Raw genomic sequence first — 72,089 nt, 5'->3', positions numbered from 1 at the left:
TTCGTTTCTGTTCAGAGGTGGGCTAATGAGCTTAGGGACAGAGGATTTGTTTCTGCTTTCCTCTGGCTAAGTTCTCATCTGGAGCGCTGTTTATTTGGTGCGCACAGGCTTGTGCATCCCTTGGGCCATGTCACCAGGAACAGGTATTATGAAACACTGTAGTGCAGCCATATCGAATCGACAACTTTTTCTTGTTCATTACTGATAAGAATAATGGATAATGTATTACAATGGAACAATTTGAGTACTAACTCACTTTCAGAACCTGCCACTAATATGTCAGCTGTTGTTTTATGCTTAGTATTTAGTCTTTAGATTGGTCTTATTGTCACATGTTCCTTAAACAAGAGTGACACAGGCCTACTGGTAGAATCAATGATGTTATTACATTGTTATTACACTGTAATTATTGTTATTACCATTATTTAAATGAATGTAATAGTTATGTGTATGGTTTTGGGGAACAGGAATCAACAGTGGTAAATACAATTTAAGTATCTGTATACCTGGTACAATTTGATTGTAGATTATCTCATATAGTTACGCAGGAATACTGCTAATGATGATGTGATAATAATAAACAGACAGTCAACAAACTCTCCACGTTTAAAAAATACTGAGTGGCAAGAAGCAAGGAGGGTGAGGCGACAGCCCGCTGGAGATTTGTCTCACAGTTTGGGGCAGCAGGTAGCCTAGTGGTTAGAGCTTTGGGCCAGTAACTGAAAGGTTGCTGGATTGAATCCCGAGCTGACAAGGTAAAAATCTGTCATTCTGTCCCTGAACAGTTAACCCACTGTTAGGCCTTCAGGAATTTGTTCTTAACTGACTTGCCTGGTTACATTTAAAAAACCATACAGTTCCTGTGGTCCAATGTTTAATTACATCCTAGGGAGGTAAACACAAGTACGTCTCCAGCTTGGTGTATCAGTCTCAGGGGAACGGTGGTGGTGGTGGGGGGTGGGGGGGGTCTGACAGTGTGACTCACTAGATTAAGAGGAGTGGGAAGCCAACCAGATCGAACTGTGTTTGGGTGCCATGTTCTTTCTGGAGCACCACAACCTCACATCCACACCCTCAACACTTTCTTCTGCTGGATGAACCGAAGCAGCCAGCTGCAATCAGAGTGATCACGGGGTTGTAGCTAATCCACCATATCTAATGTCAACCTGTGATAAAAAATTACATCAGGCACTCTCTTTGAAGGGAGGGAGAGGAGGCAATGCACACACACACACAAACACACACACACACTGACACTTCAACTCACAAACAGTGATGCTAACCCTTCCAAGAACAACTGCTACATCCTTCTTCGATACACAATTACTTCACTGCGGTCAATAATTTATTTGCAGGTTTGCAAGACAATAACAATAATTTGTAAATGCAATTGAGTGAGACAAAAGGTTAGTAGGAGAGTTGGAGCAGCAGTATAAACTTTTCTCATTCGAACCTGAGTGAAGGTTAACCACATTCTTATTTTCTCCTCCTCTGACTTGCCTGACACTCCAACATAAATCCATTCCATAGGATGTGCAAACCAGATGGCAAGCATTGTGTGCAATGGAATAACTGACACACAGAAGAGCCGTTAACACAGACGGATGGACAGCAGATACGGGCCAGGATGTCACCATTAAAGAGACACAGGACTTCGCCAAAGGACTATATTACTCTTTCATCTCATTCTGTTAGAATTTCCTCAGCATTTTGTTTCACTTGCAGGTTTTATGCAATCTCAGAAACGTCATAAAAATTATATGACTTTATATATTCACACTCCTTTTATTACCTTGTGGTATTGGATTTTAATTGATCCACCACTCAAAAATATCCTGTGTAATATCTGAAAACAACCAACATTATATTACAGCTGAATACAATGTTCCCACTATAATGATACAGATATCAAAACAATGCCATATTGTAGTAAGGCTGAAGGGATTGATTGTTGGGTTATAACACCACAGGCTTGGTACTCATCTGTGGACAAAGGGAAAGATCTGAATGACTTGTGTGCTCTGCAATCTGCCCTACACACTGGACCAGCATGCCAACTCAGCCACTTCTAAAAATACCTGACATTTTCTACAGAGCAAAACAAACTACCAAACAAAAACAAATTCCAGCTTGGAGCCGTTTGTTTCTCAGGCAGGATGGGATGAGGGGAATCCCTGGACATCTGTCAGGGACCAGGTAAGGGAGGGAGGCCTCGGAGGTCTGTGGAGAAGAAGGCATGGCCATTTATTTTGTGGGGCCCTTGGTTGAGACGGTAATTACAGGTCCTGTTCAGGACACAGAGAGCTGCATGGGCCAACACCAGCAAAAGCAATTACAGAGGACAAGAGGCCCCTGCGGGCATCACACTCTCATGATATTGTTTCATAACAGTGGGGCCTTGCCATGCAGAAATATGTGCCTTCAGAAGGGACATTTGAAAGACATGTAAAGGTGAGAGTTTTTCTGTGTATTTTGGAGTGTGTGTGAGAGAAAGAATGAGAGGGTCAGAGAGAGAGAGAGGGAACTAGAGAGAGGGAACTAGAGAGAGAAAGTAAGTTAGAGGGAGATATAAACACAGACATCAAGGTAGCTGTTCTTTGTACAAAGTGCAGCGAAATACTTGCACAAATAGCGTGACAAAAAGCAAACTTCCAACAAAGTGCGGAGGAAGTCTTCTGTTTATACTTTTAGTCACAGTTCTGCAGAACATAAGCTTTGCTATGTTGATGTAATTATAAGCTACATTGTTACAGTCGAGAAGTTTAGAGCTCTGGTGAATTTCACAGTCAATGGTGAATATTCGGGGCATTAGTTTCACCTCTTATAGGGTTTAGTTCTTCTTGACTTTAAATTACAGAACCAAAGAAACAACACAGGTTTGTTGATATAAGGTTTACCAGTACTTTATGCATTCTTTAAGTATGCGACCCACTCTATTTGACTTTACCAATGAGCTAATAGCTTGAATCACTGTCTTAATAACATTAGCCAAGTTACAAAATGACCATGGCTTATAGCCAATTGAATGATGGCTTAGCTGATGTTTTACATGACACCAGCCTGCTGACAAATTGAACAAGAGAAAGCCATTTCATTCAATCACAATTCTACGGATTAAAAATGTGTTTTTGTAGCTAGGTTTCTATCCAATTGGCGAAAGATTTTCATGCGAATATTCCAAAATCTGCATAAAGAAAAAAAGTGCATTTTCCCACCTGTGGGTTGTTTCCACCAAACTGACTTGTTGCAGATAAAAATCAGTGCGTGATGACATAGTGCACACAAAATGTACTTTTCCGCTTAAGTTTTCATGAACAGAATAAAACTCTAAAGTTCAAGGTGTTTTCATTGCATTTTCAACTCTACCCGTAGTAAGTAAGTAAGTTTACGAAGGCGATATTTACATTTTTGGATGAAAAACGTTCCCGTTTTAAACAAGATATTTTGTCACGAAAAGATGCTCGACTATGCATATAATTGACAGATTTGGATAGAAACCACTCTGACGTTTCCAAAACTGCAAAGATATTGTCTGTGAGTGCAACAAAACTGATGTTACAGGCGAAACCCAGATAAAAATCCAATCAGGAAGTGCCGCATTTTTTGAAACCGCCTCATGCCAATGACTCCTTATATGGCTGTGAATGAGCTACGAATGAGCTTATGTTTTCTACGTATTCCCCAAGGTGTCTACAGCATTGTGACGTCTTTTTACACATTTCTGTTGAAGAATAGCCGTAAGGGACTACATTTAGCAAGTGGTCACCTGATGTCTCCCGCAGAAAATCTTGTGTAAAATACTGAGGTAGCCATTTATCCAATCGCTTCTTATGAGAAACCAATTGCCTCGACGGATATATTATCGAATCTATATGTTAAAAACACCTCGAGGATTGATTCTAAACAACGTTTGCCATGTTTCTGTCGATATTATGGAGCCAATTTGGAAAAAAGTTTGGCGTTGTAGTGATAGCATTTTCCGGTCGATTTCTCAGCCAAGCATGATGAACAAACGGGAACTATTTCGCCTACAAAAATAATATTTTGGGAAAAAAGGAACATTTGCTATCTAACTGGGAGTCTCCTGAGTAAAAACATCCGAAGTTCTTCAAAGGTAAATTATTTATTTTGATTGCTTTTCTTATTTTCGTGAAAATGTTGCCTGCTGCCAGCAGAGCCTAGCATAGCATAATGCCATGATAAACTTACACAAATGCTTGTCTAGCGTTGGCTGTAACGCATATTTTGAAAATCTGAGATGACAGTGTGATTAACAAAAGGCTAAGCTGTGTCTCAATATATTTATTTGTGATTTTCATAAATAGGACATTTTTCTAGGGGTATTTATGTTATGATTACGCTCCCGGATCCGGGATTGCTAGTCACAAGAAGTTTTGTCACAAAAACTCTTGCGTTAATTATTTTTGCAAATATGACTGCTCTGGTCTAGGCACATGTGCTCTAGCTGTTAGCAGTTGATGTTATTCTCCAATAACACAGACCCCAAAGCAAATCAGGGGCAGAAAAATATATTTATTCAAACAGAACAAATCTTAGTTGTTATGCTGGAAAGTAGATGGTAGATGGTCATTCTTCCCTGTCCTCAGTGTTTTCTCCCTTGAACAAAGAGACAGGATGTAGTTTATAACCCAACCCTAGCCTGTGGTTGACCAATTAGAATTCCTTGTAGTAAAATTGGGCCAATGGCCAATATAACAAATAAAACAATAAAAAAACATGAAAAAATAGACCGTATTAAAAACATTAGCCTGAAACATAAAATCACTCACATTAAACACCTTGCATTCTTATAAAACACAAAGGGCATATTTTACTTGCTGTTGCATTAAGTAATTGATTTCTCACAAAGTTATGATTCCTACCACATCCTGTATTAGGAGGAAACCTACAAAAAAAGTGTCTTATTGGGAAGATAATCATTCACAGAGTCCTTTAAAAGTGACCAGCTCTTCCACACCGGTATCAGTCCCACATAGATAATAATTAGAGATTATGTTCTGACAGTCTGCCGGTAGTGAAGAATTCTTCTTCCGTTCCGCTGGTTGGTAAGGACTTCTCTAATGAATCATTTCATGTACAGGCCTTGGGTCAAGGGATATTGGATATTGTTGCAGCTTCAGAGGGTAGATTCTCATAACCTATAACGAAGGAAACAAAAAGTGAAAGTAACATGTCCTGATTTCAGGAAAAAGTTTGACATTTCACCAAGATATCCCTAATATGATAACTGTGGTGTACAACATAGAATAATATCAGATTCTGATCATCTTACTATGCTTCTTCACCCAAGATTGGCACCTGACTGCTAATCAATCAGTTTTTATTCTCCAGGCTCCACTTGTCATCAAAACGGACAACCTTGCAATGTATCCATATCCATTGTGATTTTCCCTGGACTTTCACTGCTGACCTCGTTATGAGCCAAACTTGATAAGGACCTTCCCATTTTGTCCCTAATGTGTCAGTTGCATCTATTTGTATTTTTATTTATTTCACCTTTATTTAACCAGGTAGGCTAGTTGAGAACAAGTTCTCCTTTGCAACTGCGACCTGGCCAAGATAAAGCATAGCAATTCGACACATACAACAACACAGAGTTACACATGGAATAAACAAAACATAGTCAATAATACAGTAGAACAAAAGAAAACAAAAAGGCTATATACAGTGAGTGCAAATGAGGTAAGATAAGGGAATTAAGGCAATAAATAGGCCATAGTGGTGAAGTAATTACAATATAGCAATTAAACACTGGAATGGTAGATGTGTAGAAGATGAATGTGCAAGTAGAGATACTGGGGTGCAAAGGAGCAAGATAAATAAATAAATACAGTATGGGGATGAGGTAGGTAGATAGATGGGCTGTTTACAGATGGGCTATGTACAGGTGCAGTGATCTGTGAGCTGCTCTGACAGCTGGTGCTTAAAGCCAGTGAGGGAGATATGAGTCTCCAGTCTCCAGCTCCAGCTCTCCAGTAAGCATATTTTTTTTACCATCAGCCAGTTTTGTCACAAAAACTGTTGATTTAATTAAATAGCAAATGTGACTACTCTGGTCTTGGCATGTGCGCTCTAGCCAACAGCTCGAAGACACAGTGTGGGTACGCTGTGCAGGTAGGCTGTGCAGGAACAGTGTGGGTAGGCAGTGCAGGTAGGCTCGTCTACAGTTGAAGTCGAAAGTTTACATACACTTAGGTTGGAGTCATTACAACTAGTTTTTCAACCACTCCAAACATTTCCTGTTAACTAACTATAGTTTTGGCAAGTCGGTTAGGACATCTACATTGTGCATGACACAAGTAATTTTTTCCAACAATTGATTACGGACTGATTATTTCTCTTATAATTTACTGTATCACAATTCCAGTGGGTCAGAAGTTTACATATACTAAGTTGACTGTACCTTTAAACAGCATTGGCAATTCCAGAAAATGATGTCATGGCTTTAGACACTTCTGATTGGCTAATTGACATAATTATGTACATGTGTTTCAAGGCATACCTTCAAAATCAGTGCCTCTTTGCTTGACATAATGGAAAGAGCTATAGAAATCAGCCAAGACCTCAGAAAAAAATGTAGACCTCCACAAGTCTGGTTCATTCTTGGGAGCAATTTCCAAACGCCTGAGGGTACCACGTTCATCTGTACAAACAATAGTATGCAAGTATAAACACCATGGGACCACGCAGCCGGCATAGCGCTCAGGAAGGAGATGCGTTCTGTCTCCTAGAGATGAACGTACTTTGGTGCAAAAAAATGCAAATCAATCCCAGAACAACAGCAAAGGACCTTGTGGAGATGCTGGAGGAAACAGGTACAAAAGTATCTATAGCCACAGTCAAATGACTCCTATATCGACATAACCTGAAAGGCCACTCAGCAAGGAAGAAGCCACTGCTCCAAAACCGCCATAAAAAAGCCAGACTACGGTTTGCAACTGCACATGGGGACAAAGATCATACTTTTGGAGAAATGTCCTCTGGTCTGATGAAACAAAAATAGAACTGTTTCAAAAATAGAACTGTCATAAATGTAAATAGAACAAAAAATCGTTATGTTTGGAGGAAAAAGTGGGAGGCTTGCAAGCCAAAGAACATCATCCCAACCATGAAGCAGGGGGGTGGCAGCATCATGTTGTGGGGGTGCTTTGCTGCAGGAGAGACTCATGCACCTCACAAAATAGATAACATCATGAGGCAGGAAAATTATGCGTATCTATTGAAGCAACATCTCAAGTCATCAGTCAGGAAGTTAAAGCTTGGTCGCAAATGGGTCTTCCAAATGGACAATGACCCCAAGCATACTTCCAAAGTTGTGGCAAAATGGCTTAAGGGCAACAAAGTCAAGGAATCGGAGTGGCCATCACAAAGCAATGACATCAATCCTATAGAAAATTTGTGGCTAGAACTGAAAAAGCATGTGCGAGCAAGGAGGCCTACAAACCGGACTCAGTTACACCAGCTCTGTCAAGAGGAATGGGGAAGCTTGTGAAAGGCTCCCCGAAACTTTTGATCCAAGTTAAACAATTTAAAGGCAACGCTACTACAAAAAATACTAATTGAGTGCATGTAGACTTCTGACCCACTGAGAATGTGATGAAAGAAATTAAAGCTGAAATAAATAATTATCTCTACTATTATTCTGACATTTCACATTCTTAAAATAAAGTGGTGATCCTAACTGACTTAAGACAGGGAATTCTTTACTAGGATTAAATGTCAGGAATTGTGAGAAACTGAGTTTAAATGTATTTGGCAAAGGTGTATGTAAACTTCCATGTTCAACTGTACATGATGAGATTATTATGGATAAGATGGAGATCATTTTTAGTTGTCAAATGGTAGTCAAGCACCGATAATCATGTCAACAGAAAAAGACAGTTTATAGCTTAGAAAATAGCATCAAGCTCATCACCTTGCACTTTAACCACCCCGCGAAGTTAACCAGTTATGCATTAGGGGGCGCTATTAAAATTTTGGGATGAAAAACGTTCCCGTTTTAAACAAAGATATTTTGTCACGAAAAGATGCTTGACTATGCATATAATTGACAGCTTTGGAAAGAAAACACTCTGACGTTTCCAAATCTGCAAAGATATTATCTGTGAGTGCCACAGAACTGATTCTACAGGCGAAACCAAGATGAAATTTCAAACAGGAAATGCCCCAGATTTTGGAGGCGCTTTGTTCCAATGTCTCCTTATATGGCTGTGAATGTGCAAGGAATGGGCCTACACTTTCTGTCGTTTCCCCAAGGTGTCTGCAGCATTGTGACGTATTTGTAGGCATATCATTGGAAGATTGACCATAAGAGACTACATTTACCAGGTGTCCGCTTGGTGTCCCCCGTCGAAATGATTGCGTAATCTCCAGCTGCATGCATTTTCCCATGTGTTTTAGAAGAGAAACCAAACTGCCAAGAATGACTTATCATCGAATAGATATGTGAAAAACACCTTGAGGATTGATTCTAAACAACGTTTGCCATGTTTCTGTCGATATTATGGAGTTAATTTGGAAAAAAGTTTGGCGTTTTGATGACTGAATTTTCTTTCTTTTTTCTCAGCCAAACGTGATGAACAAAACGGAGCGATTTCTCCTACACAAATAATATTTTTGGAAAAACTGAATATTTGCTATCTAACTGAGAGTCTCCTCATTGAAAACATCTGAAGTTCTTCAAAGGTAAAGGATTTTATTTGAATGCTTTTCTTGTTTTTGTGAAAATGTTGCCTGCTGAATGCTAGGCTTAATGCTATGCTAGCTATCAATACTCTTACACAAATGCTTGTTTTGCTATGGTTGAAAAGCATATTTTGAAAATCTGACATGACAGTGTTGTTAACAAAAGGCTAGGCTTGAGAGCCAATATATTTATTTCATTTCATTTGCAATTTTCATGAATAGTTAACGTTGCGTTATGGTAATGAGCTTGAGGCTATAATTACACTGCCGGATACGGGTTTTTTTCTTAGCCAAACGTGATGAACAAAACGGAGCGATTTCTCCTACACAAATAATCTTTTTGGAAAAACTGAACATTTGCTATCTAACTGAGAGTCTCCTCATTGAAAACATCCGAAGTTCTTCAAAGGTAAATTATTTTATTTGAATGCTTTTCTTGTTTTTGTGAAAATGTTGCCTGCTGAATGCTAGGCTTAATGCCATGCAAGCTATCAATACTCTTACACAAATGCTTGTTTTGCTATGGTTGAAAAGCATATTTTGAAAATCTGAGATGACAGTGTTGTTAACAAAAGGCTAAGCTTGAGAGCCAATATATTTATTTCATTTCATTTGCGATTTTCATGAATAGTTAATGTTGCGTTATCCTAATGAGCTTGAGGCTATACTTAAGACCCCGGATACGGAATTGCTCGTCGCAACAGGTTAATCATAATTTATTTAATCTGTAGCCGAATAAACTGCATGGTTTCCCAAGTCGTAGTGGGAGGACCACACAGCATATCATCGCATAACTCCAAGTTGACTTCGATTTGATGGTTATTAAATCAATATTTTAACATGAAGGAGTTTCAACTGCCCTTTCTTGCATTATTAATTTTACAGACACAAAAAGAACCCACCATGTCAAATTTACAAATTATCTTAAGGAATTAAAAAAATTGTACCGAAATATCCTGTTTCCATCACAGCTGTCATGATTTGTTTTATAAGGTATGACTTTACTGGCATAAAAACTCTGGTTGGAAACACAGAACTTCTTAGGGCTGCAATCCCGTTAATGGGATGATATGACAACAGTCAGTGAAAGTGCAGGGCGCCAAATTCAAAACAACAGAAATCTCATAATTAACATTCCTCAAACATACAAGTATTTTACACCATTTTAACCTCTCTATGGTATGTGGGACGCTAGCGTCCCATCTGGCCAACATCCAGTGAGGTTGCAGAGCACCAAATTCAATTACAGAAATGTTCATTATAAAAATTCAGAAAAAAACACATTTTACATAGGTTTAAAGATTAACTTCTTGTTAAACCAACCACAGTGTCACATTTATAAAATGCTTTTCGGCGAAAGCATACCTAGCCCAGAACACACCTAGCCCAGAACATAGCCCAATTGACAAATTATTACAAACAGTAACCAGCCAAGCAAAAGCGTTACAAAACTCAGAAATAGAGATCAAATTAATCCCTTACCTTTGATTATCTTCATATGGTGGCAATCAGAAGACATTAATTTACTCAATAAATGTTCCTTTTGTTTGATGAAGTCTCTTTATATCCAAAAACCTCCGTTTTGTTAGCACATTTTCTTCAGTAATCCACAGGCTCAAACTCAGTCAGAACAATCAGACAAAAAAAATCCAAATTGTAGCCGTAAAGTTCATAGAAACATGTCAAGCGATGTTTATATTCAATCCTCAGGTAGTTTTTTTTTAGCCTAAATGATCTATAATATTTAAACCGGACAATAACGTTGTCAATATAAAAGGTAAACAAAAAATGCACATGCGCCTGAAAAAACTCTGCGACACGTTAGGGTCCACTCGTTCAGACTGGTCTTACTCCCTCATTTATAAGAATGCAAGCCTGAAAGGATTTCTAAAGACTGTTGACATCTAGTGGAAGGCATAGGAACTGCAAATGGAGTCCTCAGTCAATGGATACTGTAATGGCATTGAATAGAAAACTACAAAACAAAAACAAAACTACTTCCTGAATGGATTTGTCTTAGGTTTTCACCTGCTAAATCAGTAAAGTTATACTCACAGACACTATTTTAACAGTTTTGGAAACTTTAGAGTGTTTTCTATCCAAATCTACCAGTTATATGCATATCATATCTTCTGGGCCCGAGTAGCAGGCTGTTTAATTTGGGCATGCTTTTCATCCAAAATTCCGAATGCTGCCCCCTACCCTAGAGAGGTTAAAGATGAACTTGTTGTTAATCCCACCACAGTGTTCGATCTCAAAAAGGTTTTACGACGAAAGCACACCATCTGATTATGTTAGGTCAGTACCTAGTTACAGAAAAACACAGCCATTTTTCCAGCCAAAGAGAGGAGTCACAAAAAGCAGAAATATAGATTAAATTAATCACTAACCTTTGATGATCTTCATCAGATGACACTCATAGGACTTCATGTTACACAATACATGTATGTTTTGTTTGATAAAGTTCATATAAAAAAAATCTGAGTTTACATTAGCGCGTTACGTTCACTAGTTCCAGAAAAATCTGGTGATTTTGCAGAGAGCCACATCATTTTACAGAAATACTCATCATAAATGTAGATAATAATTCAAGTTATACACATGGAATTATAGATATACCTCTCCTTGCGTCGAGCCAACCCGGATCCGGGATCATGACTACAGCCTCAAGCCCATTACCATAACGCAACGTTAACTATTCATGAAAATCGCAAATGAAATGAAATCAATATGCTAGCTCTCATGCTTAGCCTTTTGTTAACAACACTGTCATCTCAGATTTTCAAAAATATGCTTCTCTACCATAGCAAAACTAGCATTTAGCATTTAGCGTTAGCATTTAGCATTAGCATTTAGCGTTAGCATCACCAGGCAACATTTTCACAAAAACCAGCAAAAACATTCAATAAATCATTTACCTTTGAAGAACTTTGGATGTTTTCAATGAGGAGACTCTCAGTTAGATAGCAAATGTTCAGTTTTCCTGAAAGATTATTTGTGCAGGAGAAATCAGTCCGTTTTCTGCGTCATGTTTGGCTACCAAAAACGCAGATCTTTTTCCAAAATAACTCCATAATATCGACTGAAACATGGCAAACGTTGTTTAGAATCAATCCTCAAGGTGTTTTTCTACATATCTCTTCAATGTGGTATCGTTCCTGGAAGTGTGCTTCTCTGTCTGTATCCCATGGCAAAATGAGTGTTACTGACAATTGCGCACCAATTTAGACAAAGGACACCGGACGGCCCCCTGGCAAATGTAGTCTCTTATGGCCAATCTTCCAATGATATGCCTACAAATACGCCACAATGCTGCAGACATCTTGGATGAACGGCAGAGCACATAAGCTCGTTCACAGCATATTCACAGCCATATAAGGAGACGTTAGTAAAACACAGCGTCAAAAATCCTGTTCATTTCCTGTTTGAAGTTTCATCTTGGTTTCGCCTGTAGCATTAGTTCTGGGGCACTCACAGATAATATCTTTGCAGTTTTGGAAACGTCAGAGTTTTGTCTTTCCAACACTGGCAATTCCATGCATAGTCGAGCATCTTTTCGTGACAAAATATTGCGCTTAAAACGGGCACGTCTTTTTATCCAATAATGACATAGCGCCCCCATAGGTTGAACTGGTTAATGCAACCGCTTTCAAATTATTATTATTATTATTTTTTTACTTTATGGAAAAAGCAAACCATGCAATAATCTGAGAAGGCGCTCAGAAAATAAATAAAATTATCCGCCATGTTGGAGTCAACAGAAACCAGAAATCACATTATAAATATTCCCTTACCTTTGACGATCTTCATCAGAATCCACTCCCAGGAATCGTAGTTCCACAATAAATGCTTGATTTGTTCGATAATGTCCATTATTTATGTCCAAGTAGCTACTGTTGTTAGGGCTTAGGTATACAAATCCAAACGCTCGTGCAGGTCCATCCGAACGTCAGATGAAAACTTCTAAAAGTTATGTTACAGGTCGAAGAAACTTGTCAAAATAAGAAAAGAAACAATCTTTAGGGTGTTGTTATCATAAACCTTCAATAAAGTTCCAACTGGAGAATTCCTTTGTGTGTAGAAAAGCCATGGAACGCAGGTCGCTATCATGTGAATTGTGCATGACCAGGACCTGGCTCTCTGCCTTTAACCTGACTTATTCAGCTCTTATTCAGCCACACAACACAGTATAAGCCTCATTCAAGTTTCTAAAGTCAGTTGACATCTAGTTCAAGCCCTAAGAAGTGCAACTTCATCCATATCCCACTGTGAATTCAATAGGGTCTGAGTTGAAAATCGACCAACCTCAGATTTCTCACTTCCTGTTTGGATTTCTTCTCAGGTTTTTGCCTGCCATATGAGTTATGTTCTACTCACAGACATCATTCAAACAGTTTTAGAAACTTCAGAGTGTTTTCTATCCAATACTACTAATAATATGCATATATTAGCAACTGGGACTGAGGAGCAGGCCGTTTACCCTGGGCACCTTTCATCCAAGCTACTCAATACTGCCCCTGCAGCCATAAGAAGTTAATGACATTGTCCAAACATTTTGCATCGCTCTAACTTGTAGCCAAGATAGATTAACGTTCATGTTGCTTCAGCATCAAAAGCATACTGAATGTTTTTTTGAATCCTTCAGAAGTCCAGCATACGGTGTATGTCTGGGAAACCAAATAGAGCGTAATCGTTACGTCCAGAAGACATACATCAAAACCACCAGACTCCATGCAAATGACTGGAGACTTGACAGGTATAATATACTGCAAACATTGTTGAGAGGCTACTTAGTACCGCTCTACACAGCTGGCTAAAAATATTACCAGTCTGTTGAATGACGTTGATCAACTTGATGGGATCATTGTCACATTCATTTTTGATTGATTGAAATGCAGTGTCATGCAGCGAGAAACAGAACAGTGCAACACAATGGTGCCCCTTAAGTTTTTCTGGTTTTGTTCTTGTACAGATGAACTCATAGATACTATTTGTATGCAGTTTGAAAGAGGTTGAAGGTTTTTGGGACCGATTGTTCGCATGCTATCTGATCCCATAGACTTCCAGTCATTGCACCAACGCTAATTAGCAATTGCGCTAATGCTAGTTATCAACTTCCTTCAAACTGGATGCAGAGACATACAATTTGTATCCATGAGTTAATCTGACTGTGTAAGTAGCAAAATAGTCACATTTGACATAAACTACAGAAATAATCTATCTGTCATTGTTTATATAGTATATGTTCTACTGGGGCATCGTAACCAAGTTCTTCAGACACCACTTAACCACAGATTTGTATTATAATTATATTGCTCAGGGCCATTAATTAAAGGCAATGACTCATGCCCCAAAATATCTTCAACCGCAAATACAGTACCTACAGCGTTTCCCCAATAACATCTTTAGGTATTTTATGAATGTGTGAAGCTATAGTAGGGAAGGCCTCCACCTCCACACAGTCATGCATTATTCATCCTGATACAGGAGTGAGTGCTTAAGGTGAAAATGGAAGGGGAAGTTTGGCGCCGTGTCGCAGGGTGGTAAATGAGATTGCCGCAACAGCCAGGATATCACGGAGCCTGTTAAGTGAGTGAGCTGCAGCATAAATAAATGTAAATGTTGGCAGAGAGCCCAGTGAGCGAGTTAACCCCACACAGCCAGCTAGAGCTGCCTACCTACCCAGGAGTCTGCGTCCCTGCCGCTCCTCTTCCAATCATGGATCGGGAAATCATCAAACGAGTCATGCTGACTTGCAGATTTGGCAAGGGCACCTCATCTGGCTTCATCACAAACACAGTGGTGGGTGGGTATGTCATACCATCCTGATCTCTCACTGTGCTCTTTCTTCCTCTCACTCAGCACCGTTGGGGGGGAAGGTCTTTGTTTACATACAGATGGCTTCACTTAAAATTAGGTCCGTAATTGAATGGATTACAATGCTGCGGTGCTAAACAAGAGACATTCTCATAGATCAGGCCAACACATCAAGCAACACATTAAAAGGGGGAGCTCAATTGAGGTAGACAACCATATCGGCCTGGTGGGTAAACAGATCACACTGTGTTACACTACATGCCTCTCCCTGATTCCTGCCCTTTGCATTTACTGAGAAGCATTAGCAGGAGTGTGTGGAAAATCAGAGGTTTCCCCCCAGACAGATTATCCCAGCCAGGAACCAGTCCCACACCACACTCATCAGCACTTCTCATTCGTATCAGTCATTTGGAGCAGTCAAGGAGGCTACACCATTTCCTGTAGTCTGTCTATAGTCTGGAATGAGCAGGCCAGGACGAAAGTGGTTTGTACTTAATCCATTAATTTATTAAAGGGCATACTGCATTGGTGTTAACATCTGGACTCAAAGAGGATCAATGAATAGGGGCAATTGATGACATTGTGTTCCTGTAGCCTTAATAAGACAACACCCGTGGGAATTTACGTGAATGACTGATAAAAGTAGAAAAGAACAGTCAGGAAAGGGGATTTATCTAGAAAGAGAAAGCCTGCCTGCCCTACCGCAGCATCATGACCTCCTGGAACCCTTCCGTCTGATTACTCTTTACAAAGGTTGGTTATTTACTTTGTGCTTGTCCCATGTGCAGTAAAGTGTGGAGACAAGGAGCTGTTAAGAGCTTAGCCCGCCTCTCCCCACTCCCCAGTCTCACAGCTCCGCTCAGAGGGTCGGCTGAGGGGGTGGCACAGACAACGTGTCCAGGACTCTCTGCCCGACAAGACCGGGGCCAAGGGGACCCAAAGTCCACACTTGTCAGACTGGAGCCTGGGCATCAATCGCTAGTAGGACATCTGCTATGAAAGGTGCTCTGCCCAATATTTGTCTGTTTTCTCATAGTGGCCGGTGTTAGGGGATGGTGCCCACTGTCCAGACAGTTACTAATGACCTCTGTCTGCCACCCCCTCTGTCCAGGGGAACTAAAGAATGGACGGAAGGGTCGGATGGGTTGGCTGGCCAGAGAAGGGAGAAAAACAGAAGAAGCTGCCATCCCAGCTAGCATCAATCATCAAGTAAATGTTAGAATTAGATTGATACAGTATGTTATGTTTGGTATGGTTATATAAGACAAGATTACTTAAGGCAAAAACTAAAGTAGGGGAGTTGGTTAGGGTGGATAGTAGATGTATAAAGCAAATGTCTAGCAACCCAAAGTCTGCGTGTTCGAATCTCATCAAGGATAACATTAGCATTATAGCTAATTAGCATCTTTGCAACTACTGACAACTGACTAACCCTAACCCTAACTACTTTGCAACTACTTAGCATGTTAGCTACCCCTAACCCACTGCCTAACCTTAACCCTTTAACCTGAATCCTAATCCTAACCTTAACCCCAACCTTAACCCCTAAACCTAAACCCTAGCCTAGCTAACTTTAGCCACCTAGCTAAACTGAGCTTTAGCCACCTAACTAAATTTACCCACAACAAATTGGAATCCGCTCATTTGTATCATAGTGTATGTGTCCTTGATTTACATTGACTATTTTACCTCTACCACTAATTCCAGGTTGAGCATCTTGTGTCTTTCACTGAAGAGAAATCTGGTAACTGACAACCTGTCTTGCTCTGTTTGTCTGCCTCTGAAATATTAATGGGCACACGATTTCCCCGGAGCCATGGCACAGACATGTTCGGCTATTTTAATGGTCCATCTCCTTCACTGAGCATTAGAGGCAGAGGAAAATCAGAAGAAACTCACATCACAGGACAAATCTGTGGAATGAATTGTTGATATCTGGGGCTTGGTTTCCTCTTGGCTCCCCAATGCTGGCCATGTGTTTGTGTCCAAGGCCCATTAGAGGGGACTTATAGGAGGAGTGAATTCCTATTACCCCCAAAAATGGGATCAGCATTTTCTGTTATGCCACTAATTCGCTGGGAATTCGCTGGCATCCGGTTGTCACACATTACTCTGACTGAAGCATCATCCACCAGAGTGTGGCTACCGCCAGAACATTTGACTGTCAATTATCTGCTGATCGAGAGAGAGAACAAGGGATAGAGAGAGAGAGAATGAGGGATAGAGGGAGATAACCATTCATAGAGGGAGAGGATCAGTGATAGAGGGAGAGAATCAGTGACAGAGGGAGAGAATCAGTGAGCCATCATGAACTCAACTACAGAGGACCAAGTCTGCTCAGACCTGATGGTACAGCATGTCTGCTGTAAATAAATATCTCTGTGTTCTATAACATAGCAACAATACATTTGATTTGTCAGAGATGAAGAGAGTCAGAAATCTTATGACATCATCTAATATAATAATTTATCAGATAATTTATCAGATACTTTTATCCAGAGCGACTTACAGTCATGCTTGCATCAATGCTTACATATGGCTAGTCCCAGGAATCAAACCCACAACTCTAGCAGTACAAGCACCATGCTCTACCAACTGAGCCATAAAGGACCAGTCATCTCTTAGACGAGATCTACTCCTTTGTTCTGGAAGACGGAAGAATGGTCTGCAATACGTAATGTCCTCTATAACCCTCATCATCTAAAATCCACCCAGGGGAATGTAATCCACCCAGGCATTTACAATGTATAGTACTACTGTGCCCCTGTCACCTAGGCCTAATGAAAAGGGCATATGACATATTTGGAAAATAAATTACTCCCTGTTCAGTAGGTGGGGCTATGAGTTAAAAAAAATATTTTAGTTATTTTACCGTTATTTTACCAGGTAAGTTGACTGAGAACACATTCTCATTTATAGCAACAACCTGGGGAATAGTCACAGGGGAGAGGAGGGGGATGAATGAGCCAATTGTAAACTGGGGATGATTAGGTGACCGTGATGGTATGAGGGACAGATTGGGAATTTAGCCAGGACACAGGGGTTAACACCCCTACTCTTACGATAAGTGCCATGGTATCTTTAAATAATGACCACAGAGAGTGAGGACACCCGTTTAACGTTCCATCCTACACAGGGCAGTGTCCCCAATCACTGCACTGGGGCATTGGGATATTAATGACTTTGCTTTGGGTAGTGCTGTTTGTAAATTTATATCATATCTTTATCAAAGAGAGAATCAGTCCAGAAGAGACCTAGGACACATTTAGGGTTTCACTAAGCGTACGTTTAAGGTTATTTCACTGTGGTTATTAGTAAAAAAAAAGCAAGAGTAACCAGCAGCCATCTTTTATGTAACTTTAATATTGTGATTCACAGCGTGAGTGAAGTAACTGATGATACATGAGATGGGATGTCACTCACTCTCTCATGCCATGTTGATAGAGCCTCAAAATAGACTCGACAGTACTCTCTTCACTGTAGTTCTGATGATCAGCAAAATGGTAATAGACCAAAACTGTTTTCTCCCCCGCTCTCTTTGGTGTCTTTGCATGTGAAATCAGTTCCCCTTAATATGTCTCTTATCCAATGATATAAATCCTACATTTGAAAATGAATTGATTTATCTTTCTACTTGCACTGGCCCTCTTTGCAGCCTCACCATTTCCCCCCATTGCATCAATCATGCTTACGTCCCATAATCCAATCAAAACCCTAATGGTGGACACGGCCCAGTGGCACAATGCTGATGCCAGACATTTTTATTGCTGGCATTAAAGTACATGTAAATAAGTGTCTTAGTTAGTGTATAATCAGAATGTAGGGACAGCGCTTTGGGAAAGATGTTGCCTATACCTCAGCTTTTAATTGATCACATTTGCAGTAGCAGGACACACAGGCCTGCTGGTTTGACAGCTGTCCTTGTCTACCTGTTTCTTTTCCCCCTTCGTTGTTGTTGCCCAGACGTGAAGGCCGGACCCCAGAGAGACGTGGCATTGTGGTAGGTCAATACAGGTGGTGGTGTGGAGAGTGGTTCTGTGCACCTTTGCCAACACACTGTTTTAGTTACCTGCAGACATACACACACATATGCATGCAGACACACACCTGCCCTCACACACACTCCAGTAACCGAAAGGTTGCTGGATCGAATCCCAGAACTGACAAGGTAAAAATCTGTCGTTCTGCCCCTGAGCAAGGCAGTTACCCCACTGTTCCGCGGGCACCGAAGATGTGGATGTCAATTAAGGCAGCCCGCCGCTCTGATTCAAAGGGGTTGGGTTAAATGTGGAAGACACCTTTCAGTTGAATGCATTCAGTTGTACTGTCACGCCCTGATCTGTTTCACCTGTCCTTGTGCTTGTCTCCACCCCATCCAGGTGTCGCTTATTATCCCCGGTGTATTTATCCCTGTGTTTCCTGTCTCTCTGTGCCAGTTCATCTTGTTTTTTAACCAAAGGTTCAAGGCTACAATGGAGCAAATCCGTGAATTAGCTCATAGGCAGCACGCCACATCTGAGACCTCCCAACCACCCAGTAAACTTTCTACTACTAGTGGATTTGTTCAACCTACCCCGGCTCCCGGAGAACTCCGCTTTCCTCCTCTGGAGCGTTATGCAGGCAATCCTGGTACCTGCTGGGCATTCCTTTCCCAGTGCTCCCTCATTTTTGAACTCGAGCCCTCTTCGTTCCCGTCGGAACGATCAAAGATAGCATATTTAATCACGCTAATGTCCGGAAGGGCGCTCTCCTGCGCAACGGCTGGGTGGGAGGAGGGAGGCGGCTCGAAAACTACTGCAGGTACATCAGAACTCCCGTAGTGTGGCAGACTACGCAGTAGATTTTTGCATATTGGCCGCCGAGAGTTCCTGGAACCCGGAGTCTCTGTTTGACATCTTCCTCCATGGACTGTCGGAAGGGATGAAGGATGAGCTCGCAGCTCGGGAAATGGCTGATGGGCTGCTGAAAGTTTTATGGATGCTACCATGGTTTCTAAATTAGGTATTCCCATTCAAACTCTGTCCCTATGGATGCAAGGGCACTGGACGGCCACTCTATTGGAAAAGTCACCCATAGCACAGTGCCCGGGTATCAGGAAACCAGTGAGACCATACAGTTCCTCCTCATCGATTTCCCCCCATGTTCCTGTGGGTTTGGGATTTTCTTGACTCTAGAAAAACAATCATGTAATTGACTGGACCACGAGCTCCATCCTGGGTTGGAGCCCGTTTTGTCATTCTCATTGCCTTAAAGCGGCACAGCCGTCCTTGAGACGTCCCCTTCATCCTGTCTCAGCAATCTGCCCAGGACCAAAAGTTCCATCCCTGTGCCTTCCTGTCCCATCGCCTCAATCCTGCAGAGAGACAACCCGAGAACTCCTGGCGGTCAAGATGGCGCTGGAAGAGTGGAGGCACTGCAAGGAAGGAGCAGAACAGTCATTCTTAGTTTGGATGGACCATAAAAATGTGGAATATCTCCGTACCGCCAAGCACCCTAACTCCAGGAAAGTCCGGTAGGCTTTATTGTTTACAGGATTCAACTTCACCATTTCCTACCGCCCAGGGTCCAAAAATGTGAAGCCTGATGACCTCTCCCGCCTATACAGTTCCTCTGCCACACCTTCGGTCTCCGAAACCATTGTAACGGCAGATTTCCTCCACCCCAACTCACGCCCTGACCATACTAAATAAAGACAAAACAAAGGAAATAAAGGTCAGAACGTAACAGTACCCCCCCCCCAAAAAAAGGTGCGGACTCCAGCCGCAAAACCTCCTATAGGGGAGGGTGTGGTTGGGCGTCTGTCCGCGGTGGCGGTTCTGGCGCGGGAAGTGGACCCCACTTAACCAAAGTTCTGGTGCGCCTCTTCGCCCGCCTCCGTGGCTTCTTTGAAGCAGCGACCCTTGCCACCGACCTTGGACTGGGAACCCTAGACATGGGTCCCGAATGGACGGGGGATTCAGACAGGATGGACGCCAGACAGGCGGGAGACTCCGGCAGCGCCGGAGTGAAGGGGGATTCTGGCATCACCTGGCTGACTGACGGCTCTGGCTGGCGGCTCTGGCAGCTCATGGCTGGCTGGCGGCTCTGGCAGCTCCTGGCTGGCTGGCGGCTCTGTCAGCTCCTGGCTGGCGGCTCTGGCAGGTCCTGGCTGACTGACGGCTCTGGCAGATCCTGGCTGACTGACGGCTCTGGCTGGCGGCTCTGGCAGCTCATGGCTGGCTGGCGGCTCTGGCAGCTCCTGGCTGGCTGGCGGCTCTGTCAGCTCCTGGCTGGCGGCTCTGGCAGGTCCTGGCTGACTGACGGCTCTGGCAGCTCCTGGCAGACTGACGGCTCAGGACAGACTGGCGGCTCTAGCAGCTCAGGACAGACTGGTGGCTCTAGCAGCTCAGGACAGACGGGAGACTCTAGCAGCTCTGGACAGACGGGAGACTCTGGCAGCGCTGGAGAGGAGGAAGGCTCTGGCAGCGCTGGACAGGTGGGAGACCCTGTAGGCAGAAGATGGAGAGACAGCCTGGTGCGGGGAGCTGCCACCGGAGGGCTGGTGCGTGGAGGTGGCACTGGATAGACCGGACCGTGCAGGCGCACTGGAGCTCTTGAGCACCGAGCCTGCCCAACCTTACCCGTAGCCCAACCAGTGCGGTGAGGTGGAATAGGCCGCACTGGGCTGTGCTGGCGAACCGGGGACACCATGCGTAAGGCTGGTGCCATGTACGCCGGCCCAAGGAGACGCACTGGAGACCAGATGCGTAGAGTCGGCTTCATGGCACCTGGCTCGATGCCCACTCTAGCCCGGCCGATACGAGGAGCTGGAATGTACCACACCGGGCTATGCACCCGCACCGGGGACACCGTGCGCTCCACAGCATAACACAGTGCCTGCGCGGTCTCTCTCGCTCTCCGCTAAGCACAGGAGGTTGGCGCAAGTCTCCTACCTTGCTTCACCACACTCCCTGTGTGCACCCCCCCAATACATTTTTGGGGCTGACTCTCGGGCTTCCAACCGCGCCGCCGTGCTGCCTCCTCATACCAGCGCCTCTCTGCCTTCGCTGCCTCCAGCTCTGCTTTGGGGCGGCGATATTCCCCTGGCTGTGCCCAGGGTCCTCTCCCGTCTAGGATTTCCTCCCAAGTCCATGAGTCCTGTGTCTTCGGCCGCTGTTGCTGCTGCCCATTACCACGCTGCTTGGTCCTCTGTTGGTGGGTGTTTCTGTAACGGCAGATTTCCTCCTCTTCGCCTGATGTAGCAGGGATCGGACCAAAACGCATTATTTTCCACCATAATTGGCAAATAAATTCATAAAAAATCCTACAATGTGATTTTCTGGATTTTTTTCCCTCATTCTGTCTGTCATAGTAGAAGTGTACCTATGATGAAAATTACAGGCCTCTCTCATCTTTTTAAGTGGGAGAACTTGCACAATTGGTGGCTGACTAAATACTTTTTTGCCCCACTGTATGTACAACTGACTAGTTATCTTCCCTTTCCTTTCTTGACAGCTCTGAAGAGAGCAGCAGGGCTGTTGTGAGTGAGTGAGACTCCTAGAGGAATAGGTGGGGAGCTGTGGCTCTGTGGTACGGGAGCTAGACTAGAGGAAGAGGTCATTACCATGCACACCACAAGGCTCTTTATTATGGGCAAACGCTACAATGATGCAACTCTCTCTAGCTTGAAATTGAAGAACTGTCATAGTATGTTTTCATCAAAAATGTTTATTTGTCAGCTTTGCAGAGTTCAATAACAAGTTTGAGTCACTCAGAGAAGGGTTGTCTTGTTTCTGAAAAATTATTTGAAGACCTATACACAATCTACTATATTATTTTATTAAGGAGGGTGTGCTTGCCCTATGTTGGAAAGAAAGAGAGAGACCTTCCTCTGACAATAAACGATTTCCAGGAAACAGAGTGATGAAGAAGTTTGGGAAAAAGTGCCAGCAAAAATAAATATCAGGGAAGAAGAGACAAAACAGCCTGACAGCTTGAAAATTCTCCATAGGGACACTCCATGTCAATCTTAAATAAATCATTCTTTATCATCAGAGCAATGGAGAGGTTCCAACCAACTCAATGCACCAAGTACACATGTCGATCAGGAGCTCCAATGGGGCAGTCCCATTAGTTATCTTATATACCTACTGCTTACACAGAAAGTAATATTTGCATGATTTAGCTTATTCATTATTCATAATTAATTCATCATTAACGTTTGCGTCATTCATGTAACCAACCAATACTGGGTCATGCATGTGACAGACCAATACCTCACGAGACTTCTTCTGTCTAAGCTGAGACCTTGAAACTGAGATATCGTTCTCAAAAAGGGTCTGGGCGTACTGCCAAATTGCATATACTGATAGTGAGATTTCGTTCAATCAGTCACTTGCATGAACACAGAAATTGGTCATTAGAAAAGAACATTTCCATCACAAGCTCACCACATTCCTGCAATTATTCCAGCCAACTTTCCAAACACCTTTCAACGTCACTTTATTGGTGGAATAATGCTTGCACATGAATCTACAGGGGAACAGATCAGATGCAAAGCTTCTGTCAAATATCAAGACAATGCTAACCCTGTCCCATATGCTCAATGTTTTTATGTCTACCTTACAGAAGCTTACTCAATCCATCTTCCATCTGCCTGGTGGATTTGCCTTTGAAAATGCAAGGAAACTATCCATGCATTGAATGTTAAACAAACGTGTGTGTCAGAGCAATTGTAATGGTATGTAATTCACTTGAGTTTGGCATGAGCCTTTTGAGGTGGAATTCAAGTACTGAAGATAGACTGTGAAGATTTGACAGACTATTTATAGAGTAATTACGGTGTTATTAAACAGGTATAAGAGCATCTTATGTGAAACATTACCTGGCGGTCATGACAAGGGCTGTGGCAGTCATGACATTTTGTCCAACGGTTATTGTCATTCAAAAGACTGCCAGTCTCACGGGAATTTACTGTTAATTAACATAAACACGTTTCGCATCTCCAGGACTCCACTCATACAAGCTGCTGATGCGAGCCTTTGGAACATCTACATTAAAAAAATATAATAAATCAATTGAATATACATCATCACAATAAATAAATTATTTAGGTCTAAAGAAAGATTATGATATGAAGTAAATATATTTCAGAAGAACAGAATGTGAGTTGGCCTACTGTAGGTTTTATAGCGGAGCATGTGCTTAAATATGAGCAGCTGGAAATATAAGGAAATATAAGAAAACTTATTTCACTCCATGCATCAGCCACTGTTTGAGGGGCATGCTCTCGCTTCCCTATGGGTGATATTCCACCCAAACTCTGTATGCCATGTAGTCTTCAACCTTGTTACTGCAGCTACCTAGAGTTTATTTATTTTGGGACACCAAGTGAAATCTGTTTGGGAACATCGACAGCAACATGTTTCACAATGAAACACATTTCACTAAACTGTTGACAGCCTGCCTGCGCGCTCAAGAAAGGAAAAGAACAGAGAGAAGAGGAAATGGAAACGCATGGTGTATAGCTAAATGTAATGTGTCACCCAATTAATTATAAAATATAAAAAAGTATTACTGAGCAATTCATTCAAAACCAAATACAAATTCACTAAATTCAGTACATTCAATGAACCAACAGCATCGCTTAGGGCTATACGTTCTCTCCCAGACTCACAGATAGAACTGTTGGAGTGTAGCATAAGGTAACCAGTCCATCCAGTGTGCATAATAATACAGTCCACACTCAAAGGCAATTACTAAAACAAAATGTTAGAGTATAGGCTAGACTAATTATGTACCAAAGACATCTTCAGTCAGTTTTGATTTATGTTTTTCTGCCATGCGTAATATGTGGTTGGCTATGAATTGTATAAGGGCACAACTATAATTTTAATTCCGTTTTTTTTGGGGGGGGGGGCTTGAGCTCATAAGCCTATGCATAAGCGCTAATATGCTTATGGGATGTTTTGAATTAATCATCACCATAGAAAATGCTTTCCATTTGGTTGTGTTAGGTTTTGAAACAACATCCACAACAACCTTGTTTTACAGTGTTTCAACCTGTTGTTGAACATCTTTCGTCAAATTCATCATCACAGTGAGGTGAGTTTTAAAAGTATGATAGGCCTGCTGTGATGTGTTTTTCTATTTCATTTGCATTGATGTTAGAGTGGTTAGAGGGACAATAGAGCCCTGAGTACCAGGCCATTAGAGATCTGATTGTAGTTAGCAAGTTGGGTACTACCAAAGCATGTCCAGAGTGCATAAAATGAGATTGCCATGTGGTCATGACTCATGGCGGCCGGTGTGGTGTTAATACGGTCAACACAATAGCCCTAGCATTACCATACTTTCTTTTGGAGAGTTAGGGCTCATCTCTGCTGCGGGGAGATATTCACCAGAGAAGCTTTATTGATTGTTTAGCCTCCAGCAGTAAGGCACGTTGTTAGATGTCTGTCTCTGTCTGCTATTGTCCCACTGTGTTGTCTCGTAGTCAACGTTGCCAGTTGCTCAGTAGCACACTCTTAGTAGCTTTTAAGACTTTCCTCTCATCCCTTTTTCCCCCTTCTCTTCCTTCACTTTGTCATCTCCCATTAGGCTGTCTTCCCTGAGTTTCACACAGAACAACAGGTTAGACCAGCTCTCTTTCCTCTTCCCAGTTGGTTCATTCTTATGTAGCTTGGCCTATGTTTCTACTTCCATTAAATACCATCCTCCAAGGTTGTTAGATGAGACTTGTTGTGATGCTCTTGTTGTTTCACATCCCATTTTCTTTCATGACTTACCTCTCTGTAACAAATAGAGGCAGTTGTATTTCAATAGAAAATCTGGTGATCCCTTATGATTTGAGTGAAGGAACTGGTTCATAACTCACTTTACAATAGTTTGTGTTCGATGATATCCTTGGATGGCTTCTACTATACATCTTTGAATAGATGACAAGTTCCAAGGAAATGGTAACATGTGTCTGCTCAACTTGATTATTTTTCTATCCAAAGATGGAATGGCTGAGGACGAGAGTGACACGCTGAATATCCATGGAGAGAGACACAGGAGTTGAGATGGAATCAGCCGTCCACAAAGCACAGAGGGAGGCTGACAATGAGAGGCAATGGGTAACAATGCATGTCCGTGGAGCTAGGTCTGGGTGGGTGTATGAAATATGAAAGGCCGTTGTTATCATTGACTGTCTGTGCACGAGAGATGCGATGTGACAGTTGAGCAGAGCTACGAGGGCAGAGATGAATTCGCAAATGGTAGCCCCAGGGACAGTGGGTTGGGGTGTGGGGGAGAGAATTTGTGGTTGGTAGGAAGGGAGAGCGCAAGAGAGGGCTCAGGAAGGCAAACTGTTCAGCCTGCTGGATGTTTTCTCTCTCTCTCAATTCAATCCAAGGGGCTTTATTGGCAATGGAAACATATGTTTACAAGCAAATGAAAATAGATAATAAACAAAAGTGAAATAAACACAAAAACAGTTTCATGTACATGGATTGTATAATGTTGTATGCTCTCTCTCTCTCCACATTTTGTTGTGTTAGGGTCTGAATTTAAAATAGATTAAATTGAGATGTTGTGTCACTGATCTACACACAATACCCCATAATATCACAGTGGAATTATGTTTTGAGAAATATTTACACATTCATTAAGTATTAAACACTTTTGTTATGGCAAGTCTAAATACACTGAGTATACAAAACATTAAGAACACCTGCTCTTTCCATGACATAGAGTAACCAGGTGAATCCAGGTGAAAGCTGTGATCTCTTATTGATGTCACTTGTTAAATCCACTTCAATCGGTGTAAATGAAGTAGAGGAGACAGGCTAAAGAAGGATTTTTAAGCCTCGAGACAATTCAGACATGGACTGTCTCCAACCCCCTCATTCATTCATTGTGTCTCATTCAGAGGGTGAATGGGTAAGACAAAAGATTTACGTGCCTTTGAATGAGGTACAGTACTAGGTTCCAGGCACGCCAGTTTGCGCCAAGAACTGCAACGCTGATAGGTTTTTCACACTCAACAGATTCCCGTGTATGACAAGAATGGTCCACCACTCAAAGGACATCCAGCCAACTTGACACAACTTTGAGCCATTATCCCTGTGGAATGCTTTTGACACCTTGTAAAGTCAATGCCCCAACAAATTGAGGCTGTTTTATGGGCAAAAGAGGGGGTTGCAACTCAATATTAGGAAGATATTCCTAATGTTTGATACACTCAGTGTAAGTTCAGGAGTAAAAATGTCCTTAGCAAATCACATAATAAGTTGCCTGGACTCACTCTGTGTGAAATAATAGTGTGTATCATGATTTTTGAGAGACTACTCTATCTCTGTACCCCACACATACAATTATCTCTAAGGTCCCTTAGTCGAGTAGTGAATTTCAAGCACAGATTCAACCACAAAGACCAGGGAGGTTTTCCAATGGTTCGTAAAGAAGGGCACCTATTGGTAGATAGGTAAACAAATAAAAAAACAGACATTGAATATCCCTTTGAACATGGCGCAGTTATTGTTTACTCTTTGGATTGTGTCACTATACCCAGTCACTACAAAGATAAAGGCACCCGTCCTAACTCTGTTGCCAGAGAGGAAGGAAGCCGCTCAGGGATTTCACCATGAGGCCAATGGTGATTTTAGAACAGTTACAGAGTGTAATGGCTGTGATTGGATATAACAGAGGATTGTTCAACCACATTGTAGTTACTCCACAATACTAAAATAAATGAGAGAGTGAAAAGAAGGGAGCTTGCATAGAATACAAATCCAACACAACGCATCACTGAGTACCACTCTCCTCATTTTCAAGCATGGAGGTGGCTGCATCATGTAATGGGTATCCTTGTCATTGGCAAGGATTAGGGAGTAAAAATACACGGAATAAAGCTAAGCACAGGCAAAATCATAGAGGAAAATTTGGATGAGTTTGCTTTCCAGCAGAGACTGCGAAACAAATTCACCTTTCAGCAGGACAATTACCTAAAACAAAATCAAATCAAATCAAATCAAATTTATTTATATAGCCCTTTGTACATCAGCTGATATCTCAAAGTGCTGTACAGAAACCCAGCCTAAAACCCCAAACAGCAAACAATGCAGGTGTAAAAGCACGGTGGCTAGGAAAAACTCCCTAGAAAGGCCAAAACCTAGGAAGAAACCTAGAGAGGAACCAGGCTATGTGGGGTGGCCAGTCCTCTTCTGGCTGTGCCAGGTAGAGATTATAACAGAACATGACCAAGATGTTCAAATGTTCATAAATGACCAGCATGGTCGAATAATAATAAGGCAGAACAGTTGAAACTGGAGCAGCAGCACAGTCAGGTGGACTGGGGACAGCAAGGAGTCATCATGTCAGGTAGTCCTGGGGCACGGTCCTAGGGCTCAGGTCCTCCGAGAGAGAGAAAGAAAGAGAGAATTAGAGAGAGCATATGTGGGGTGGCCAGTCCTCTTCTGGCTGTGCCGGGTGGAGATTATAACAGAACGTGGCCAAGATGTTCAAATGTTCATAAATGACCAGCATGGTTGAATAATAGTAAGGCAGAACAGTTGAAACTGGAGCAGCAGCATGGCCAGGTGGACTGGGGACAGCAAGGAGTCATCATGTCAGGTAGTCCTGGGGCATGGTCCTAGGGCTCAGGTCCTCCGAGAGAGAGAAAGAAAGAGAGAAGGAGAGAATTAGAGAACGCACACTTAGATTCACACAGGACACCGAATAGGACAGGAGAAGTACTCCAGATATAACAAACTGACCCTAGCCCCCGACACATAAACTACTGCAGCATAAATACTGGAGGCTGAGACAGGAGGGGTCAGGAGACACTGTGGCCCCATCCGAGGACACCCCGGACAGGGCCAAACAGGAAGGATATAACCCCACCCACTTTGCCAAAGCACAGCCCCCACACCACTAGAGGGATATCTTCAACCACCAACTTACCATCCTGAGACAAGGCCGAGTATAGCCCACAAAGATCTCCGCCACGGCACAACCCAAGGGGGGGGCGTCAACCCAGACAGGCTGACCACAACAGTGACTCAACCCACCCAGGTGACGCACCCCCAGGGACGGCATGAGAGAGCCCCAGTAAGCCAGTGACTCAGCCCCCGTAACAGGGTTAGAGGCAGAGAATCCCAGTGGAAAGAGGGGAACCGGCCAGGCAGAGACAGCAAAGGCGGTTCGTTGCTCCAGAGCCTTTCCGTTCACCTTCCCACTCCTGGGCCAGACTACACTCAATCATATGACCCACTGAAGAGATGAGTCTGCAGCCGTATTTAGCACTAACTGAAGTTTATTTAGTGCTTTATCCGGGTAGCCGGAAAATAGAGCATTGCAGTAGTCTAACCTAGAAGTGACAAAAGCATGGATTAATTTTTCTGCATCATTTTTGGACAGAAAGTTTCTGATTTTTGCAATGTTACGCAGATGGAAAAAAGCTGTCCTCGAAATGGTCTTGATATGTTCGTCAAAAGAGAGATCAGGGTCCAGAGTAATGCAGAGGTCCTTCCCAGTTTTATTTGAGACGACTGTACAACCATTAAGATTAATTGTCAGATTCAACAGAAGATCTCTTTGTTTCTTGGGACCTAGAACAAGCATCTCTGTTTTGTCCGAGTTTAATAGTAGAAAGTTTGCAGCCATCCACAAAAGGCCATATACACTACCGTTCAAAAGACTGTGGTCACGTAGAAATGTCCTTGTTTTTTAAAGAAAAGCCATTTTTTTGTCCATTAAAATAACATCAAATTGATCAGAAATACAGTGTAGACTTTTTAATGGAATATTTCAATAGGCGTACAGAGGCCCATTATCAGCAACCATCACTCCTGTGTTCCAATGGCACGTTGGGTTAGCAAATCCAAGTTAATCATTTTTAAAGGCTAATTGTTCTTTAGAAAACCCTTTTGCCATTATGTTAACACAGCTGAAACTGTTGTGCTGATTAAAGAAGCAATAAAACTGTCCTTCTTTATACTAGTTGACAGCGTAAACTGTCTCTAACCAGAATAGAAAGAGGAGTGGGAGGCCCCGGTCCACAACTGAGCAAGAGGACAAGTATATTAGAGTGTCTAGTTTGAGAAACAGACGCCTCACAAGTCCTCAAATGGCAGCTTTATGAAATAGTACCTGCAAAACACCAGTCTCAATGTCAACAGTGAAGAGGTAACTCTGGGATGCTGGCCTTCTAGGCAGAGTTGCAAAGAAAAGCCATATCTCAGACTGGCCAATAAAAATACCATTTTAAGATAGGCAAAAGAACACAGACACTGGACAGAGGAACTTTGCCTAGAATGCCAGCATCCCGGAGTCGCCTCTTCACTGTTGTCATTGAGACTGGTGTTTTGCCGGTACTATTTCATAAAGCTGCCAGCACCACCAAAAAGGGCACTTTGAAAACTAGTAGGGCAAAGGGGCATGTGCTCTGCACAGGTAGAGCCCTATTTGTGCATGTGCAGGCACTCCCTGGTGATGTGGCAGGGCCTCCACCCAGCTGGGGTTGTGCCAGGGCCTCTTATGCAGCCTGACAACAGCTTAAATCTGACTTTACATAGTAACAGTACTTGTCACATTATTCTAAGAGGGGGTCAAATACTTATTTCCCTCATTAAAATGCAAATCAATTTATATGTAACGGCTGTTGGAAGGAGAGGACCAAGGTGCAGTGTGGTATGTGTCCATATTTATTTAATGAACACTGAAATCACAAAAATAACAATGCAAACGACCGAAACAGTTCTGGCTGGTGCAGACACACAACAGAAAACAACTACCCACAACTAAAGGGTGAAACCAGGCTGCCTAAGTATGGTTCTCAATCAGAGACAACGATTGACAGCTGCCTCTGATTGGGAACCATACCAGGTCAAACACATAGAAATACAAACATAGAACAAAACATAGAAAGCCCACCACAACTCCCGCCCTGACCAACCTAAAACAGAGACATACAAAAGGAACTAAGGTCAGGACGTGACATTATAACATTTTTGACATGCATTTTTCTGGATTTTTTGTTGTTGTTATTCTGTCTCTCACTGTTCAAATAAACCTACAGTTAAAATGATTGACTGATCATTTCTTTGTCAGTGGGCAAATGTAAAAAATCAGCAGGGGATCAAATACTTTTTTCCCTCACTGTATAGTGACTGATTTAAAAGAAAAAGGGAATACATGTCTTTACCAAAATGCGTGTTCATTTTATTCTGAATGGTGTAGCATTGAGACAAACAGGGGAAATTGTGTGGTAGTTAACAGGGGCATCATTTATAACCATTATAAATATATTTCACACAACATTTCTGTGTGCCCCATTTCTGAAAAGTCTGTGCAAGTACAAAAATATAGAAATGTATGAACATGGCACATGCCATACTGTGTCACGCCTGCTCCCGCTCTCTCTCCCTGGCATTTGAAGGCGCCAGGCTCCCCAGCATTACGCACTCCTGCCACCATCATTACACACACCTGCCTTCCCCTGTCACGCGCATCAGCAATTATTGGACACACCTGGACAATCACCTGTGTCATTATCTCCCCTAGATCTGTCTTTTCCCAAGCTCTGTTCCCTGCTTCAGGATTAATTGTTGTATGTCGTTGTGTCACCCGTGTGCTGACGCTGTTCCTGTCTTGCTCCATGTCTGTTCCTCATTAAATGTTCTACTCCCCGTACCTGCTTCTTTACTCCTGCGTCGGACCTTACAATACTGTACATACGCATGTTTATGTTATAAATCAGACCTGTCGTAAAAACTGTGGGCTGAAGAAATTTGTCTTGGCTCCTAAGACCCTAACAAACTTTTACAGATGCACCATTGAGACCATCCTGTCAGGCTGTATCACCGCCTGGTACTGCAACTGCACCGACTTGCCTTGAGATAAAATGTTGTGTGCCCAAACAGCCCAATTTTTTTTAAACGTCACAAAATGCCATCATAAGATATGCAAAAACTCTTCCAAACGGTTTTACACAGGCAGCAGAATTCTGACATTTTTTTCACTAATTGATGTTTGAGCAATCAGATCTGATTTGAAAAGATCATGTATGTCCAACAAAAGCCAATGACCTCAAAGTTAAACAAACCATACAACTCAGTAGAAATGATTAAAAGTAGTCATTGTGCATAGAGTTGTATGGTTTGTTTAACTTTGAGGTCATTGGCTTTTGTTTAAACTATAACCAACGGGTATGTTCGCTGTGAGTATGAAGGTACTATTTTGAGCGTTTTAGGGGATCTCCCCTCATGAAAGTACTACTGAATCACTACTTATCACTACTACATAAGATTTACACAAAGCCTACTGGTTTTACTACTTGATTGCTACTGAGATGTCTAGTAAACCAGTATGGATTTATGTTATAATTTAAGTGGTAATGGGTGATAAATTGGGAAGTTTCACTACTGCTAAACACTACATATTTCCTACACATACCTACACAATTCCTATATGTTCACTATTGAATTACAGTATGCGTAGACATTAGAGCTGTATGCCCACTCAATCCCGATTGAATTACTACTGCCATTTGTGTGTATAGTGGTGTCACTACTGATCACTACTGAATTGCTCCTGCTCCTTTTTCATTTCCTACATAAACCCCCATTTGAATTACTATTGAAAACTGACACATTTACTTGTTTCACTACTGTGTCACTACTAGACTAGTGCACATGTAATTTCTGCAAGTTTCTAACTGCAGTTATATCATCAAACAATAAATAATATGCTTATACAAACTTAATTTAATTTTTTAAAGACATTAAATTACATATTTACAATTTTTTGTTCATCTCTTTGAGGCCTTGTCTTCATTCATATTTGACTTAACTATCTTCAGATTCTCTTTTTTGTTGCAGCCACATTCTCCACAAAGTAACCTTTTAGAAAATAAAGACAAGCACAAGAGACAACCAATTATACAGTGAGCCATTATCAACCATCTGCTAACAGAGGACACTTAAGGTGTTTTCACCTTAAAATAAACTATATCAGAATCTTTAAAGTGAACTCTGGGTAAAAAAAGCTAAATAACTCAGTTGTCTTTTGTATTCAAACTGCCCTCGCCTTTGAATGACGACTCAACTCCTTTGCCAGTTCACTTCATCTATTTTGTGGTCTGAGTCCTCTATGCATTCACATTGCTATGTTTAGAAAGGAACCAAGATCTTTTCCCAACCTTCACTCAATGCACCCTGGGTTTTTTCAATGTGCAGTACAAGCCATTCCATAAAAATGTGTTATCGGAACAGCTAGATACAGTTGAAGTCAGAAGTTTACATACACCTTAGCCAAATACATTTAAACTCGTTTTTTTCACAATTCCTGACGTTTAATCACAGTAAAAATTCCCTGTCTTAGGTCAGTTAGGATCACCACTTTATTTTAAGAATGTGAAATTATATATTTCAGCTTTTATTTTTACATACACTCAATTAGTATTGGTAGCATTGACTTTAAATTGTTTAACTTGGGTCAAACATTTTTGGTAGCTTTCCACAAGCTTCCCACAATAAGTTGGGTGAATTTTGGCCCATTCGTCCTGACAGAGCTGGTGTAACTGAGTCAGGTTTGTAGGCCTCCTTGCTCGCACATGCTTTTTCAGTTCTGCCCACAACTTTTCTATAGGGTTGAGGTCAGGGCTTTGTGATGGCTACTCCAATACCTTGACTTGGAGTGCTGTCCTTAAGCCATTTTGCCACAACTTTGGAAGTATGCTTGGGATCATTGTCCATTTGGAAGACCCATTTGCGACCAAGCTTTAACTTCCTGACTGATATCTTGAAATGTTGCTTCAATATATCCACATAATTTTCCTGCCTCATGATGTCATCTATTTTGTGAAGTGCACCAGTCCCTCCTGCAGCAAAGCACCCCCACAACATGATGCTGCCATCCCCGTGCTTCAAGGTTGGGATGGTGTTCTTCAGCTTGCAAGCATCCCCCTTTTTCCTCCAAACATAGCAATGTTAGGAAAAGTTATATTTTGTTTCATCAGACCAGAAGACATTTCACCAAAAAGTAAGATCTTTGTCCCCATGTGCAGTTGCAAACCGTAGTCTGGGTTTTTCATGGCGGTTTTGGAGCAGTGATTTCTTCCGTGTTGAGCGGCCTTTCAGGTTACGTCGTTTTACTGTGGATATAGATACTTGATTTGCACTTTTCGCACCAAAGTACATTCATCTCTAGGAGACAGAACGTGTCTCCTTCCTGAGCATTATGACGGCTATGTGGTCCCATGGTGTTAATACCTGCGTACTATTGTTGGTACAGATGAACGTAGTACCTTCAGGTGTTTGGAAATTGCTCCCAAGGATGAACCATACGTGTGGAGGTCTACAATTATTTTTCTGAGGTCTTGGCTGATTTCTTTTGATTTTCCCATGATGTTAAGCAAAGAGGCACTGAGTTTGAAGGTAGGCCTTGAAATGCATCCACAGGCACACCTCCAATTGACTCAAATGATGTCAATTAGCTGATCAGAAGCTTCTAAAGCCATGACATCATTTTCTGGAATTTTCCAAGCTGTTTAACTTCTTCGAGATAGGGGGCGCTCTTTTAATTTTTGGATAAAAAACGTTCCCGTTTTAAACAATATATTTTGTCACGAAAAGATGCTCGACTATGCATGTAATTGACAGCTTTGGAAAGAAAAAACTCTGACGTTTCCAAAACTGCAAAGATATTATCTGTGAGTGCCCCAGAACTAATGCTACAGGCGAAACCAAGATGAAGTTTCATACAGGAAATGCCCCAGATTCTGAAGGCGCTGTGTTCCAATGTCTCCTTATATGGCTGTGAATGCGCCAGGAATGAGCCTGCCCTTTCTGTCGTTTCCCCAAGGTGTCTGCAGCATTGTGACGTATTTGTGGGCATATCATTGGAAGATTGACCATAAGAGACTACATTTACCAGGTGTCCGCCCGGTGTCCTGCGTCGAAATTATTGCGTAATCTCTTGGTCCATGCGCGTTCCATTTCTTCAGAGGAGAAAGTCAACTGCCACGAAGGATTTATCATCGATAGATATGTGAAAAACACCTTGAGGATTGATTCTAAACGACGTTTGCCATGTTTCTGTCGATATTATGGAGTTCATTTGGGAAAAAGTTCGCGTTTTAATGACTTAATTTTCGTTTTTTTTCTTACCCAAACGTGAAGAAGAAAACGGAGCGATTTGTCTACACAAATAATCTTTTTGTAAAAACTGAACATTTGCTATCTAACTGAGAGTCTCCTCATTGAAAACATCTGAAGTTCTTCAAAGGTAAATGATTTTATTTGAATGCTTTTCTGGTTTTTGTGAAAATGTTGCATGCTGAATGCCAGGCATAATCCTATGCTAGGCTATCAATACTGTTACACAAATGCTTGTTTAGCTATGGTTCAAAAGCATATTTTGAAAATCTGAGATGACAGTGTTGTTAACAAAAGGCTAAGCTTGAGAGCAAATAGATTTATTTCATTTCATTTGCGATTTTCATGAATAGTTAACGTTGCGTTATGGTAATGAGCTTGAGGCTGTATTCACGATCCCGGATCCGGAATGGCTAGAATCAAGAGGTTAAAGGCACAGTCAACTTACTGTATGTAAACTTCTGACACACTGGAATTGTGATACAGTGAATTATAAGTGAAATAATCCGTCTGTAAACAATTGTTGGAAAAATTACTTGTGTCATGCACAAAGTACATGTCCTAACGGACTTGCCAAAACTACAGTTTGTTAACAGGAAATTTGTGGAGTGGTTGAAAAACAAGTTGTAATGACTCCAACCTAAGTGTATGTAAACTTCCGATTTCAACTGTATAACTACCTACATTTTGAAGTTAGTAGATTTAGTTAAAAGATGAGACATAATTGTAATCATACTATTAACAGAATACATAGCAGAAGAATAACTGCAGATTAAATAATGATGCAATTGAAAATTCTACACCCAATGTAGGCTACTGCCCCTTTAAGAGCTATAATCGATTTTGTACCCTATGATGTGATACTCACCAAATATTTTGTCTGCCACACTATTCAAACCCTACAATCAAATGGAAAGTGTCTGCAGCTCTCTTAGGCTTTAAATCACATATTGCAAACAAATAATCTGAACTAAAATCTCTGTGAATCCTTGACAATCGCTAATCAATAGGCCTATCCAAAAACAGTACACCTTTATCCGGGAACCTGCAAATCATCAACTTCTTTCTTTTGTAACACCAATGTGAGAGGGTTTATGACAGGGGAAGCGGTGTTGCAGTAGTCTAGAGTGTGGTCTGACAAGCAAACATGGGGAGCTTTGTGTTCACATTGCCCTAAAAAAGGGAACCGGACCCCGGAATAAAAGTGAACCAAACTCAGAACACCTCTCGAGGCTCTTTTGTTGTGTCTGAATTTCTTTTGGAGTGGTCACACTACACAACAAAATCAGCTAACCATACTGAGTTCACAAAAATTGTCTGAAAGGGACCAAGTGTGACAACACGACAGTCTTATGTTGAGGGCCTCCTTGGCAACAGGTCAAAACAGGTATGTAGAATGGGTCATTATAGCAATGTGAACATACTGTACATCTGCATACAAACACACACAGTTATTAGCTAGCATGATGAAAACAGAGGGTACATAGCTACATTTCAATGTGTCCAGCGAACAGCTAGTCTAATCACAATACCGCTTTGGCTAGCAATTCTTTTGATGTGGTAAAAAGTGATATAAATGGCTAAACAACGACATGAAAGTGTTCATAAAACATAAAGGAAAGTTAAACGTACATATGGTGCCAGCATAAGGGCTATGAAAAAAAAGATGGCGAAGTATGGAAGATGATTACATTTGTGATCGTCAGAAACAGTAGCTTTCTTCTGCGGTTGCGAAAAGCCTGTGTAGTAAAGCTATAGTGTTTTGAACACTTATTTACTGCCAAAATTAAGTAGTAAAAATCTCTACATGATTACTACTGGAAACACTACTATTTTCCCACTGAACACTACAAAACTCTACTTGTGCCTAAACTACACATTCACTACACAATCCCTAGACGTCTCTACATAGTCACTACTGCACAAATAGGGTTTGTGTAGTAAATAAGTAGTATTTTGTCATGTGGGTCTGCTCATGACATTGGTCTTTGAGTCAACTCAATTTGCTGTCATGTATGGGACCAGTTTGATACGTTTGTAATTAGCCTTGTACATGTTTTGCCACAAAGATTAAGACATTGAGTTACCTGGGAAAAGTTGCAATATTCATCACTGTAAATGTGATTTTAACCTTCTGTACAGGTTGGGCAAAACTTTGAAGGCTCTAGTTGCAACATCATTGCTTTTCAACCATCGATGGCCACAACTTCTTTGGGAAAACTGAGGAACCTGTGATCTTTGGACATATTGTGCAATGGTCTGTAGAAAGCATTCAGAAGTGCCTGAAATGATTCAGTCCAAGTACAGCATCATATCAAAACAGAATGCAAATCATCTTTGGACATGCCATCCCCACCTCCCCTCCCTCCTTATAAGTGGAAAACAATACAAATGGTTACATAAAAAATAATGAAGAGCAATTGTTAGATGTGTATAGATGGCCAAGAGGGCAAAAAAACAATAGAAAGCAATGTTATTCATCTGAAGAAATGAACTGCCATCATTATGACAACGGTTGGTCAGAGTAAAAGTTAACCAAAATGTAAAATAATTAACATACAAATATGTGGATTAATAATACTTAATGTTCTTGGTGGAACTTGAATAATCAGTTGATAATAGTATCAAATCAATAGATAAATAAAAAGTTAGTGAGACAAATTAAACTGTCTATAGTTGTACATGCAGTTTATTCTGTGTGACCACAAAATATTCAGAATGTTCTATTCAATTATTAGGTCCAGTGCAGTCAAATTTTCAATTTTCCTATGCTTTCTGTATATTTCCACACTATGAGATTGGAATAATACTGTGAAGTTGTGAAAATGGTGATAATGCTCTTTTAGTGTAAGAGTTGTTTGAACCTGCAAAGCTTCTTGTTCTTCTTGAACATGCAAAGCTTCAAGCTTCCCAGTGTATGTCCTCCTACAGGTAGAATCTCCACCCCCACCACCTATTATGAAAATCATACTGCTGTCAAACATACCTCATAGTAGACCCAAAGTGTATGCGGGTCAGCTTCCTGGTATCAAATACAGCACAGTTGAATGTAGCAGTGGTGTTCTTGTCCTCAATTTAATCTGGATCATTAAACTGCTCTTCCTCAAAGGCTTCTTTGAAGTGATCTTCATGATCCTTCAAGCCCTTGACGAAAATAGTATCCTGACCGTACACCAATGGCTCCATATTGGTGTACTCTTTGATTTCTTCTCAACTTTGGCTTCCTGATTCAGATGGATTTTGTCAGTCTTAGTCTGAGGAATTGTGTTGTGTGACTGACAGTTAACTACATGAATAACTCAAACAACAATATATCATTGATTTTCCATTTTAACTTCACAACCATAATCTACGATGTAAAATATTTAACTTCATATTTACTCAACAAAGCAAGGCATCTGAGCTGAGGATAGCTTTTAAACAAGCTTCCCACACATCTCTAACTCTGCTTGCACTATACCTTTAAAAAATTCAAATAAAATGTCAGCATACAGATTTGAAGACTGGTTGATACTGGTTAATATTTAACATTAGGTCTATACTGTACACACGCAAACATGTGGGTTCCTCAAGGGTGTTTGGTACAGGTGTTGGTTAAATGTGGAACCATAATGACACACATAACCCTTTGAGCTTTTCAATGGTTCTTTACAGTTCACAAAAGGGTTCTTTGTTGTTTTAATTATAATTCAATTTTAAGGGGAGGCAGGCAGCTCATTAGAATATTTTGGGGCATGGTTTGCGCACAGCTGTTTTTATGCAACTGTGTGGGAGAGTGTCATTCCAGTTTAGCTCATGTGTTGTGTTATATCATTGCATATTTTATATTACTATGGCCATTGATTACGTTTGTAATCGCTTCAAATAATCTGCTTAGACCCCAACCAAGGATCATCAAAAGCCGTGCTATAAATTCTCGGACAACCCAAAGATTCCTAGATGCCCTTCCAGATTCCCTCCACCTACTCAAGGACATCACAGTACAAAAATCGGTTAACCACCTAACTGAGGAACTAAATTTAACCTTGTGTAACACCCAAGATGCAGTCGAACCCCTAAAAACAAAAATACATTTGTCATAAGAAACTATCTCCCTGGTATAAAGAAAATACCTGAGCCCTGAAGCAAGCTTCCAGAAAATTGGAACGGAAATGGTGCTACACAAAACAGTCTTCTGACTGGCTTAGAAAAACAGTATCGTGCAGTATCGAAGAGCCCTCACTGCTGCTCGATCATCCTATTTTTCCAACTTATTTGAGGAGAATAAGAACAATCCAACATTTATTTTTGATACTGTCACAAAGCTAACTAAAAAGCAGCATTCCCCAAGAGAGGATGGCTTTCACTTCAGCAGTGATAAATTCATGAATTTATTTGACGAAAAGATTATGATCATTAGAAAGCAAATTACAGACTCTGAACAACACTGTCAGTACCTAGGATCAAGGGAGACACTCAAGGTTTTTAATACCATATCCCTTGACACATTGACGAAAATAGTCTTGGCCTCTAAACCTTCAATCTGCATACTGGACCCTATTCCAACTAAACTACTGAAAGAGCTGTTTCTGTGAGTGGTCCTCCTATGTTGAACACAGTAAACGGCTACCTATTCACCGGATGCGTACCAAACTCACTAAAAGTGGCAGTAATAAAGCCTCTCTTGAAAAAGCCAAACCTTGACCCAGAAAATATAAAAAAACTGTCGACTTATATCGAATCTCCCATTACTCTCAAAAATGAAAAAGCTGTTGCGCAGCACCTCACTGCCTTCCTGAATATAAACAATGTATACAAAACACTTCAGTCTGGTTTTAGACCCCATGATAGCACTGAGACTGCACTCATGAAGGTGACCTTTTAATGGTGTCAGACCGAGGCTCTGCATCTGTCCTCGTGCTCCTAGACCTTAGTGCTGCTTCGATACCATCGATCTCCACATTCCTTTGGAGGGATTGGAGACCCAAATTGATCTACACGGACAAATTCTGGCCTGGTTTATATCTTATCTGTTGGGAAAGATATCAGTTTGTCTCTGTGGATGGTTTGTCCTGTGACAAATTTCGGTGATCCACAAGGTTCCGTTTTAGGACCATTATTGTTTTCAGAAAATATTTTACCTCTTGGTGATGTCATTCAGAAACATAATGTTAACTTTCACTGCTATGCGGACGATACACAGCTGTACATTTCGATGAAACATGGTGAAGCCCCAAAACTGCCCTCCCTGGAAGCCTGTGTTTCAGACGTAAGGAAGTGGATGGCAGCAAATGTTTTACTTTTAAACTCGGTCAAAACAGAGAGGCTAGTTCTAGGTCCCAAGAAACAAAGAGATATTCTGTTGGATCTGACAATTAATCTTAATGGTTGTACAGTCATCTCAAATAAGGACCTCTGCATTACTCTGGGCCCTGATCTCTCTTTTTTTCCGAACAAATCAAGAATATTTCAAGGGCAGCTATTTTCCATCTTCGTAACATTGCAAAAATCAGAAACTTTCTGTAATAAAATTAGGCAGATAAATATATCCATGCTTTTGTCACTTCTAGATTAGATTACTGCAATGGTTACCCGGATAAAGCACTATATACATTTCAGTTAGTGCTAAACACGGCACCTAGAATATTTACTAGAACCAACACATTTGATCATATTACTCCAGTGCTAGCCTCTCTACACTGGCTTCCTGTTGAGGCTAGAGCTGATTTCAGGTTTTATTGCTAACCTACAAACCTACATGGGCTTGCTCATACCTATCTTTCCGATTTGGTCCTGCCGTACATACATACACCTACGCTACGGTCACAAGACACAGGCCTCCTTACTGTCCCTAGAATTTCTAAGCAAACAGCTGGAGGCATGGCTTTCTCCTATAGAGCTCCATTTTTATGGAATGGTCCGCCTATCCATGTGAGAGACGCAGACTCGGTCTCGACCTTTAAGTCTTTATTGAAGATTCATCTCTTCAGTAGGTCCTACGATTGAGTGTAGTCTGGCTCAGGGGTGTGAAGGTGAACGGAAAGACACTGGAGTGACGAAACGCCCTTGTCTCTGCCTGGCCATTTTCCCTCTCTCCACTGGGATTCCCTGCCTCTAACCCTATTACGGGGGCTTAGTCACTGGCTTACTGGTGCTCTTCCATGCCGTACCTAGGAGGGGTGCATCATTTGCGTGGGTTGAGTCACTGGTGTGAACTTCCTGTCCGGGTTGGTGCCTCCATCGGATTCATGCCGTGGGGGGAGATCTTCGTGACCTATACTCGGCCTTGTCTCAGGATAGTAAGTTGGTGGTTGAAGGTATTCCTCTATTTGGCTGAAATGAGCCCTTAAAGGGCAGCCCCCGAAGTGACTCTTCTAATCAACTGTATGCAAGAATTTCCTCTGCATTGATCTTACCAACCTCCATTGTTTCACCTCTGAGAAGCAGAGTATATCCTTCCTGTTTGGCCCTGTCCGGGTGTATCATCGGATGGGGCCACAGTGTCTCCTGACCCCTCCTGTCTCAGCCTCCAGTATTTATGCTGCAGTAGTTTATGTGTCGGGGGGCTAGGGTCAGTTTGTTATATCTGGAGTACTTCTCCTGTCCTATCCGGTGTCCTGTGTGAATTTAAGTATGCTCTCTCTAATTCTCTCTTTCTCTCTTTCTCTCTCGGAGGACATGAGCCCTAGGACCATGCCTCAGGACTACGTGGCATGATGACTCCTTGCTTTCCCCAGTCCACCTGGCCATGTTGCTGCTCCAGTTTCAACTGTTCTGCCTGTGATTATTATTATTTGACCATGCTGGTCATTTATGAACATTTGAACATCTTGGCCATGTTCTGTTATAATCTCCACCCGGCACAGCCAGAAGAGGACTGGCCACCCCACATAGCCTGGTTCCTCTTTAGGTTTCTTCCTAGGTTTTGGCCCTTCTAGGGAGTTTTTCCTAGCCACCGTGCTTCTACACCTGCATTGCTTGCTGTTTGGGGTTTTAAGCTGGGTTTCTGTACAGCACTTTGAGATATCAGCTGATGTACGAAGGGCTATATAAATACATTTGATTTGATTTGAGTTTACATCCGGTAGGTCTGCTATCTGATTGGAGGTTAACTTTACTGTACTACTATTGATCATCAACTCAGTTTTGGAATCTAGACAGCTCAGATGCTTATAAAAGGGTATTGGATTCATTGTTCTTTATCTTATGTTCCTGACCTGCTGTGGTGAGATACTCTCTCATTTCAATTTCAATTTCAATTTATGGGCTTTATTGGCATGGGAAACATATATTAACATTGCCAAAGCAAATGAAGTAGATAACAAACAAAAGTGCAATAAACAATAAAAATGAACAGTAAACATTACACAGAAGTTCCAAAAGTATAAAGACATTTCAAATGTCAAATTATGTCTATATACAGTGTTGTAACAATGTGCAAATAGTACAAAATGGAAAATAAATCAACATAAATATGGGTTGTATATATAATGGTGTTTGTTCTTCACTGGTTGCCCTTTTCTTGTGGCAACAGGTCACACATCTTGCTGCTAAGATGGTGGTATTTCACCCAGTAGATATCGGAGTTTATCAAAATTGGGTTTGTTTTCTAATTCTTTGTGGATCTGTGTAATCTGAGGGAAATATATGTCTCTAATATGGTCATACATTTGGCAGAAGTTTAGGAAGTGCAGCTTAGTTTCCACCTCATTTTGTGGGCAGTGTGCACATTGCCTGTCTACGGCGGTCTTTCTCAATAGCAAGGCAACGCTCACTGAGTCTGTACAGTGTCAAAGCTTTCCTTAAGTTTGGGTCGGTCACAGTGGTCAGATATTCTGCCACTGTGTACTCTGTTTAGGGCCAAATATCATTCTAGTCTTCTCCGTTTCATTTTTTTTCCCAATGTCTCAAGTAATTATCTTTTTGTTTTGTCATGATTTGGTGGGGTCAAATTTTATTGCTGTCCTGGGGCTCTGTGGGGTATGTTTTTGTTTGTGAACAGAGCCTCTGGACCAGCTTGCTTTGGGGGTGCTTCTCCAGGTTAATTTCTCTGTAGGTGATGTCTTTGTTATGGAAGGTTTGGGAATCACTTCCTTTTAGGTGATTGTAGAATTTAACGTCTCTTTTCTGGATTTTGATAATTAGCGGGTATCGGCCTAATTCTGCTCTGCATGCATTATTTGGTGTTTTACATTGTACACAGAGGATATTTTTGCAGAATTCTGCATGCAGAGTCTTAATTTGGTGTTTGTCATATTTTGTGAATTCTTGGTTTGTGTGCGGACCCCAGAATTCACAACCATAAAGGGCAATGGCTTCTATAACTGATTCAAGTATTTTTAGCCCGATCCTAATTGGTACGTAGAATTTTATATTCCTTTTAATGGCATAGAAGGCCCTTCTCGCTCTTTCTTTCTTTCTCTTTCTCTCTCCCATGACCTATGGACCATGGCACAAGCCATGATTTATTTTGACCATGCTTGGAATAATACCTTGTAACGCTTGTTAATGTTTGCAACTTAAGCTTTATGCCTTGTATGTCAATCCATTCATTTTTACAAAGTAATTAAATACACTTGTACACATACTGAAGACAGACACACACTTGCACAATATATTCTATTTATTTTATGGAGTCAGATAATTCATTTAATGGGCTAATTGCTTTGTCATATTATGAGTCGCATGTGAGGTATGTACAGTTGAATTTGTAAGTTTACATACACCTTAGCCAAATACATTTAAAAACTCAGTTTTTCACAATTCCTGATATTTAATCCATGTAAACATTCCCTGTTTTAGGTCAGTTAGGATCAACACTTTATTTTAAGAATGTGAAATGTCAGGATAACAGTAGAAAGAATTACTTATTTCAGTGTTTATTTCTTTCATCACATTCCTAGCGGGTCAGAAGTTAACATACACTCAATTAGTATATGGTAGCATTGCCTTTAAATGGTTTAACTTGGGTCAAACATTTCGGGTAGCCTTTCACAAGCTTCCCACAATAAGTTGGGTTACTTTTGGCCCATTCCTCCTGACAGAGTTGGTGTAACTGAGTCAATATATTTGTGGAGTGGTTGAAAAACGAGTTTTAATGACTCCAACGTAAGTGTATGTAAGCTTCTGACTTCAATTGCATATAATATACTGTATGTACACATAAAATACTTTGTACTTTTACTATACCATGTATCAAGGCACAAGGTGAGACCCAGATGCAGACACAGGAGGCAGATGGTTGGTGTCTTACAATGTTTATTAATCCAAAAACGGGTAGTCAGAGTTCAATAGATACCGAAGGGCGGGCAAATTCAAGGTCAGAGCAGGCAGGATGATCAGGCAGGAGGGAAAGTAGTCCAGAGTCAAAACCGGGAAGACTATCAAAAGAGAATAGAAAATGAGTACGGGAAAAACACGCTGGGTGACTTGACTAAACATACAAGACAAACTGGCACAGAGAGACAGGAAACACAGAGATAAATACACTGGGGAAAATAAGCGAGACCTGGAGGGGGTGGAAACAATCACAGGGACAGGTGAAACAGATCAGTGCGTGACACCATGAGGAGTGGGACGAATTCCGACATACAAACACTGTGCCTTTTGTGATCATGTCATATCACAGAATGTCAGTTTAAATAATACCTGGAATGAGTTTCAGGACCTCCAAGGCCGGCTCTTGAAGTCCAAAGATGTGCTTTTGAACAGCATGTTCATATATACAACAGGCACTGAAAGTCCCCCCCCCCCCACAATGTTCTTTATCGCAGTTCTTTATCATGGTCGCCACCTTGTTGTGGACTGAAATGATACCTAGAACCAAGACAGAACAAACAACTCTGAGTGGAATACAATTTTGTTATGATATAAAGTTGCAAGCAGCCTTACATCCTGTTAACTGCAAAGCATGAACTATGGTCAGTACAGCAGCAACATTAAATCTAATGAATACAGGACTTAGGTCTTACGTGATCCTTTGGTTTTACTGAGAAAACTATACCACTGTTGGAATACAGGATGTAGGAACAAATGTACACCGTTCCCAGTTCTGCATAGTTCAGGAATCTTGTCAATGAAATCCTTTAGTCTCTAGAAATGTAGACACAACCACGTTGTCAAGTATTTAATAAGAATTTCAAGTGTACAGATCTTTCTGATACTGTTGTATTATTTCATTCTATATTTACTCGTTTCTCGTTTCCTGGATCGAGAAACACTCGCTAGTTTCTCTGTCTATACATCCGGTACCAGAACCAAAATCAAGTAGCTGACATGGTTCTGGGTGCTGAGATTAGTGACAACATGAACCTAATTTCAACAGTGGAATATAGATTTGAACACTTATATGAAAAGATTATTGTTCACATTATTTCTTCATGTTTCTATGTACTCATCTCCTTCAGTTAGGGCCCCATCTTTGTACGTTTCAGTGGAGGACCTGTGCTATACTTCTTCAGTACTGTTTTAACAGTCTCAAGATGCTCTCTGATTTCGTCTGTCAAGTATGGCAGTGGTATCTGCTGGGAAACAATTAATTGAAGTTAAGTAGTGTTCTTAGCAATGAATGTAATAGTCAATGACTAGTTTACATTACAGTCAACTTAACTTGATATGATCTACCAGATCTTGTGGAAAGGCATTGTATTGTAACCTTGTTTTGCTCAAGAAGTGGACTGTAATTGAGATGCACAGAAAAGTTTTGGTTGACACGTGTATAAACAAGCCATAAAACAATGTGAGAATAAGTTACCACATGCCCTTAGCACTAGTACCGCCATGGCTGTTTTTGATGCATTGTGAGTCCTAATAACTCTGCCATTGTGAAAGTTATTTCGAAAAACACTTGGGGGCCCATTTTAAATCCCCTGTAGGTCTAAGCCCTTAGATCACAATATCTACTCAGCTAACATATGGCATTGTTTTAAGATAGTCATAAAATTGATAATTTAGCCATTTGATTAAGATCTTTTAGGGTTTTTAAGTAAGGTTGTGAGTAAGTATTTCACGGTAAGGTATATTCGGCGCATGTGACATTTTTTTATTTGAAATATATACAATATATTTGATCAAACATTGAATTGGCCTTTACTGTTTTAGCCCATTAGAAACACATTGAATAACACATTTGTACATGGCAACACAGAGTCCCAAAATAAATCATATGGAATAAGGTTTTGAAGTGTGTGCCTTATATCTGAGAGATTTAAGAAGACACCCCTGAAGCTTGTATGCGTCATGGAGCAGAACAACTGACACCTTTGTGTTCGTGAGAGTCTCCCCTTTCGATATTGGTGACATATTAGTTTGTAGCTCTAACAGGTCGGTCTGGACAGTTGGTTTTTTGAGAAGACCTCTTTGAAATGAGGAAGTCTGCGACAGAGTTCAGACGACTGCCATAAAGCTTATGAATATCTTACAGCAAAACAGCTCACACTGTCATATGCGTGAGTCTAATCTTTCAATGGTGGTGACTTCAGTTTGTAGCTCAAATGGTTTGAGATTTACAGACGATTTCGTAGTGATTTTCTTGTCCGGATCCTTATCTGTAGAAAAAGGCAGCTTTCACAAGCCCAATGTTACACAATAGCTGCAAACTTTATATCAGCAGAAAGAGGGGGTTGAACCGCAGCCACTACAAGCAATGGTAAGTCTCTAACCTAAACACACAGGGAGCTAGCTATTCAATATTCAAAATCAGGACCCCCGAAAAACCTGTTCTAGTTGCATCTACCAAATGTTTGGTTTGGTAAGAAGAACCAGGCTTATCACTTTTGTTTGACCATGGAATTTAAAGATAACTTCTTGTAAATGTTCAATTATCAAAACTAATGACAGTTGATAAAGGCAAGTTAGCAGATCTCAAATGTCTGGTACTTCTGCAATTCTAGAAGACCTTTGAGACCAGCTGGTATTTTTTATTAGATTTTTTATTTCACCTTTATTTAACCAGGTAGACTAGTAGAGAACAAGTTCTCAACTAGAGATAAAGCAAAGCAGTGTGACACAAACAACAACACAGAGTTACACATGGAATAAACAAGCGTACAGTCAATAACACAATAGAAACAAAAGAAAGTCTATAAAAAGTGTGTGCAAATGACGTGAGGTGGTAAGGCAATAAATAGGCCACAGTAGCAGAGTAATTACAATTTAGCAATTAACACTGGAGTGATAGATGAGCAGATGATGATGTGCAAGTAGAAATACTGGTGTGCAAAAGAGCAGAAAAGTAAATAAAAACAATATGGGGATGAGGTAGGTAGATTGGGTGGGCTATTTACAGATGGGCTATGTACAGCTGCAGCGATCGGTAAGATGCCTAGATAGCTGATGTTTAAAGTTAGCGAGGGAAATATAAGTCTCCAGCTTCAGCGATTTTTGCAATTAGTTCCAGTCATTGACAACAGAGAACTGGAAGGAAAGGAGGCCAAAGGAGGTGTTGGCTTTGAGGATGACCAGTGAGATATACCTGCTGGAGCACGTGCTACGGGTGGATGTTGTTATCGTGACCAGTGAGCTGAGATAAGGTGGCGCTTTACCTAGCAAAGACTTATAGATGACCTAGAGCCAGTGGGTTTTGTGATGAATATGTAGCAATGGCCAGCCGACTAGAGCATACAGGTCGCAGTGGTGGATGGTATAAGGGGCTTTGGTAACAAAAACGGATGGCACTGTGATAGACTGCATCCAGTTTGCTGAGTAGCGTATTGGAAGCTATTTTGTAAATGATATTGCCGAAGTCGAGGATCGGTAGGATAGTCAGTTTGACTGACACACAGTATGACTGACACACAGTAACAATTAAACTGCCCAGACATTTAGTGACTTTTATAGCTGACTGATATGTTAAGGGCAGTGAAAGCAGCTGATTCAATGGCCTATTGGGATCAACATTGACCCCCTGGTATGAAGTGGTGCTACAAAAATAGTCTAAAGTGGTGGTGGTTTTTTAAGAATTCCATTTCCAGTCGAGTGGCGTCCACCAAAGAGATCTTCTGGTTGATATCACTCTGGCCAGGGCATTTTACGATGATATAGCCTTTGTTCAAGTGAACAACTTGGCCATTAACACTTTTTAAGATGTCTGGCTCTGCTCCTTTGCCAACCAAGTCTGGCTTGATTAGAATTTATTGTAAACACAGTACAAACTGTATATCCATATTTAAAAATAAAAAAAATCATGAGAGAAAAGGGTGAGGAGTTCAAATAAACAATTGTGATAATATCCAGAGTCCTTGCACCTTTGGGATCCACTGAATGTGCCATTCTCAATGCTTGAGTTGTTGCTATGTCAACATTGCATGGCACTACGACCGGGTTAATGGTCTCGTTTTTTAAAATAAACTTCAAAATAAGACGTCTGATCTAAAGCGACATGAAAGACCAAAATTGATAAGAGTATTATCTGTTGAAACAGACTGCTAACATCTGTCAGTGATACATAGTGAATCTGAGACAAGGAGAAAATAACCATTCAGTTACTATAGGGCAAGACATGAGTTGAGTCACAGGCTTGACGCATTGATGGACAAAATACTAACCGTTAGACTACTTTAATCTCTTCACTGTCCAAATAAATGTGGAGAGCACTGTATATTATTCAGTGAAGTTAACAAGGTTACAAAATGCACATTAATAATAGTTACATCGTCTATATACAGTATCTACTTCCTCCTAACCCCATTAATTTTGTGACACTAACCTGATCACCAATATCCTCTGGTTGGTCTTTGAAAGGTACAGTGGTAATCCCAGGTAGATCAATAAGTGTGAGGTCCCATACATCAGGAGACGTGATCAGGTCATCACAGATCCCAACACCATCTCCGGCTAGAGTATTCTGAGCTTTAAAAACAGGTAATTGGGTAACATTACTCACCCCTGTAATCGTACCTTTGTGAATTTGACTATCTATTGAAAACTATAAGCCAACATAAAATGACACTGTCAGTATGTGTCTACTGTATATTGTGGGGACTATAAAGTGAAATGTAATGCTTTTACATTCAGTTGAAACTTGCACACCTGTTCTGACATGAATCTCAACCAATAAGGGGTCCTCAAAAGTCTCCACTATCCCTTGATAATTGATCTTTACCTTCCATTTGCCTCCAAAACTCTTCCTTCGTTTCAATTCCAATAGACACCTGGTGACAATACCTAAGAGGAAATAGATTTGTTTTAAATAAAAGTTGCACCAAATTGGTATTTGTTATGCAATATAAGAAATGCAGCCTATAAAGTGTAAAGAGAACATTTACTGATCTAATGATGCAGTAGCAGATGCATGACAACATGTTTCTTCACGCAGCACTGACTCGAGGAAGACCCAGTTGGGTAGAAACATATTTCTCCATGCGTCTGCTACTCTCTACTCAAGATAGTTTTCAACTGATCCATCTCACCACTTCCTCTGGGTAGTGCCACCAGATTCTTTTGTTTTTAATTTTTTTATTAAACCTTTATTTAACTAGGCAAGTCAGTTAAGAAGAAATTGTGCACCACCTTATGGGACTCCCAATGACGGCCGGTTGTGATACAGCCTGGAATCAAACCAGGGTCAGTAGTGATGCCTCTAGCACTGAGATGCAGTGACTTAGACCGCTGCGCCACTCGGGACCCCAAGATAATGCATCAAGCACTGGTCTCATACCACAGCAATGGCCGGCAATGTCAGGTCCTTCTCGATTCCAGTCGATCTCTGAAAGTCAATGAGTTCGATGAATGGTCGCACTTGTCTATCCAAACGGCTGTAGAATAGAATACCCCACTTTGCATATAGCATTGCAGTGCTATATCTGCAGACAAATAAATATACCAAGCAAATGTAGGAAAACCGAGATATGTGTGATACAATTCAAAGGCAATCAGTTATGAATTAACTGGAAAGGATGTCTTTAATTTGAAAATGGGAAACAAACCTGGATCAATTGTTTGGATTTCAACTTATCTTTACTCATCCTCAGAACCTGCATCGGTCTGTACATTGCTCGATGAAACACAAATGCACCAAGAATACATGTAAGGCTAGATGTAATTTGTTCTTGGGTTATAACTTTCATTTTTCATAAAAATAAAGAAGACTTACTCAGTATTGCTCAAATGTGTTTGTCAGAGTAGAAAGAGCACACTGCAGAGACCTATCAATATACCTTTGTACTGCAACAATGTGCAAAAAGGTTACTACCCCAGAATGGACACAGTCTGTAGGCATCAAAACAATGTCCACGTACTGTAAAGGACTGGCATTATATGATCATCTGCTGATTTCAAAGAAATATAAACGGGGTACTCCAGTTTATAATAAAGGATAAGGGTCATTCTATGCACTCATCTAAGGCGTAAAAAGGGTAGCTAGCATTCAAACTGAGAATAGACAGCGGAAAATGATTTTGGGAGTACCATTAATGTTGAATCAAAGCAAACTTTATTTGTCACATGCGCCGAATAAAACAAGTGTAGACCTTTTCCCCCTTAAGGATTGGACCCTTTCTTTCAATTTTCGCCTAAAATGACATTCCAAAATCTAGCAGCCTTTAGCTCAGTATTGAAGCAAGGATATACTTGATACCATTTGAAAGGAAACACTGAAGTTTGTGTAAATGTGAAAAATGTAGGATAATTTAACATATTAGATCAGGCAGAAGACAATACAAAGAAAAAAACAATAGTTTAAAAAAACAATTGTACCATCATCTTTGAAATGCAAGAGAAAGGCCATAATGTATTATTCCAGCCCAGGCAAAATTTAGATTATGGGCACTAGATGGCAGCAGTGTATGTGCAAAGTTTTAGACTGATCCAATGACCAATTGCATTTCTGATTTAGAAAAAAACATTTTAAAATTCAAAAATATAAAAAACTGAAAAGTGATGCATGCATATTGACCCCCTTTGCTATGACGTCCCTAAATAAGATCTGGTGCAACCAATTACCTTCAGAAGTCACTTAATTAGTTAAATAAAGTCCACCTGTGTACAATCTAAGTGTCACATAATCTCAGCATATATACACACCTGTTCTGAAAGGCCCCTGAATCTGCAACACCACTAAGCAAGCCACACCATGAAGACCAAGGAGCTCTCCAAACAGGTCAGGGGCAAAGTTGTGAAGAAGTACAGATCAGGGTTGACTTATAAAAAAATATCAGAAACTTTGAACATCCCACGGAGCACCATTAAATCCATTATAAAAAAATTGAAAGAATATGGCACCACAACAAACCTGCCAAGAAAGGGCCGCCCACCAAAACTCACGGACCAGGCAAGGGGGGCATTAATCAGAGAGGCAACAAAGAGACCAGAGATAACCCTGATGGAGCTGCAAAGCTTCATAGCTGAGACTGGAGTATCTGTCTATAGGACCACTTTAATAAGGCTAGGCGTCCGGCTAGCAGGACAACTTCCAGTGAAACTGGAGGGCGCTCGATTCAAATAAATCATAAATATTATGGAAATGAAACATTTAGGTATATACAAGTTTCTTGTATCAGTTAAAAGATTAAATTCTTGTTAATCTAACTGCACTGTCAGAATTACAGCAGGCTTTACAGCAAAAGCATGCCATGCATGCGGCGCCCACATCAAAATATTTTTCCACCAGCACAGGTTTCATAAATTCACAAATAGCGATTAAATATTCACTTACTTTTTGAAAATCTTCCTCTGATTTGTCATCCAAAGGGTCCCAGCTACAAAATGTTGTGTCATTTTGTTAGATAAAATCCTTATTTATATTCCAAAAAGTCTGTTTACTTGGCGCCATCGATTTGAGTAATCCACTCTTTCAATATGCAGAGAAAGGAATCCAAAAAGCTACCGCTAAACATTGTTAAAACCTCTTATGGATCATGCGCATTTTCGCAGCTTTTTGTTAAAAATCGCGCAACATTTCAAAGTCCTGCTACTCATGTTTGGAATATAGTATATGCAAATTATAAGTATGTGTGTATAGAAAACACTCTGAAGTCTCTAAAACTGGTTAAATTGTGTCTGTGGCTATAACACAACGTGTTTAGCAGTAAAAATCCCTCGAAAAACTGTTCTCCAAAAACACAAAAAATATATTAATCCGCCAGTCAATGTATTGTTCAAGGCAAATGCAAATACATGAAGCCGTAATGTAAACGCCTACAGCTTCCACACGATGTCGCCAGTGCTGGCATTTTGAGCAGACTTAATCCTTGGTTCTATTACGTTTTACCCTTTCCTGTTTCAGTCTCTCAACAGGAAGTTATTAAAATGGAAAAGATGGCCGCTGATTTCCAGACTAGCTGCTATCGAATACAGATCGCCCCGTGATGAATTGTATAGCTAATTAACGTTTATTAATACCTAAAGTTGGTTTAGAAAAGTAGTTTGAAGTGTTTTGTAAAAGTATATAGGCACCTTTTGTCATTTTAAAAAGTGACGTTGCGTCTTGTAAAAGGGAATATTCCTGGATCAGACCGGTCTTCAGAAAATGACATTTTGGCTATACAATGACGGATTTAATCGGGAAAAAGACCCAATTGTGATGTTTATGGGATATATAGGAGTGCCAAGACAGAAGCTCGTCAAAGGTAATGAATGTTTTATATTTTATTTCTGCGTTTTGGCTAGCGCCGGCTACCGCAAAATCTGTCGTTTTAAGTGGCGTTGCAGTACTTTGGGAGTGCATGCTATCAGATAATAGCTTCTCATGCTTTCGCCGAAAAGCATTTTACAAATCTGACTCGGTAGCTAGATTCACAACGAGTGTAGCTTTAATTCAGTACCTTGTATGTGTATTTTAATGAAAGTTTGAGTTTTATCAAAAACTATACGTGGCGCACTTGAAATTTCCGCTGATTTGATCCCCACAGTGGGAGCTAGTCCCTAACAAGTTTTAAAACAAGAAGTCAAGTTTATATTTAATCCTCAGATACCCTAAAATGTAATTAAACTATAATGTTTAATATGTAATTAAACTATAATATTTAATATGGAAAGAAGTATGTTCAATAGGAAAACGATATTAGCAGGTGTGTGTCCGCTTTGTCGTGCGCGTGTGTGTCCCTGTACTAAAACTCATTATTTTTCCTCGTTTTGGAAGAAACAAGCCTAAAACGTTGAATAAAGACTACTGACACCCAGTGGAAGCCATACGCATTGCATACTGGGAGATAGATTTAATGATTTCCCTATTATGTTCCATCTCAAAATAAGAAAAAATCCGATTGGTTTTTCTTTGGATTTTCTCCTACCATATCCATTGTGTTATAGTCTCCTACATTATTTAAACATTTCTACAAACTTAGCCTGAAGAAGACAGAGCTGGGCTTTACGGAAGAGTGGCCAGAAAAAAGCAATTGCTTAATTACCGTGAAATGCTTACTTACAAACTCTTAACCAACAGTGCAGTTCAAGAGTTAAGAACATATTTACCAAATAAACGAAAGAAAAATATAATAAAAAGTAACACAATAAAATAACAATAGAGGCTATATGCATAGATAATAAACAGCGAGTAGCAGCAGTGTACAAAACAAATGGGGGGGGGTCAATGTAAATAGTCAGGTGACCATTTGATTAATTGTTCAGCAGTCTTATGGCTTGGGGTTAGAAGCTGTTAAGGAGCCTTTTGGTCCTAGACTTGGCACTCCGGTACCGCTTGCCGTGCGGTAGCAGACAGAACAGTCTATGACTTGGGTGACTGGAGTCTCTGACAATATTATGGGCTTTCCTCTGACACCCCCTATTATATAGGTCCTGGATGGCAGGAAGCTTGGCCTCAGTGATGAACTGGGCCGTACGCACTACCCTCTGTAGCGTCTTATGGTAAGATGCCTAGCAGTTGCCATACCAGGTGGTGATGCAACTGGTCAGGATGCTCTCAATTGTGCAGCTGTAAAACATTTTGAGGATCTGGGGACCCATGCCAAATCTTTTCATTCTCTTGAGGGGGATTAGTGTGGCAGAAGTGTTGTTGCCTACCGTTACCACCTTGCGGCGGCCCGTCAGGAAGTCCAGGATCCAGTTGCAGAGGGAGGTGTTTAGTCCCATGGTCCTTAGCTTAGTAATGAGCCTCGTGGGCACTATGGTGTTGAACGCTGAGCTGTAGTCAATGAATAGCATTCTCACATTTTGTCCAGGTGGGAAAGGGCAGTGTGGAGTGCGACTGAGATTGCATCATCTGTGGATCTGTTGGGGCGGTATTGCGAATTGGTTTGTGTCTGGGGTATCCGGGAGGATGCTGTTGATGTGAGCCATATCCAGCCTTTCAAAGCACGTCACGGCTACTGATGTTTAGGCAGGTTAGCTTCGCTCCCTTCAGACAAGGCAGTATTTTACGAGAGCCCCTACTCACTTACAGTGGGGCAAAAAAGTATTTAGTCAGCCACCAATTGTGCAAGTTCTCCCACTTAAAAAGATGAGAGGCCTGTAATTTTCATTATAGGTACACTTCAACTATGACAGACAAAATGAGAAGAAAAAAAATCCAGAAAATCACATTGTAGGATTTTTAATGAATTTATTTGCAAATTATGGTGGAAAATAAGTATTTGGTCAATAACAAAAGTTTATCTCAATACTTTGTTATATACCCTTTCTTGGAAATGACAGAGGTTAAACGTTTTCTGTAAGTCAACAGGTACAAATAATATTTTTTCCTTGAAAATGGAAATAATACCACCAGACTGGAATGGCAAAGGGACATGAGCTCCGCAAAGTTTGAGCCCTATCTGTGCACGTTCCTGGGTGACATACAACAGACTGTCTGAGGGAGCTACAGCCATAAAGCTCTTAAAATATTCCGTGATTTCCATAGTGGAAGGCGAACAAATTCCATATTTTTCGTATTAATAATGTTCCCTATCATCCATGTGGTATGTTCTTCTTATTTTTTTATATTTCAGGAATCATGGCCCTTTGATTTTAAACACTCTTGACTGAGATTGATTTATAAAGGTTTGGCACAATGCTATGGTCCAAACAGAGGAATTCCTTCTCTATCACGTGTGGTGTTGAGGGATATTATGTTGTAGCACTGAATTACAAAATCAAAACGTGAAAATTGTATTTTTCTTATTAATAACGTTCCATGTTGTCCTTGTCGAGAAGAAGGCGCAACCCACAAAGTAAAAAATATTTGCCTTGATCCACTGCGGGGAAAAAGTCACCAGATGCTTGCTGAGTGTGGATTCAGTTGATGTCTGCCGTGCTCCAGCTCTATTTCTGCCCCATGCAGCCTCCTTCCTTCTCTCTTCTTCCTCTGCACTGTATCCCTGGACCTCTTTTAATCACCACTCTGACAGCAGATTGCAAATTACATTAGTTATCAATCTATCAACCCATCACTGCTCTGCTCCCCTACCCCCATTCCGAGAGGAACCGCCAACCCATGTGCTCAGCACCGGCAAAGTTAATCACAAACGCCACAAAGAGAGAGGGGGGAGGGGAGAGAAATGAGACAGAAAATCTGAAAAAACATTTAGCATTTTAAATAGCTGCACGCAGCCTCCTTCCTTCTCTCTTCTTCCTCTGCACTGTATCCCTGGACCTCTTTTAATCACCACTCTGACAGCAGATTGCAAATTACATTAGTTATCAATCTATCAACCCATCACTGCTCTGCTCCCCTACCCCCATTCCGAGAGGAACCGCCAACCCATGTGCTCAGCACCGGCAAAGTTAATCACAAACGCCACAAAGAGAGAGGGGGGAGGGGAGAGAAATGAGACAGAAAATCTGAAAAAACATTTAGCATTTTAAATAGCTGCACCACTCCGAGTCAGCCGAGCCCCATTAATTAAAGGACACGGCCCGTTGCAGCTGAACTGAAAAATCACTCCTGTTCACTGTAAAACAGTGTCAGGGAGAATTATATTTTTCTCCCTCACAGTAAACCACGTAATCTGGGCTACAGACTATCATAATTGGATGAGGATGATTTATGCTAGGCAGAGGGAGAGCAATGATAGGGAAACCCTCTGCGCTCACTCACTCAGTCAGTGAGGTGCAGTAAGTGTAACAGGTTTGGCCAGTTATTCACTCACACCCATCTCCATCCCCATCCCTCGCCCAGAGTTAGGATTTATATTTGATTGACATTTTCATTTTACAGGATGAATTATCGATGACTTATTCTGGAATGTTTGCGTAATTGAGGAGAGTTTAATATGCACATCATTTATCTAGTGAAGCTGAAGTTGGAACCCGTTGTTAAGGGGAAAAGGATAGTCATGTGCTCGAAGGCTGATACAACAGCCAACAGAATACACAGTATCCTGCTCTAAAGTGTGAGGTGTGCTAGCCTCAAGCCTATCCTATATGGCCAGAATTTACATTCAGAATTGTTAAGAAGAACAGCACCAGTATGTGTGTGCGACCTGTAGTAATATGGCTGTTGCATGCTGGGATTCTGCTCCTGGCAATCTATTCCCAACCGTTCCCCAGCTACCTGCCCTCCATCCTCCCCCCAGCGACTTCTCCCCAGAGACGCCTTAATTGTTTGAACAAAAATGTCCATGGTGTCTATCTGACTGTTCAGTTGAAATGGAGGTTTGGCTTGTACTGAGTGTGAGCAACTGAAAATCCACAAATGGATTTTAACAGATCAACTGCTACATCAGCATTGTACCAATGGGCCTCATCCCTCCACTTTTCTCGTACAAATTGAAAATCTACTTTTCTTAACCAATGAGGGGAAAATGTCAATGTCCCATACCTCGAGTCAATTTCCCCCTCCTTATATATATGTTGAGGCCTGATAGTGATAACGATGCTAAATTATTTCATACGCTGCTTGTTAAACCATCAGATCCGGAGGAAATATATAATAAAAAAATCAGCAAAGAGGCATTTCAAACATACTGTTTGGGGAGGATGCGTGGCTAATGAAATGGGCCACACAGGGGACATGCTGCTGATACAGGGGTAATTACAGAGCTACTGCTGCTGCTCCTCACCGCCCCCCAGGCAAGACTTAGGCATAAATAGGAGCAGCCTACGGATGGGCCTCTCCATATCCACCATCCAACCTTGTGTCTAAAACCCACTAATAACATCCAAACAGTGGGTTGCCTTGCCTTCTCAAGTGCATCAGCCCTCCACAAGAGGCACATTGTACGTTCCACTTGGAACTGTTTTAATCAGGGGAGGGCGTGGCACCACACTGCAGAGCCATACATCCTGCAGATTGTTCATAAATCAGACCATCCGGCGAGGAGCCAGGCATCCGCACAGGCCTATCGTTCCAGCAGCAATTAGCATACCGGTACGCTAATAGGACTGTGTGTGGAACTCTTCAGAGTAATTACAGTGTCGACTCACAGAAGGGTTCTGAGGGTTGGATACAACAGCTCATCGATTACAGCGAAGAGGGGAACAAAATCAATTTGCAGCCGGAGTATAGTTGTGAAGTAAATGAGGCTATCAAATAAAGTGTTGCTGTTGAGTGAATCACTTCCATGAAAATAAACATTTTGAGAAGAGAAACAAGAGAAATATGACTGTCAGTCAATCGCTCAATGTCTTGGCTGTTCCAAGCCCTGCAAATGGCCCAAGTGAACAAACATGATTTAACAACAGCGATTCCAACAATATGACTGGAATTTAAACACCGCAGAGATCCTCAAAGCTAATTTGGGACAAATCCTTTGAGTGAGACATTAACTCAATGCAAATGATATGAAGAAACTCAATTAACATTTAACCAAGTGGTAAAACCAAACAACACAAACAGCTGCACCTCTGGGCACATGAAAGGCCTCATTAGGCAGATGGAAATTATTCAAATGAGTTAATATGAAGTTGTCCCTCAGTGCAAGGCTTCATGGGTGAAAAAAAGCAGAGTTTAGTATATTTGCTCATAGTCAAAAAAACATAAAAAACAAGATTAAAATGGAGAGAGAAAATATAACTCTACATGCAGAAAAATTATGAAAACCTCTAAGAGCATAAAGGTAGAATGCTTTGCTTTGTTTAACATGGGAGAAGAAATGCCAAAAGCTATAGAAGTCTCAACAAGTTCTAAAGGGACCGCCTTGATCTTCTTAAAATCAAAACCAAATCCTGTCCCTAAAATCTAATGCTCATGCAATCTTCAAATAACATAAGACTTATTACATTCCACCAAATTACTACTGTATCCTGACCCTCTCAACTCAACACCCAAGCCTTTGGGTAGGCTAGATAGCTTCATTGATGCAATCCATTTGACCTAGACAACAGTTTATCTAATCCCGGAATCATTATAGAATTAAAAATATGTCAGGGATAAGAGGCTTGGAATGGATGGGGGAAATGTTCCTCTCTGGGAATGCCTAGTCCTAATTTATTCTGTCCTTTATGATCTTTTAATAAAGTCATATTTTTCATTTTAACAGCTTTGGGTGTCTGACCACATGGCTGTTCCTGGGAACTCTATCCCCAATCTCCTACTACACCCTTTGACCTGGCAGTACCTTGACCTCTCTAAGGAAAGTAAATTGATATGGCAAGAGCTACCCTTCATCATAATAATATCTGAGATCCATTTCCCGTCATTTCCAGGATAAATACAGTGACTCCATTCTTTGATTTGTTCCTGGTCCTGCCTGCATGCATGATATTGACTTAGAGTTTTTACCATGCAGCTTATGGCTTTGTCCGCTCATCTTGTAAAACACAATAGCGAAAAGCAGTAAATCTCCAATGTACACTTCCTCCTGCACAATAATGTGCTTGCATCATCTCCATTGTACAGGTTGCAGGCCTGGAGTGTGCTGCCATAAAAGCACAGATATCCCATGTGATACTATTAGATACACATGCTGGGCCGTGTAATAAACATGTGATTTATGGAACACTCCCATCATCCCTCCATTCCAGATCCATATCCAGTGCTATAATTGTATGTAAGGCATTTTTATTGCACTTGCTGTGCAGATTGATGTTCAGAATTTATTTACTTTCAGATTTTTTTAAAAATAAGAAGCACCAAACCACGGCATATCCTTGGCACATCTTGCAAGTCCAGTTGAGTCGCTGTCACTTTGAAAAAAAAGAGTGGGGATATGCAAATCTGATGCCTTTCTATAAACCATGGCAAAGGTTTATAGATGACTAGGCTGACTAGGCTGATGACAAACAAAAGAGGAAGTCACCATCATCAAGTAGGCTACTCCTATGAATATGACCATTGTCGTGGAATTATCATAATTTGTTGGTAACATTTGTAAGATGTTTAATATTCATCAAATGTGTGTAAGTTACTTCTCATCAGAATGGTATATTTGTATAATACTGTGGTGAGGTTGCAGTTATCTGTTCTATGTCAAAACTAAGTTTCATGGGCCGCTGAGAGGGGAGAGGTCAAAGTGTCATCATGTGTAAACATACCTTTTCGGTGTGGCAGTGACTCCCTACTTTTCTCATGGGGGGGAAAGGAGGGTGGAATCATTCTATGCTCCCTCTTTGTTGACCTGTAGGGTCACTCTCCTCTACGTGAGTTTGTCCAGGAGTTTGTATTTAGAGTGGGTTGTATATAAATGACAATTTGATATATGCCTGTTGATATGGAGGATTTGGTTTATGGTTCTGGGGTTTATGAAAGGAGACAAAGCTGAATGATGAGTTATGTCTATGCTGTCTGACTATGTGTGTCTTTGCTATAAAAGGAACTCAGTTGCATTGTAAGGGGACTCTCAGAGGATTCACTGGGAGACACTGGATTATCTGAGAGTCACAGGATTGTGATAAGAGCTCATATAATTAAAGATGGACTTTTATAACTAACTCTGACGTGTGTGTGTGGTTTGCTCCCATGATTAGGTAAATAGAGGAAATTTCCACGACACCATTATAAGCCTTTCCATTATGATGCTTTTAATATGCAAGTTTATGGGCCTTATATATAGAGGTGGACATGGAAAGGACACATAAACAGAGCAGAGAGCAATCAAACTGGAATTAAGGAAGAGCCCTAATGTCATCATCACTGCTGATGTCTGATTTCAACACCCAGGAAAGGTAGTCAGGAGAGAGCAGCACTTTTACTCAGTTTACTATGGGACTTCCACATAACTGTTCCCAGTCCACTACATGTGGTGTTTACAGCATGGGTAGTAGGGACCGGCAGACCGCCCAACATGAATAGGCTTACATGTCCTACTGTTCTACTTCCCATAGCCATTATGGGTTAATGTATGAAATGGTTGCCAGAGGGAAGAGTTTTGTCCCCCACATCTAGGAATACAAGCCAGATAACATAAAATGAATATTTCATAGTGCTGCATCGCCTGTCAGACACATTTGTGTGGACATCCCGTCAATAAATGGCTGAAAGATTGATGAAATTTGATGTCCCCAGGCCGAGCATGAACCAGCTTGTGGGGGTGTTGATACAGAGGCTATTTTTGGAGGATTCCTAGTTCTCTCCTCAGAGCTTCTAGCGGCCTGACCAACTGACTGATGCATCGGTGCTGGCATCACAGTGGTCTGGTAAATGACAAGCAATGTCACAATAACTTCCCATCTTTGTGCCGGTCCAAATACAATCACTGGCTCCTCATTGCTATGTAATTGACATGGAGTACTCAGTGAATAAACCATAGTATCTCGCAATTCAATTTAGAACTCTTATTTGTGAAGGAAATCACCAATACACACATTGACTAGGAAACATTTTTCCTCAGAAAATGTGTTTAACTTCCACTTAGGTTAACACAATGAAGTCAATGTTCTGTACATTCAATTTCCATAATGATAGATTTCACACAGCAAGTCAATATATTTCACTCTTGAAAATACAATATTATAAATGTGGTGTAAGAAGAATTAGCTTTGATTATCAAGGAAATTGTGTGTGCCACTGTGCCTCAATTATGCCTGGCTGTTTTTTGTTTATCTATGACAGATTGAAGGATTAAAGAGATATTATTGCATCTGCCTCAAAGCAACAGTTCCTCTGTTGTACCTCAAAACAAATTCTGGACGAGTACTAAATGATTAAAAGCTAATTAATATCTCCCATCATGTTTCATTCCACCCTTCATTTGGCATGTATTCCCTTGTTTAAATTGCTTCCAATTCTTAGCATGAATGCATAAAACACCAATTATTGTGACTACATTAGGCACTGCAGTGAACAATGAAGGTGGAAAGAAAACAGACAAACCAAAAATAGCGGAAACAATCATCATGTTGGTTTTGACAATGATAGATCCAGCAGTATCTCACAGATTTGACATGGTCCCATCATGCCGAGTCTGTCAAAATGGCTCTTGAACTTTCTCTCTAGAGTTTAAAACACACAGCCCAAAGGAGCACCTACTCCTGCATGGGTTTGAAGTAATGTGGTTTATCCCGACAGTGAAGATTAAGAGGTAGAGCTTGGGGTGAGGAGAATGAAAACTAGAGAGGTCTCCTGAGAGCTCACTGAGTTTCTGAAGGTTAGCTCTGCAATTTTAGGCCGATAAGGCCGGTAGTCAATTCAATTATTCCATAAAGCCTCCACCAGCAATACATTTACCAACAAGATTGAGAGTTATTTGACCTTCTTTCGCACTCCATAAATGACCTGGCTATACAAATAGCTTCTCGATTAAATTACATGTCTAAATGCAGTCTTATTTCACTCCTGAAATTCCATCACTGACTTTTTGGAGGTGGCAATTTGGCAACCAAGGCTGAACCAGGGTTTTTAAGCATGCTGTAATGTATGTGCATCATATACGGTAGACATGGTCCATCGTTGTCTTTACCATGTATGTTCACCCTTTGGATAGATATTTGATATTGTCAACCAGTCGAATCTATCAGGTTTGTAACATGGAGAAAAAAAAATTGTATTCACGGCACGTGCCAGTTGGCTGTACACTCCAAAGGTTACTCTAGTGGTTTGACGGGAATTCCTCAGTGGCGTTGTTTAAACATCTGACATTTGATTGTAATTTGTACCAACTAATTTAATCTCTAGGTGGTCATCAGAGAAATTACATTGTGGGTTTGGTTACCAATAAACAAATCAGCCGATTTCAGTCCAACAGATCCACTGGCAGAACAAATATCTGCATTACGAGTCAGTGTTAGCAAACCGTACCCCTGATCAACTCATTATCATATTGATAATGCCTTCAAAGGAAAACTGGTTGATTGTTAATGGGGATTTATATATTTAAATGAATGATTAGAATATTCCACCCTGAAACCATATGATTGCATGAAATTGATTAGAATCATGAGATTATTCTTATGATGCTTGTGGTTTTAGTCAGTAGAATTATATATCCGTGAGTGTAGTTTTTAGGGTATAACAATATATCTGTACAATATGTCTATTATAGTATCTTAAAAACAGACTGTCTGAGCAAGAGTCGGTGCCGACCTTGGCTGGGGGCCACAGAGTACTTCCCAGGGTCTCCCTATCTTGAGGGAGGATGGGGAGTGATTCTCACGGCCTTCCCTAATCTTTGTCGGCTGGGTAGCAGGACAGTATGAGCGTAGGACACCTACTGTTTGTGTGGAAGTATGTACTAAAACCACACGCATCATAAGAATAATCTCATGATTCTAATCAATTTCATGCAATCATATGGTCAGAGCTATTGATTGTTAGTTATTATCATTGGGATTGAACATTCTCGGGACAGGGATTTGACATTTTCTGTATTTTTTTCTACTCAGAGGACATTCAGATCAGAAGCCCTCACTTCCTGAATGCAATGTTGTCTTAGCTATGATATTGACTGGTTATGAGGCAATATTTTGCTTAGCTGCTGAAATGTGGGACACCACACTGTTGATTATGCGAGGAAAAAAGCATTTAGAAAATTTAAATATATTTTGACAGAGCTCATTATCTTCTCCAAATGTGTTGAGGCTTCAAAAGCAGCGGGAGTGGAGGACAGGGATCTTCAGAGCCGCTGTGAGATGTGAGATGAGATGCACTTGATACTCTGCATATCCATCTCTTATGAATTATTCCTGCAAGAACGTCGTTATCGCCTCCATCTTCCGTCTATAATGTACTCTCCATATGGCCCCTTTGGCAGAGGGTATTATTTTGTGTCTCAACAGGTGGTCTTGGTGAGAGAGGGTGAGGATTTGCAGAGCTTGACAAATGTGCTTACGCTTCAATTTCTTAAAACCGTGAAGAGAAAGAGGGAAGCTACGTAAAAAAATGAACTGCTGCCCCCTTGATACATTTTATTATGACCTGCGCTCCTTCCCATGCTCTTAATTATTTATGTTCATTTAAGTAATCAAACTCCTCCTGGGACCAAAGGGGGGTCCTCAGACGTAAGTGATGTGGGGCTGGAGCGCTTGTCGACCATAGCCGCAGTTGGTGGCATGGTGCTGATGCCAAGCTCTTCTCCTCAGCACTGCAGTAGCCTAGTACTATGGCAACAGGCAGGCTGACACCCTTCTGCATACACTAGTTCTAAGCAGTCAGAGTCACAGTCTGGAAACAGTCACAGCATATCAGGGTGGCAGCATGTAGTAGTAAAATTTAGATAACAAACATGGTGCAATATTTTTTAAATAATGTGCTTCGAGGCCTGCCTCAGCATCTTCCGCTATCCTTCCTTGGAGGCCTTGAAATGGGCTGATACAATGTCACAGGAACTAACTGTGTGTGTGTGTGTGTGTGGTGGGTTTGTGTGTGTGTCCTGTTCACTCAATCAAATAGGTAAGAAACACAGTACCCTACTGGTGGACGAAGTACCCAATTATCATTAAAAGTAAAGATACCTTCAAAGAAAACGACTGATGTAAAAGTCACCCAGTAAAATACTACTTGAGTAAAAGTCTAAAAGTATTTGGTTTTAAATATGCTTAAGTGCCAAAAGGTACAGTTGAAGTCGGAAGTTTACATATACCTTAGCCAAATACATTTAAACTCAGTTTTTCACAATTCCTCACATTTCATCCAAGTAAAGATTCCCTGTCTTAGGTCAGTTAAGATCCCCACTTTATTTTAAGAATGTGAAATGTCAGACTAATAGTAAAGAGAATTATTTATTTCAGCTTTTATTTCTTTCATCACATTCCCAGTGGGTCATACATTTTTACATACACTCAATTAGTATTTGGTAGCATTGCCTTCAAATTGTTTAACTTGGGTCAAACATTTCAGGTAGCCTTCCACAAGCTTCCAACAAAAAGTTGGGTCCATTTTGTCCCATTCCTCCTGACAGAGCAGGTGAAACTGAGTCAGGTTTGTAGGCCTCCTTGCTCGCACACGCCTTTTCAGATCTGCCCACAAATGTTCTATTGGATTGAGGTCAGAGCTTTATGATGGCCACTCCAATACCTGGACTTTGTTGCCCTTAAGCCATTTTGCCACAACTTTGGAATTATGCTTGGGGTCATTGTCCATTTGGAAAACGCATTTTTCGACTAAGCTTTACCTTCCTGACTGATGTCTTGAGATGTTGCTTCAATATATCCACATAATTTTCCTGCCTCGTGATGCCATCTATTTTATGAAGTGCACCAGTCCCTCCTGTAGCAAAGTACCCCCACAACATGATGTTGCCACCCCCGTGCTTCACGGTTGGGATGGTGTTCTTCGCCTTGCAAGCTTCTCCCTTTTCCTACAAACATAACGATAGTCATTATAGCCAAACAGTTCTATTATTTTTTCATCAGACCAGAGAACATTTCTCCAAAAAGTACGATCTTTGTCCCCATGTGCAGTTGCAAACCGTAGTCTGGCTTTTTTATGGCGGTTTTGGAGCAGAGCAGTGGTTTCATCCATGCTGAGCAGCCTTTCAGGTTATGTCGATATAGGACTCATTTGACTGTGGATATAGAAACTTTTGTACCCATTTCCTCCAGCATTTTCACAAGGTCCTTTGCTGTTGTTCTGGGATTGATTTGCACTTTTCGCACCAAAGTATGTTCATCTCTAGGAGACAGAACGCATCTCCTTCCTGAGCAGTATGATGGCTGCGTGGTCCCATGGTTTGTACAGATGAACGTGGTTCTTTCAGGCATTTAGAAATTGCTTCCAATGATGAACCATAATTGTTGAGGTCTACAATTTTTTGTCTGAGGTCTTTGCTGATTTATTTAGATTTTCCCATGATGTCAAGCAAAGAGGCACTGCGTTTGAAGGTAGGCCTTGAAATACATCCACAGGTACACCTCCAATTGACTCAAATGATGTCAATTAGCATATCAGAAGCTTCTAAAGTTATGACATCATTTTCTGGACTTTTCAAGCTGTTTAAAGGCACAGTCAACCTAGTGTATGTAAACTTCTTACCCACTGGAATTGTGATGCATTGAGTTAGTTATAAGTGAAATAATCTGTCTGTAAACAATTGTTGGAAAAATGAACTTGAGTCATGCACAAAGTAGATGTCCTAACCGACTTGCAAAAACTATAGTTTGTTAACAAGAAATTTGTGGAGTGGTTGAAAAAATTAGTTTTAGTGACTCCAACCTAAGTGTATGCAAACTTCCGACTTCACCTGTGAATGTAAAAGTATAAACGATTTCAAATTCCTTATATTAAGCTATTCAGACAGGAAGTTCTAGCCAGGGCCACACTCCAACACTCAGACATAATTTACAAACGAAGCAAGTGTGTTTAGTGAGCCCGCCAGATCAGTGGCAATAGGGATTACCGGGGATGTTCTCTTGATAAGTGCATAAATTGGACCATCTTCTTGTCTTGCTAAGAATTCAAAATGTGAAGAGGACTTTTGGGTGTCAGGGAAAATGTATGGAGTGAAAAGTACATTATTTTCTTTCCGAATGTAGTGAAGTAAAAGTTGCCAAAAATATTAAAAGCAAAGTAAAATACAGATTCCCAAAAACCTGCTTATGTCACGCCCTGGTCGAAGTATTTTGTGTTTATCTTCATTTATATGGTCAGGCCAGGGTGTGGCATGGGTTTTTGTATGTGGTGTGTATGTATTGGGATTGTAGCTTAGTGGGGTGTTCTAGTTAGGTCTATGGCTGTCTGAATTGGTTCTCAATCAGAGGCAGGTGTTTATCGTTGTCTCTGATTGGGAACCATATTTAGGCAGCCATATTCTTTGAGTGTTTCGTGGGTGATTGTCCTTAGTGTCCTGATGTCCTGTGTTAGTTTACACAAGTATAGGCTGTTTCGGTTTTCGTTACGTTTTGTAGTGTTTGTGTTTAGTGTGTTTTTTCATTAAACATGAATCGTAATCTACACGCCGCATTTTGGTCCGACTTTCCTTCACCACAAGAGAACCGTTACAGCTTAAGTAGTATTTTAAAGTATTTTTACACCACTGCAGTACACACAGCACTTATATCCATATGTACACAAAATCACCCTCCGTAAATACAATCTATTACTGAATCATTTCTGACGAATGAAGTGTACCAAAAGTGGAAGGCTCTGCCACTCTATTGAATTAAGTATGATTGATCCACACCCTCTCAGTGCCATCTAAAACCATTCAAAACCATCTCAGACTAGACTGGCCAGTCAGAATGCAGGAGATGTCAAATAAAACAGTGAAAGGGGGAGCTGAGCGCATTGAACGGGAAGCCTCTTGATGATGTCATGCTCCACCTGAGGGATGGCTTAATTAAAGTGTCATCCGACAAATTCTCATGTTCATTTAATGATCTCAAATCACTTCATTCCACATGAAATATGAATATTAATGAATGAAAGGATGGATAAATTGAGCCAGAGGCGAGGGCCAAGGCATGAGACCAGCCACCAGTGTATCGCCACAGTAACAGTCGCTTCCTTCCAGGATGGGGGGACTAATGTGGAGGAACAAAACCCATACGTGATTTCACCACAGGCTAGTCGCCTAGTTCTTGGGCTGGCCTGGTCATTGCATCTCACTTTTTGAATGCTCATTCACTCCCATCTTGCCCCGGAGCGATATTCCCCGTTGGTCAAGTTATTCACTTCAATCAAAAATAATGCAAGCTCCAAGATATGGGGGCAGAGACAGAAACCAAAGTGGCCAGTGTTAATCATGCTAAGTGTGTAACATTTTGACATTTCAGTTCTCTTACAATAAATGCAATGCCAACATTCCAATCTTTCATTACACTTAATAAGTGTCTCCTTAATGATTAAAAAGTGCTTGTTATATGCTGTGTTTACTAGATTAAGATGAGAGAGATACAGCTAGGGTCAACATGTAAATGTATCTTACCATAGCGAGACAGGAGATGAGGCATATACTGTAACTGTGGGTGTTTACTAAGTGAACGCATCTTGCATGCAACAAGTATTTATATTTACATAGTTAAATATGCCATGATGTCATTCTGAGAATAATTAGCTGAACAGTTTCCAATTTCCGAAGCTACTTGCATGACACAATGTAGCATCCTTTTTCAACATTGACACAATGTAGCATCCTTTTTCAACATTGACACAATGTTGCAGTTGCAATATATTCAATCCCTATCTGCACTGCATTATTGGTCAGTTCCACTATCTATCGCTGTGTTTTGTACGAATGAGATCGTCTACGAAATAGAATAGAATCCAGGTACACTCAGGCCAGACTCAAAAGTGCATATTTCTCTTTCCACTAAGATTGTTTTTTCTTTCTATTTTTTTCTTTTACAAAATCTCAACAGTAGGATTTGCCCTTGTTACATACAGCAAGCAAATCAAACCAGTGTGTTCTACATAGGGATGCAGTCGATCATCAGAACAACACTGCCATCTGCTGCCACTCTGGAGAGAAATCAATGGGTTAACTCCCTCCTGTTACAAAATAATACTATTCCACTTGAATAGAGAGCAATCCCAATTGGTGTTTCATATTATGAATCTGAAATATGACAAGATTTAGGTTTCCTCCAAAATACCATGGAGAAAGTCTACTAAGCAGATGTATTCGTGAAATAAAAAAGGCTCAGCGCAAACTTTGTTTTCTTTTCTTACTCAAAGCGACTCTTTCTGCTCGGTCTCCCTCACTAGCTCAGCCTGTTCTCTTGTTGTTCCCGACTTTACTCCATTTCATGCCTATTTTAATCTGTTTCTGCTTTAAGTCCAATAGTTCTGTGGAACTGCTGTTCCTTAGTGCGCTCCTGAATTCCATCCAACGCTATAAAAAGGGGAAAGGCATCAGGGAGGCATCAGGGAGGCATCAGGGATATGGGTTAATAACTATTCTGGGTCAAAAAATAGATTCATGTGCCTTAGTCATCAGAGTGCATTGCTGCACAGGTGTGGTTTTATGGTATAGATTTATTGTTGTCAGCTGTCAAAAATGTGCTGCATTTGAAATCATAAATATTTAATGTGAAAGTGCCGATACATCAAGTGTTAACTACCCTATACTGTACACGACACGTGATGCCCATAACAAACTGGGCTGTAAAAAGAATTGATGATTTTAGTATTAAACTATAGATTTTATTGCCACATTATGAATGATAGCCATAAATCCTGTGAAAATGACATAAATAAATCATACAGATTACATGACATGTTTATTTGATTCACTAATTCCTAGAACATAGAACATTTACTGTACAGCACATTTCACGAACACTCTCTGCCTAGTTAAATAGACCTAATAGTGGGTATCCTGTAAATAATTCTGCCCCATGGACCATGAAAGCAGGAAAAACAATAGCCTTCAAAATAGTCCCTCTTATCTTTACAGTGTGGTCCTCATGCACAGCCTCAATCACAATCTCTATGGGATTTCTCCAAGCATGGGGGAAATCATTAGACTTTTAATCAATCTAATTAATATAGCAGCCACACACAGTTCAAGTGCCATCTGATTAGAGTGGAAGTCAAGCTTTTCACACGGCCCATTTGACCTCAACGCTATAATGATGTTGTCATCACCACAAGGCCAGGGGCATACCTCACAGGGTGCTTGAGTCAGTGATCCGATCGCATGCACCGGACTGTGGCATGTACTTGTACAGGAAATTCTTATCAGCATGCACATCGACTTCCAGGGGGATGAGGAGACCTATACACACAGTTGGAGGAGGGCACACTATTACAGCTTGTCTGAATCATCACCTTCTCTACTCTATAGAGCTGTTAGTAAGGATAGGCTACTTGCTGCAGGAAATGTCAGAGAACCCCAGAAGAAGTTATGCAATGTGGTCTCATGGCAAGTCGTAATATACTATATGTAAACCTTTAATTCTTCATTGAGTATTTTATTTATTTAACCTTTATTTAACCTGGCAAGTCAGTTAAAACCTCTCTAGGGTATGTGGGACGCTAGTGTCCCACCTGGCCAACATCTAGTGAAATTGCAGAGCACCAAATTCAAAAACAGAAATACTCAAAATAAAGATTCATAAAACATACGTGTTACACATCGGTTTAAAGATTAACTTCTTGTTAATCCAACCGCTGTGTCAGATTTCAAAAAGGCTTTACGGCGAAAGCATACCATGCGATTATCTGAGGACAGCGCCCAGCACACAAATCATTACAAACAGTTACCAGCCAAGTAGAGAAGTTACAAAAGTCAGAAATAGCGATAAAATGAATCACTTACCTTTGATGATCTTCATATGGTTGCACTCACAAGACTCCCAGTTACACAATAAATGTTAGTTTTGTTCGATAAAGTCCCTCTTTATATCCAAAAATCTACACTTTGTTGGCGTATTTTGTTCAGTAATCCGCCCGTCACAACAGGCAGACGAAAAATCCCAAAAGTATCAGTAAAGTTCATAGAACCATGTCAAACGATGTTTATAATCAATCCTCAGGTTGTTTTTAGTCATAATATTAATAATAATATTTCAACCGGACAATAGCTTCGTCAATATAAAAGAAAAACAAGAAAGGCGCGCTCTAGGTCGCACGCACCAAACAGGTCTGGGGACTTTCAACTATCCACTCAGAGTGGTCTTACTCCCTCATTTTTTCAGAATACAAGCCTGAAACAATTTCTAAAGACTGTTGACATCTAGTGGAAGCCATGGGAAGTGCAATCTAAGTCCTAAGTCATTGGATACTGTATCTTACTCCCTCATTTTTTCAGAATACAAGCCTGAAACTATTTCTAAAGACTGTTGACATCTAGTGGAAGCCATAGGAAGTGGAAGCCACAAAAAGTCCTAAGTCATTGGATACTGTATAAGCAGTCAATGGAAAACTACAAACAGGTTTTCGCCTGTTATACTCACAGACATGATTTTAACAGTTTTGGAAACTTTAGAGTGTTTTCTATCCAAATCTACCAATTATATGCATATCCAACTTCTGGGCCTGAGTAACAGGCAGTTTACTTTGGGCACGCTTTTCATCGGGAGGTGAAAATATTGCCCCCTACCATAGAGAGGTTTTAAGAACAAATTCTTATTTTAAATGACGGCCTACCCCGACCAAACCCTAACAGCGCTGGGTCAATTGTGCACCGCCTTATGGGACTCCCAATCACAGCCAGTTGTGATATAGCCTGGAATCAAACCAGGGTCTGTAGTGTCACCTCATACACTGAGATGCAGTGCCTAAGACCGCTGCGACACTCGGGAGCCAAAAATGATGATGATAAGTATGATATGTTACGTTACATGCTTAATAGAATAGCGGTCTCACAATGTCATATAAATTAGAGGACGTATATTATCATATGTCTTAACCGGTCGTACAATAGCATACAAGTTTGATTATTTTAATGAATCTTGGGTTTGTATAGTATTTTACATCTTTCACTGAGACCAGGTTCCTTGTTGCTTTACCACAAAGGGCAATTAGGGGGAGAATTTAGGTTGGTGGTTAGGTGAACTAACAAAAAAGGATAGGACAATTTATGTGTGTTGATAATGGGATATGATAGAGGGTGAGTCGGTCAAGGATCGATGCAGACAAGGTGGTAGATTGTACGACAAGCGACAGGTTTATTCAGAGTGAAGATATCTGGTACAGCGTATATACGGGCCCCTCTGTTAGCTCATCAGAGACTAGCAGAAAGGAACCTTGCTAACAGTGAGTACAAGCTTCATATACACAACAGAAAGTAGGTTGATTTCTAGGAGATCGGATCTTCGGATTGGATCAGGCTGGGGTGTAGTCATCCGGCATTGGCTCTGTTGTCTGTCCGTCATCGTAGAATCCTGCCATGCCTGTTCTTGGTCGTCACACCATGTTCAGCTGAAAAGGAGATCTGGTGTGTGCGCTATCTTCAGTCACACAATGTTCGGCTGGGAGGGAGATTATGTGTGTGTGCTAGTTTGTCTCTAAGTCTAGGCTTTCTGCCAATCTGTGGGTGTCATATCTGGGTGTCCTCGGCAGCTATGTGTGTACTGTATGTGCGTCGTCCCTGTCTTCTGGGGTCAGTGTGTAATAGCGTATGCGTCCCTATCTTCAGGGGAGTTGTGGCCGAACTGCCGGCTAGCACCTGTGGCTAGGAGTATCCTGTTGTGACAGTGTTCTGGATGATTTGAGTGAGTGTGTGTGTGAGAAATATCCTGTATGGGGCCCAACCTGTTTTACTTTTGAAAATACGTTGTCTCAGCTATAGTAGTGTAATGTCACCTACATAGGAATTAATAGTAATGTAATGTCACCTACATAGGAATTAGCAGTCCTCTACATGTGCAAGGTTAGGGAAACTAAAATGAGTTAGATTAGGTGAATTTACGTAGCAGGTTAGGTGAATTGGGTTAAGTTTAGAAGAAGGGTTAGCTAAAATGCTACAGTTGTATTCACTGTGTATTTATTCATCATGTTGCCATTTCAATTTTTTTAACTAAATTTTGTATCTTTATCTTAACGCTGCATTGTTGGAAAATGATCTGGAAGTAAGCATTTCACTGTTAGTCTACACCTTTTGTTTACGATGCATGTGACAAATATAATTTGATTTGATTCCCCCGATGCGACACAAACATGAAACCCTTAGATTGCTAGACGGTCACGGATTACGTCCAACCATCCTCCCCGACCAACTTCCCTACTTTTGATTCTCTCTCTCAACTAGACCATTAGTAGGTGTCTTACATTTTGGAGCAGTCAAGCTGTCATAAAATATATTTTGTATGACTCTGAGGCCAGGCTGAGTTATCACCAGGCGATTGGGTTCACACCTTGCCCACGGCACATCGGACAGCTGGGGAAAGTAGTCCTACTTTGCCACAGCATGAATTAATCAAATGTATTTATAAAGCCCTTTTAACATCAGCAGATGTCACAAAGTGCTTATACAGAAACCCAGCCTAAATCCCCAAAGAGCAAGCAATGCAGATGTAGAAGCTCGGTGGCAAGGAAAAACTCCCTGGAAAGGAATAAACCTAGAGAGGAATCAGGCTCTGAAGGGTGGCCAGTCCTCTTCTGGCTGTGCCGGTGGAGATTATAAGAGCAGATGGCCATTACGGCTAGATCATTCTTCAAGCTGTTCAAACATTCATAGATGATCAGCAGGGTGAAATAATAATCACAGTGGTTATAAAGGGTGCAACAGGTCAACAGTGTTGCCAATTTAGCGACTTTGTCATATATTTAGCAAGTATTCAGACCCCTCTAGCGACACATTTTCAAAAAAATTGACTAGCGACAAATCTAGCGACTTTTTCTGG

The 72,089-nt window shown here is 40.9% G+C and overlaps 1 pseudogene; it reads right to left on the bottom strand.

The window, feature by feature from the left end:
* Positions 1–20,362: 20,362 nt before the first annotated feature.
* On the bottom strand, positions 20,363–53,645 carry LOC115137756 (interferon-induced GTP-binding protein Mx2-like; annotated as a pseudogene).
* Positions 53,646–72,089: the final 18,444 nt, after the last annotated feature.

This window comes from Oncorhynchus nerka, linkage group LG11 (assembly GCF_034236695.1).
Source record: "Oncorhynchus nerka isolate Pitt River linkage group LG11, Oner_Uvic_2.0, whole genome shotgun sequence".
Taxonomy (NCBI): Eukaryota; Metazoa; Chordata; class Actinopteri; order Salmoniformes; family Salmonidae; genus Oncorhynchus; species Oncorhynchus nerka.
This window is presented reverse-complemented; position numbering and strand designations above follow the sequence as displayed.